Here is a 70,099-nt window from a genome sequence, read left to right as displayed (position 1 = left end):
ATTTTGTGAGTATAGTCTTACGAGTTTTGTGAGTATAGTCTTACGGGTCTTGTGAGTATAGTCTTACGAGTTTTTTTATTATAGTCTTACGAGTCGTCTGCGAATAGTCAAACGAATCTTGTGCGTATAGTCTCACGAGTCTTGTGTTTGTACTGTATGTTAGTGAGGATCCCTGTTCTCTCACTATTCAATGTGTATGGTCAGAAATACGTAAGAGTCTGTCTTAAGAGTCAGCTGTACGAGAAAGTCGTGTCCGGCAGGGCTTGGTGCGAAGACACGCAGTCAATGGGTTGCTGAAACAACCAGTAGGTGTTGTGTTAACGTTTGTTGCTGACAAGACATGCAGTCAATGGGTTGCTGAAACAACCAGTAGGTGTTGTGTTAACGTTTGTTGCTGACAAGACATGCAGTCAATGGGTTGCTGAAACAACCAGTAGGTGTTGTGTTAACGTTTGTTGCTGACAAGACATGCAGTCAATGGGTTGCTGAAACAACCAGTAGGTGTTGTGTTAACGTCTGTTGCTGACAAGACATGCAGTCAATGGGTTGCTGAAACAACCAGTAGGTGTTGTGTTAACGTTTGTTGCTGACAAGACATGCAGCCAATGGGTTGCTGAAACAACCAGTAGGTGTTGTGTTAACGTCTGTTGCTGACAAGACATGCAGCCAATGGGTTGCTGAAACAACCAGTAGGTGTTGTGTTAACGTTTGTTGCTGACAAGACATGCAGTCAATGGGTTGCTGAAACAACCAGTAGGTGTTGTGTTAACGTTTGTTGCTGACAAGACATGCAGCCAATGGGTTGCTGAAACAACCAGTAGGTGTTGTGTTAACGTCTGTTGCTGACAAGACATGCAGCCAATGGGTTGCTGAAACAACCAGTAGGTGTTGTGTTAACGTTTGTTGCTGACAAGACATGCAGTCAATGGGTTGCTGAAAAAAACAGTAAGGTGTTGTGTTAACGTTTGTTGCTGATAAGACATGCAGCCAATGGGTTGCTGAAACAACCAGTACGGTGTTGTGTTAACGTTTGTTGCTGACAAGACATGCAGCCAATGGGTTGCTGAAACAAACAGTAATGGGTTATGTTAACGTTTGTTGCTGACAAGACATGCAGTCAATGGGTTGCTGAAACAACCAGTACGGTGTTGTGTTAACGTTTGTTTCTGACAAGACACGCAGTCAACTGGTTGCTGAAACAACCAGTACGGTGTTGTGTTAACGTTTGTTTCTGACAAGAACGCAGTCAACTGGTTGCTGAAACAACCAGTACGGTGTTGTGTTAACGTTTGTTGCTGACAAGACATGCAGTCAATGGGTTGCTGAAACAACCAGTAAGGGGTTATGTTAAAGTTTGTTGCTGACAAGACATGCAGTAAACTGATTGCTGAGACAACCAGTACGGTGTTGTGTTAACGTTTGTTGCTGACAAGACATGCAGTCAATGAGTTGCTGAAACAACCAGTAAGGGGTTATGTTAAAGTTTGTTGCTGACAAGACATGCAGTAAACTGACTGCTGAAACAACCAGTACGGTGTTGTGTTAACGTTGGTTGCTGACAAGACAAGCAGTTATGCTTGCTGAAACACAAACTACAGATTCTTTTAGCGTCGTTGTATCGACAAACATGCAGTCAATTGTTATTAGCTTTAGCCTCATCAAGTTGTATCCCAAGATAATTTTGCAGTCAGCTGCTTGCTGAAACACCCAGCACAGTGCGGGCTTAGCGTCATGTGTGCACAGACATCAATCTGCCTTTCAAAACAAGCTATGTCTTGGAAGAGAGATTATACAAAATTGAGTTATCTTTGAACGAAACTCTACCTTTGCAGAGGGATTTTCGTATTTCCTAGCTTTGGTCTAACGCCAGAACCACTTTATCAAAACGAACTATGGCAAAAATGCTAAAGGCTTCTTTAACTTCAAATCAAATTATTGAAAAGTGAGTCAGGATTTCAAAAGAAACCTCGAAATTACCACAGCTGCCCTGGTGGCTAAAACGACTCTCCTTAAACACAGTAGCACAATTTCTTCATTTAAAACATAGCTTGTTTATTTACCAGTAAGTAGTATATGTTTTCAATCTTAGATGCACTTTTCCAGTGTTCTACAATCCAATTCCTGAAAATTCTCGCCACTTTGCAATGCTTTCCTTTTCAGAAAATACGCACATTTGGGTATTTCGTCACGCTTTCAATGACAATGACGTATCTCATGTGACGCAAGAGTTCCTTTTTCAATCTTGATAAAACAAAGAAAAATGGTGAATCTTTTCAGATAGTAGTGTGCTTTTAAGAATGATTGCTTTTACTCAGCGAAATACGATAGGATTCGGTTTATTACACTTGAAACTTAGCACAGCATGCTTTCATTCAATGCAAGTGTCTGTGGTAAATACACATTCGAGGCGCACGTGGGTGGGCACGTTGTACAGCCTGATGTGTCACACACACATACACACACACACGTGCTGACAAGCACACACACACACACACACAACCCTGCACACACACACACACACACACACACACACACACACACACACACACACACACACACACAATTATCAATGCAAAATGCACAACGTACCTGGCAGGAATAGAACACACCGAGACATGCTGCGACTATTTTCACCTAGTAAGGTTCACCTACCTGCAAAAACATCTTTGTAAGCAAAGCCCTGCCTAGTGTCAAAAGGGGTTGGGAAAGTCCCCAGAAGTCAAGACGGACATGAGGCATGTTATAATATGATGACATTTCCGAACCTGATAGCAAGGGGAAGGCAGACACGATGGAGGCAACAGAGGTAGACCTGGGGCCAGTTTCATAGGATCGCAGTGAACAGACTGACAGTCGGCCGACTGCTTCGTCAACCGACCGTGATTGCTCGACGGGCCACCAAAAAGAGCGCTTCATGAGCGAATCACCGTCACCCGCAGACAACCGCAGTCGACCGACTGTAGTAATCCGGATGGCAAAGTCGAGGGTTAAATTTAGCAACATTACCACGTCCGTTTGCTCATTCGCACGTGAAAATTGCCGATTTCGAAGAAGAAACTAGTCTCGGCCCGTTCAAAATAACAATGACCGAGACTTCTAGTAATTCCTTCGCGTGACGTCGAACCATCTTACGCTATAATGTGACGTCTTCAAGACATAACCCTGACTTGTTTCCTGGATTACTGCGTCATGATAGATACATTTCGAAGGTATGGCTTACAATCCAAAAAGGTGTGAGCATCCTGTCATTGACTGTGCGGATAATTACATTTTCTTTCGGATTACCGCGGTAATCCAAACACGGTGTTGGGGGAAGAGCAGCCCCGTGGTCGGCCGACTGCCCACGTGACGACCCGCAGTCGGCCGACTGAAATGTTGTTCGTGAAACCCGATTTGGTCGGATTACTGTGGTTCTCTCGGACAACTGTAGTTGGTCGATGGTGTTTCTGGCTTATGAAAACTGGCCCCTGGTCAGCTGAGTTGATGAAAAGGTGTGGTGGCCGAGACGATCTCCACAACGAGGCAAAATGTGCGGCGACGCAATGCCGGTGGTGATCGGGATTTCAGTCTCTAACTGTGATGCTCTTTGATTTGTGTAGACGTTAATTTATCAGGAGTGTAGCCTATTTGTTTGGTGCGTACACCCAATGTTAATCTGTTACCCACTATCCCCCTCTCCACACGCATGCATGCAAGCACGCACGCACTTTCACACGCACGTTAGCACGAACTCACGCCCGCACGCACGCACGTACGCACGCACGCACGCACGCACACACTCACACGCACGCACACACTCACACACACACACACACACACACACACACACACACACACACAAGAACACGCGCACATGACCACAATCGATTGTGTGTGAATTCACAGTTTAATGTTGCCTTCACAAGATTCGATCAGTGAAGGACTAAGCAGGACACCATTGTGCATTTAGATGGACTCTCCCCCTCGTGAAAACACTCTGGCTGACCATCTGAGATGTGGCCATGCCGTTACATGGGACAAGACCATCCCTCCACTTGAACGCGAGCCAAAAATCAACACTCTGGCTGTTCTCTTAGCAACCTGGAATTGTTTTGAATTCTTTTTCGTAAAAGCCACCGGTGGCGTTTTAAGATTTGATTTAATAAATACATTCCAACTGCTCACATAAAGCAGTCAGGGGATTGGTTTCTGGACTAAGAGGAGGGATGGTTTAATCCCTGGCAAGATGTCAGATGGTGGGGAGCACTGTGTTCACGAGTTGGCCTTAAAGGATTTAGTGAGAGGCGTCAGAGATCAAAAACAGAAGCTGGGGATGCAGCCGGTATCTGCACACAAACAAACACACACGCACACAAACTCGCAAGCCCACACGCACGCACGCACACACATACACACACTCGCACGAACGCACACGCAAGCACACACACACACACACACACACGCACACACACACACACACACACACACACACACACACACACACACTATTAAGATATATTCCTATAATTATGTCAGGTATCACACTTCCTTCTAATCAATAACATATTAACATAAATAGTGCAAACTCCTCCTTCACGCTCTGTGTGTTTTTGTTGCTGTTGCTTTTGATGTGTATAAGTATCGTTAACAAATCAACTAAGCATAACCCGTGCGCCTTTCACTGTGTTGGATGTGTAATTTGACAAGGAACGGAGAGTAGTTCCCCTTACTCCTGTCTGGGTTTTTTTTTCTTACCCTAACTTTAATCAATCAATAAACACGTGATAACAAACATGGTAACTGTGTGCTTTCTGTTTGTACACATACTTTCTCATTTACATGCTTTACCTTAAATCAGAGACAATAAACAATTTGTTTCTAATTAATAAAACGTCAGACTAACGAAATCTCAAAACAACATGATTTCCAAAAATAATTTCCAGTGTTAATCGTAAATCGGTTTTAATAAAAATGCTTATGTCCACACATCTTTGTGATTAAAATAATATGATTAATCTTCTTCATATTTTTGCTGTTACTTTTAATACCAAAAAACACATCTGCAACATTCAACCTAATTCTTTCGCCAATGTTTACTAATATGTACATTTCAATATATTTCCAAAACCTGAGCACTGTTGGGCATTCAAAGAAAAAATGCTCCAATACATCAAGTTCATCCTCACAATATGTACAGTTTTGATCAGCCTTCACTTTCATTTTACACAATAAAATATTAGTTGGACAAATGTATTGCAATATTTTCCAATGAAGTACACGTAATCGAACTTCACTAGCGACAGTGGCTGCTAAGTTCCAATTCTTTTTTTTTCGATTTCAAATCCTAACTTTCTTCTCCAAAATCCTTCTGAACAGGGTGGGCTGTATTTTTTTCCTACGAGAATCTTTCGAATTTCTTTTACTGATCTCACTTTTTTCCACAAAAGGTCGGAATGTCACAGACTGAACATTTTACATCGTCTATAGCTATATTTCTTAAAAGGAGATGTACAGCTGTACGAACAACATTGTACTCAAGCAATCTATTTGCAGTGTAGCCAGTTCTTTCACACACTTCTTCATAGGTAGCAAAACGTCCATTCTCACACACATCGCTCACATACATTATACCACTTTTAATCCAGTCCGCAAAAAAGAGTGGGTTACCTTGACAAATTATATCTTTGTTGTTCCACAACAAACATGATACAGAATTACCATTATCGACTTGATTATTATCAAGCCATGCCTTCAACACAGCGGACCAAAATTCCGATTTAATACTGTCTGATCCTTTCTCGTGTCTGTTGTTCGTCTGTTACTTTTCAACAATGTTCCCTTTCTTGTTTTGTCACAGTCTGTCGCGGAGAGTGTCCAAACCGTTTGGTAAATGAACGTTTTCTCTCCTGTTATCTTAAACACTGTTTCATTCAACAATTAATTGGTACAATAGACAATGAGTAATATTAAAGCTATAAGCTTAAAGTGGTGATCTTAAAAGGTGTTTTTTTTAAGTAAGAATAACTACACATGATAATATCTTGTTCCGAATCTGTAACGCGCCGTGCTTTAGACCACGAAATAAGCTAAATGAGCAAAAATAACTAAATTATTGTCTTTCTTTGTTTTAGTGTTCACTGTTTAAAAAGCTATAGACGTAATCTACTATACAGACCTTTGATTGTATGCACTCTACCGGCGGCGTGAAGATCGTAGGGTCCTTTATTCCTTGCGTCACGTTCGTATAACTCCCAACACTATACGTAGGCACTGTGACAAAGGACATCATTATACACCTTTCGAGCATGCATATCATTTGTTTCTATCTTCATCATTTACTTTGAAGACCGACAGCTCGATGTGTTTGTGAAGGTAGCCAATTGCGTGGTACTTTATATCACACGTTCCACTTCCTGACCGGTATTCTGTTTGTGAAGGTAGCCAATTGCGTGGTACTTTATATCACACGTTCCACTTCCTGACCGGTATTCTGTTTGTGAAGGTAGCCAATTGCGTGCTACTTTATATCACACGTTCCACTTCCTGACCGGTATTCTGTTTGTGAAGGTAGCCTATTGCGTGCTACTTTATATCACACGTTCCACTTCCTGACAGGTATTCTGTTTGTGAAGGTAGCCAATTGCGTGCTACTTTATATCACACGTTCCACTTCCTGACCGGTATTCTGTTTGTGAAGGTAGCCTATTGCGTGCTACTTTATATCACACGTCAGCTCTAAATACCTTAGGACGTGAATCCGAAAATGTAAACTGTGACAACAGTGATATTAACGTTCTGTATGGGTTGTTCATTTTGTTGTATGCTGACGATACGGTTATTTTTGCTGAATCGCCAGAATCCTTGCAGATTGCTCTAGATATTATGGACAGATATTGTAAAGATTGGTTTTTGAAATTGAATGTAACTAAAACAAAAGTAATGATTTTCTCAAGAGGGAAAGTAAGAAAAGTTCCGACATTTACATTCAATGGTCGGAAACTTGATATTGTGTATGATTTTCAATACCTGGGTATTAAATTTAGCTACAATGGTAAATTTACTGTTGCACAGAAGAATTTGTATGACCGTGCCTCCAAGGCCATGTTTGCTTTATTACGTAAAACTAGAAAACTGTTTTTGCCTCTTGATGTCCAAATTGACCTCTTTGAAAAAACTGTGGTCCCTATTTTACTTTACGGTTCTGAAGTATGGTGCCCTTACATGTCTGATCTAGCTAACAAATTACAGATACGATTTTTTAAGATGATTTTGAAAGTTGGCAAATCAACACCAACAAACATGGTTTTGGGTGAATTAGGTCAGTTCCCTGTAAGTATTCAAGCGAAATGTCGTATGTTGAATTTTTGGTACAAACTTGCATTTTCAAATGGTTCTGACAAACTTTCTTGTGTGACATATCGTTTTTTGTTTAAAATGTATGAATCTGGTGTATATACAAGTCAAAATATTTGCTTTCTGTCCATGGTGTTCTAAATGAGTTAGGCTTTAGTGATTTTTGGCACAATCAAACTATCGATAATGTAACGGATGGTGGTTATTTTAATACTTTCAAAGCACTGATGAAAAATAGGCTACAAGACCAATTTGTCCAAACCTGGCATTCAGAAATAAATAACAATGAGTTTTATTATAATTATAGAATGTATAAAGAGAATTTTGAGTTTGAAAAGTACTTGTCCATCCTGCCGGTTAATTTAGCAAACGCTGTTTTAAAATTTAGAACACTGAATCATAAATTGCCTATACAAAAAGGTAGGACTCTTAGTATTCCCAGACAAGACAGAATCTGTCACAAATGTTCATCAGGTGACCTTGGGGACGAGTTCCATTATATTTTTGTATGTCCTTTTTTTACCAATTATAGAAAACAGTTGTTACGGTGCTATTATTATGCCCGCCCCAATTCAGTTAAATTCAGAGAGCTTTTTTCCACTACAAAAAAGAGTTTATTGCTAAAACTCGCAAAGTTCATGACACTTGTCATGGACTGTTTGAGAAGCGAGTAAAATTTAATTCTCTTTTAGCTTTATACTCCGTTATCTGTTTTGTGTTGTTTGTAATAGTATCTTTGTCCTTATGTTAACTCACCCATCACCCCCCCCTCCCCCTTCCCCCCATTTCCCATAGTAAAGAAATGTATGTAATTACTTTGTGTGTTTTATTATTATTATTATTATTATTATTATTATTATTATTATTTATTATTATTATTATTGTTGAATTGTTTCTTGTATTGTTTTTGCTCTCCCTCACCCCTCAACTCCCTTTTCTGTACATAGTCTGATTTCTTTTTGTTTTAGTTCCTTTTATTTGGTGTTGAATGAAATGTGTTTTTATTGTGTTTTTTAATTTTCCATGTACCCTCACGGGGTTTTATCGGAATAAAACTTGACTTGACTTGACTTGACACTCCCTGACCGGTATTCTGTTTGTGAAGGTAGCCAATTGCGTGCTACTTTATATCACACGTTCCACTCCCTGACCGGTATTCTGTTTGTGAAGGTAGCCAATTGCGTGCTACTTTATATCACACGTTCCACTCCCTGACCGGTATTCTGTTTGTGAAGGTAGCCTATTGCGTGCTACTTTATATCACACGTTCCACTCCCTGACCGGTATTCTGTTTGTGAAGGTAGCCTATTGCGTGCTACTTTATATCACACGTTTCACTCCCTGACCGGTATTCTGTTTGTGAAGGTAGCCTATTGCGTGCTACTTTATATCACACGTTCCACTCCCTGACCGGTATTCTGTTTGTGAATGTAGCCTATTGCGTGCTACTTTATATCACACGTTTCACTTCCTGACCGGTATTCTGTTTGTGAAGGTAGCCAATTGCGTGCTACTTTATATCACACGTTCCACTCCCTGACCGGTATTCTGTTTGTGAAGGTAGCCAATTGCGTGCTACTTTATATCACACGTTCCACTCCCTGACCGGTATTCTGTTTGTGAAGGTAGCCAATTGCGTGCTACTTTATATCACACGTTCCACTCCCTGACCGGTATTCTGTTTGTGAAGGTAGCCTATTGCGTGCTACTTTATATCACACGTTCCACTCCCTGACCGGTATTCTGTTTGTGAAGGTAGCCAATTGCGTGCTACTTTATATCACACGTTCCACTCCCTGACCGGTATTCTGTTTGTGAAGGTAGCCTATTGCGTGCTACTTTATATCACACGTTCCACTTCCTGACCGGTATTCTGTTTGTGAAGGTAGCCTATTGCGTGCTACTTTATATCACACGTTCCACTTCCTGACCGGTATTCTGTTTGTGAAGGTAGCCTATTGCGTGCTACTTTATATCACACGTTCCACTTCCTGACCGGTATTCTGTTTGGATTACAGATAACAAACAACAAGAAAGAAAGAAAACTTATTTGACAGACAAACCGCATCTGTACGCCAAAGAACACAAACCATGTTCGGAGAGACTACGCACGATACAATGAAGCATGTCTGTATCCATAACTGAGATCAGAAGGATTATGGTCTGCGCCATAGAAAAGCCTAAAGCCTAAAGGCAACGATTACTATGTACGCTCTATGTAATACGACGCCGGATACACTCACACTAAAAACAACACAGGGGGTTCAACGCAATGAATAGGCCTACAGTTCTCATTAATCAGGAAGCAACACAAAAAACAAATGTTGTTCCCCCACCCAGGTTGTTTTCGTCATTTCGCAATCAAAAATTGACTGAAGGATAAAGCCTCTCATTAATTGGGCGAAGTCGACTTCACGAAGTCTATGAATATTATGCAATGAATTTTCGGTAAAAGGACTTCCCAAAGACTTCGCGAAGTCGACTTCGGGCCCCTTTAAGGAGGGCCGATATATACCGCCGTCAAAAGTGCCAGTCGTGCCGTCAAAAAGCGGGATGAAGCCGGCCATGCTGAAGGCATAGAGAGACCCGATGCCGCCATTGTATTTGATCGTCCCCATGATGGGAGCCCTGTTATCGCCCACTCCTATCACCTCCTTCGTGAACATGTCGATCACGTGACGATCTATGGACATACACACACACACACACACACACACACACACACACACACACACACACACACACACACACACACACACACACACACAGAATATAACTTTTTGAGGATCTTTCATAACAAACCTACCTCCATCTATGATTCCGTCCTTTCCCACAAAGAGTGGTGTAGATTGATCCTCTGGCTGGAAACTGTAGAGTTTACCGAGTCCCTCGTAATAAGTGATGCCCCCCATGATTTGAGACAGTTCATGTCCACGGTCAGGGACGCCTATGTACTCTTTGGCGAACGCATCGATCACGTGACCATCTGACGTCATAGCAAGGTTTAAGACAACGCATTATTATGCTCGTATATTGGACTATAAAATTGTATTACCATTTCAGTGCAACATTTGGCTATTTGACCAATCAGGACTGATTCTAGGCGACCCGATAAATGTTATGGCGGTTAAAAGTATTTTTACGTGCTGTCCTTACAGGCTGGCGTTGTTTCGGAGACTGTCTCTCTGTCTAGGAAAAAAACTCGAAGCAAATGAGAAACATGTTCCCATGGTTTGTTCTGCTGTGTGGGGTTGTTCCGTGAGAGCACTCAATTTCCTGGTGTCAATAGTCATCACGTCATGTGAGTGTTTGGCTGATCCAGGTCACGATAATGCTGTGACCGACAGGAATACTCAGATCGGGGCAATCCAGTCCACATTGCGGCTGTTCTATCTCAGTCACTGGATCGGTTATATTTATTTCGGTCAAAATGAATCGGTGATAAAACCGTTATTTCTAATATGCCGACTGTTAGCAAACGATATGAAAAGTCATGATTTCAAAAAGATATCAACATTCGCCTACCGGCTCATGCAGACAAAAACAACAACATCATACGACCAAAGAAACAAACAAAAATATCAATTGGACAATATCTAAAAATTCTAAAATATAATTACATAATGGCAGTCAGTAATAACGTTCATTAACCTCGTATCCTTGACAAGGTAACAGTTCGCTTCTTCAACACAAAAGATGGTTTATATACTATTTGCGTGCTTGCTCGTTTGAGTGGTTAAAAATAAAGCTCTGATCAAATTTTCCTATTTAGCCAAAATGTTAAAATCAGCATGCACAGTTTACATTATTGACAAATGTCCTAGAAATTTGACAAGTTTACAGACATCATTTTTCCTGTTTACATAAAAACACATCAACAACAAAAACAGAATGCAAAATCAGAAAATGGATAACTTTCCTGGAAATATAAATGATTTGACTAAAGCTGTTTTTCCCCTTTGGTAAGTCTATAAAAAATCAGCAAAAATGTCATTTGAATCTGGAGAATTAGACACATTTACTGAAATCGTTTTGCCTGTTTAGTAAATTCATCACAAAACAGCATGCAAAATTCAGGACATTCGCAAAATCCCTGAAAATGTTAGGAACTTTCTAAAATCCTTTACTTGAGTGAATCAGGAAATTTACACATTTCCTCAAATGTTCAGGGATTTTGTAAATTTGCTGGTGTTGAGAATGTACTGTAACATATATATATATATATATGCTGTGTATGTATGATTACAGCTAAACATACGAACACCAAAGTAGTGAGACTCCTGTTACTGCTACACAGAACACGCGACCACTGGGAGAAAGCGACCACAATTTCCCAGCAGTGGGATCATAAAAACAAAATGCAGAGATTAACAAGTCGCGTAAGGCGAAATTACAACATTAATAGTCAATCTGTCGAACCCACAGAATAAAACTGAACGCACTGCATTTTTTTAAACCAAAACAAAACAGCTTCGTCAATCCACGCGGCAAGGAAGTCGCTCATTTTTTTCCGTGCAACACGAAGTGAAACTGACATGCAAGAATAGCGAAATAGCGTACTGCCGTAAGCAGGGAAGCGCGCTTTTCTGTATTCTTTTTAACTTTCTGAGCTTGTTTCGAATACAACATATTATATTTATATGTTTTTGGAATCAGGAAATGACAAGGAATAAGATGGAATCTTTTTTGGATCGATTTCTTAAATAATAATCGAAGTACTAATTAATCTATTTTCGTTAATTGTGATCACATTTTAAGAGTAAACATGACATATTATTATGTATATATTTTTAGATTCAAAATTTAATGAAGAATACGATGCAATCAATTTTAAATCTGTTTGCGAAAAATCGATTTTAATTACAACTTTAATGAGCAAATTCATTGAGTCCGGGCTTCGTCGAAGATTACTTGACCAAAATTTAAACCAAATTGGTTGAAAAATAAGAGCGTGACAGTGCTGCCTCAACTTTCACAAAAAGCCGGATATGACGTCATCAAAGATATTTATCCAAAAACTAAAAAAAAGTCTGGAACTCACATGTTAAGTTTCATGAATATCGGTCCAGTAGTTTCTCAGAATCGCGTTATACACACACACACACACACACACACACACACACACACACACACACACACACACACACACACACATACACACACACACACACACACACACACACACACACACACATACACCACACCCTCGTCTCGATTCACCCTCTACGTTAAAACATTTAGTCAAAACTTGACTAAATGTAAAAAGGAAACAAATAAAAACAAATTGCAGTGTTACCTTGCCAGTTGAAGCACAAGTCAGAGATGTTGCCTTTGATAGGAGAAGCTGTGCACACTCCGTCCAGTACAGTGAACAACGTGCCCTGTTCACAGTGACACACACACACACCAATCATTAAAACCTTCATCGTGCTTTCTGGGTCGTGGACGAGCGAAACTACAAACCAAATGAAACTTATTTTTTTGCTAGGGAAGAAGACGGTAGTTTGTAAAATATCAAAGTACATGGTAGTTGTGATGTACTAAGTCAAGAAAGAGGTATATTTTGGGTCTCTCCTTGAAAAATGAGGTACATTTGCCGGGTTGGAGCTTCCGGAACCGAGGACGCCCCCCCCCCCCCCCTCTAGATCCAGCCGTGTAACATGAAATGTTTAAATGAAAAACTAAATAGTAAATTGGACGGGCCTGGATTGGATAGGATTCTGTTCTTACCGCGGGGTAGTAGTAGAGGTTGAAGAGGGAGTAGTCAAATCCGTTGCGTGTGCCCGTTTCATGGGAAGCCAGTCTCTGCCCTATCATGTCTATGCTCTGAGTGCTTGTTCTCTGCACACACACACACACACACACACACACACACACACACACACACACACACACACACACACACACAAACACACACACACACACACACACACACACACACACACACACAAACACACACACACAAGCGCGCATACACACAGAATAACACACACACACACACACCCACACACACACACACACACACATTGAATAACACACACACACACACACACACACACACACATTGAATAACACACACATACATACACACACACACACACACACACACACACGCACACACATACACACACAAACACACACGCACATACACAGAATAACACACACACACACACACAAACACATACACACGCGCACACACACACACACACACACACACACACACACACACACAGCATCACACAAACACACGCGCGCGCACACACACACACACACAGAATCACACACACACACACACTGAAATGAGCAGTGTAATTATATGAGCATTAGTGAAACAAATTCAAGCAGCACACACGTATGTACGCACATACGTACCACCCCACCACCCCCCACCCCCCCCCCCCACACACACACACACACACGCACACACACACGCACACACACACACACCCAACACACACACACACACACACACACACATACAGAGACAAACACACTCATACACACACACACAACCATCCACCACCTACCCCCCCCCCCCATAAACACACACACACACGTACAATCGCATGCAGCCGTATGCACACCCACATCCAGTCACGCACTTACGCGCGCAGAAACGAACATATACACGGATGGACAAACGCACGAACACGTACGCACATACGATAAATCCGTCGCGATATAACCTTGAACGGTTGAAAACGACGTTAAACACCAAATAAAGAAAGAAAGAAAGAATACGATAAATTAAATCAAACTGTGACAAGAACTGACCTCCCAAATATCTGGACCCTGGTCAGTGTACTGGATGCGTAGTGACCATTTCTTGGTTTCAAACAGTTTTGGGGCACACCACTGACCGCTCACTGACCGATACAAGCTGAGATTCAGCAGCACCAAGCACACGCACACACTGTAAACACCCGACATGATGCGTTCCTCGGTTTGATCTGCGAAAAGGCTTCGTGTGTTCGTTTGTACAGTGTACTAATGTGGGCGAGTTTGACGGCAGAAGTATCAGTATGCATTACTCATAAAGAGGTAGTATCGGGCCAAATTAGAACAGTTAGATCGTGTTCCAAAAGCAGACAAAAAGAAGAAAGAACAAAAGAAAACAAAAAGATTTTGAATTTAAAAAGCGCGTGTCTTATGCAGTTGTTAATATTGCTGTTCACACACAAAAATTACCACTATTGTGTTGAAATTGTAAAGAAATGTAAAATGTCAATAGGGTTTGAACTAGTTTACTTACGGCGAGAACTTATGGGTCAAATTGTGACCCTACCACGATTGTTATCTTTAGAAGTGAGTTGAAATTGAACCAAGTGTCTGATAGCATGCCACTGTTTAAAAATGTTCTCTACATTAATGCTGAAAATATCTTTCTGTAGAAATATTGTTTAAGAACGCAGAACAATGGTGACTGGTAAATCAAGAGATTGATGAAAACCTGGCTCATCCTGTATTAACAGATGCTGAGAGTAAACAATTGGAAGGTAGACTTACTCAATGTGAGCTACTCAAAGCTGTGAAAAAATTAAACAACGACAAAAGCCCAGGATCAGATGGGTACACTGCGGAATTCTTCAAGTTTTTCTATTCTGACTTAGGAAAATTTATGTTACGGTCTATAAATTGTGGATTTGAGAAAGGAGAAATGTCAGTGACTCAGAGACAGGGCATTATAGTATGTATTCCAAAGGAATTAAAAAATAAAACACTTTTGAAAAATTGGAGACCAATTACTCTGTTAAATACGGTCTATAAGATTGCATCAACGTGCATTGCAGAACGGTTAAAACGTGTTTTGCCAAATTTGATTCATGATGATCAAAAAGGCTTCTTGAAAGGAAGATATATTGGTGAAAACGTCAGATTAATATATGATACCCTGTTCTACTCAAATAAACATAATATACCTGGCCTACTTTTGATGGTCGACTTTGAAAAGGCTTTCGACAGTGTTGCCTGGTCATTTATTGAAAAATCTTTGAGCAAATTTAACTTTGGAAATGACATGAAACGATGGATTTCTACTTTTTATTGCAAAATTAAGTCCTGTGTTTCAGTTAATGGTCGGTATTCAGCATGGTTTAATGTAGGTCGAGGCACCCGGCAAGGGGATCCGCTGTCACCTTATTTATTTTTGATTTGTGCTGAAATATTGTCTCTTATGAGAACAAAAAGATTGGTGGTATGAATATTCTTGGCGAAAATATTTTATTGTCACAATTCGCCGATGATACCAGTCTGTTTTTTGATGGTACAGAGCAATCTTTTTGCGAAAGTATAAAAGTGTTACAACATTTTGCATCACTGTCAGGTCTGAGAATGAACTATGATAAAACAATTGTAGTTTGGTTAGGACCTTTAAAGTTTTGCAAAAGAAGATTTTTGCCTGATATGAATTTTACCTGGAACCCGGATAATTTTAAAGCACTTGGCGTTATTTTTTCGGTGAATGTATCCGAGGTTGTTTTTCTTAACTATAGAAATAAGTTAAAGGAAATTCAAAAACTTCTGAATTCATGGACCAGAAGGAACCTGACACCTTTTGGTAAAATAACAGTCCTAAAAACCTTGGCTATTTCCAAATTGACACATTTGTTTACTAATTTACCTGATCCAGACGAACAGTTTATGATGGAGTTAAATAATATGTTTTTTAAATTTCTTTGGGATGGAAAAAGAGATAAAATTAAAAGAACTACGGTCACCCAACCCTATGAAGATGGAGGATTAAAGATGGTTGACGTGAAAAGTTTTCTGTCATCTCTAAAAATTGTTTGGTTAAAAAGAGTTGATGGTCTTACTCGATTAATATCAAGATTATTGTTTAAAGCATGTCCATCTGTTACAACAATTAATATGAGAGGAGAGGAATTTGCAAATGTTTTGATGCAGAGAATGGAAAACCCGTTTTGGACCAATGTTTTTAAACATTATAAGAAACTACATGGAAAATGTGACCCTATAACCTTTAACGATTTTGTATCAGAATGTTTACATTATAATGTTAATATTCGGAGAGATAAAAAGACAGTGTACATTCAAAATTGGATCGACAATGGAATAGCTCAGATTGGTCATATTTTGGGACAAAATGGGTACTTATCCTATAATGCGTTTAAAATCAAATATCCAAATGTGCGAGGCGATTTTGTATTGTATCAAGGTGTAATCCAGGCTGTTAAGAAATATCAGAGAAAAATCGGCTTAGAATTTGATAAACATTTTATTATGACAGAGCCCATTGTGTGGAAATGTATTTGTAAAGGTAAGACACAACTTATTTACAAAAAACTGATTGAACATGCTACGATCCCAAAATGTATCGAAAAATGGTCTGAATCTTTAGACTGTTTGTTAGATAAGAAGGCTATTTTTCAACATGTTTTTAAAACAACAAAAGACACTTGTCTGAGATGGTTCCAGTACCGATTATTGTACAGAATTTTGCCCACAGAAAGGTTTCTATTTTTGCGAAAAATTGTGGATACGTCATTGTGTACATTTTGTGGTAGAAATGAAGAAACCCTTTTACATATGTTTTGGGAGTGTGATAAAGTGCAGACTTTTTGGATAAAATTTGTAAATTGGCTAAAGGCGAACTGCACCCATTGCGACAATTTAAAACTGTCTAAAGAACTGGTTCTTCTTGGAGTGGCGAACAATGTAGTCACCGATAAAGCTTTTGATATGTTATTAATCTGTGCCAAACACCATGTATATATTTCCAAAATGAACAAAAAGACCCCTCATTTTCAGACATTTAGAAGAAACTTTAAGCAAAGATTTATTTGTGAAAAGTATAACGCAGTTGTGAATAATACAGTAGATAAATTCTACAAGGATTGGCGCCTGTATATGCACTTTTTGATGTAACCCTTAGGTTTTTTCGTTCTTAAAACCTTTTGATAATGCGACCACCAAACCACTGAACATCCCCCCCTCCCCATTCCATCCTCCCACCCCATGTATGTTGTAATTGTCCAAGTGTGTTTTTCTGTTATATGATTCTGTCCTTTCGGTTAGGTGATGTCCTGTAATGTACAGCATATACATGTAAAAAAAAAAACACTGCACAAAAAGAGAATAAAAAAATAAAAAATAAAAAATATCTTTCTGTAGAAATATTGTTTAAGAACGCAGAACAATGGTGACTGCGCGTGAGAGCGAGAAATAAACATGTTTTAGAATTTTTTTTGTTTAAATAGGACACTCCCTGTCAAAAGTGATGTCTGAGATTGATGCATCTCAGTATCTCTCATGGCAAAGGAAGCCTGACGCTACATGAACTCACTATTGAAGAAAAAACACCTTTAACATAAAATCGCTTTTGGAAATTAGATCATAGGAGATTGTTATCTGGTATACAAAGAAAATCAGTTTGTTTTCTCCGACGACCAGAAAAGAAATCACCATGTTAGGATGGCTTCTTGTCTTTGTCTGTGTGTTTTCTTGGAGCAAAGGCAAAGAATTGATAACTAATGGCGGGTTCGAATCCTGGATGTCCCAATGGGACTGCTGGGAGATGCACTGCGATCCGACCAATGAGGGTCACTCGGGTCAGCACTCGGTCAAGGCCACGGGAAGGTTGGTCAAGGTCAAGGTCTTATGAAGCTGTGGCAAGATCAAAGAGTGAAAGCAATTTGGTTCTTTATGTGTTTAGACATATCCCGTGGAAGTCACTGCCACACTTTCTCACCGTTCAAGCCTGGTCTTCGTTATATTACGTCATACTTGCTTGTGTTATTAATTATATACGATACCGATACATGCACTGCCTGGCAATTAGCTTACGATTAATTTTCTACTGCTGATATGTTGAAGTCACCGAGACAAACTTCGTTTTCGAAATTATTTGTCTCTTCCTCGGAAGACTTGCAGAAGAAGTGACAAAATTGTCACGTGACTCCATTGCAATTATTCACGTTACGACGTCCTTTCTGACTTAGTTTGGCTTTTTGACGTCAGAGATTTCACTTCGAAACAGAGGATCAAAAAGAGACATCTTGTTGTTGATGTTTTTGTTTGTTTGTTGTTTGTATGGACATTGTATCTGTTTAATTGTGTGTCATTATGTGACTCTCTCCAGGCATCATCCATGGGAATCGCCATCACAGTATGTAGCCGTTCAGCCCGGTCGACGCTATGACGTCAGCGCCTACTTTAAACTGCTGAGTGACGCAGGCAAGAGTCACACAGTGCAGTTTCAGATACAGCTCTACTACCCCGGTACGTCTTTCTTTCGTGTCATTTGAAGAGAGACAATGACAATGACAATGACGATGACAATGACAATAATATTATTTATTTAACGAGGGTAATGTATTAAGCAGTGATCTGCTTTTTACATCCAGCCCTCGACCTAAAGAGGGAGTGTCTGCCTGTATGTAAGTCTGTCTCTGATGGACATCCCTCAGTGATGGCAAGAGACAAAAACAAGATAGTATGGGGGTGGGTTGTTTGGGTCGGGATAACAAATCTGAATTAGAATTTTCAATGCGTTATTTACAAAAGTGTTAAGGTAACGTACAAATACACCGATAATTGATGGCACAAGTGACGCGAATATGAGGAATGTCCGTGTGAATGTGTCCCCAGACGGCAAGACAGGGGACATCACTGCAGCGCAGATGACTGACGTCACAGTGTCAGCGGGATGGATTCACGTGCACGGGTCTTTCTCAAGGCCTTCTGACGTGGGTAAGTGTTCGTGTGTCTTCTTGGCCTTTCCTTCACTGGTGTACACCTGACGTCACTGTAGTGCACACGACATACGTCACCAACATGGGGATTGATTCACGAGCACGGATCCTTTTCAAGGCTTTCTGATGAGAGTCAGTGTTTGTTTGGTTCCTCGGCTTAGTTCGGCATCGGGGTCGTGCATTCTTTGCCTTTTTAGCTGAGGTCACTTTAACGCAAACGGCAGACAACAGGGGCAATAGGATGGATTCACGTGCACGGATCCTTCTCCTCTGATGAGAGTCGGTGTTTTTTGCTTTCTTGGCCGTTTCTTCGTTGGAGGTCACTGTAGCTCAAAAGACATACCTGAGTCGCACCAGCTTAGATTCACGTCGACGTTTCTTCATCAAGACCCTGGGATGAGAGTCATTGTTTGTTTGCTTTCTTGGCTGTTCTTAGCCTGGTTTCTCTGTTGGTGTAATGTGTTCGTGTGTTTTGAATCAGTCATGCAATCAGCGCAGTGGACGGTCGTTAGAGTGTAATCAGGACGGTCGTTAGAGTGTAATCAGGACGGAGCCATGTGCAAGGCTCTTCCGCAGCTTCTTCTGGTGACAGTACTTACTTGGATTGTTGACTGTATCTTGGTTTACTTTCTTCTGGTGACAGTACTTACTTGGATTGTTGACTGTATCGTGGTTTACTTTCTTCTGGTGACAGTACTTACTTGGATTGTTGACTGTATCGTGGTTTACTTTCTTCTGGTGACAGTACTTACTTGGATTGTTGACTGTATCTTGGTTTACTTTCTTCTGGTGACAGTACTTACTTGGATTGTTGACTGTATCTTGGTTTACATTCTTCTGGTGACAGTACTTACTTGGATTGTTGACTGTATCTTGGTTTACTTTCTTCTGGTGACAGTACTTACTTGGATTGTTGACTGTATCTTGGTTTACTTTCTTCTGGTGACAGTACTTACTTGGATTGTTGACTGTATCTTGGTTTACTTTCTTCTGGTGACAGTACTTACTTGGATTGTTGACTGTATCTTGGTTTACATTCTTCTGGTGACAGTACTTACTTGGATTGTTGACTGTATCTTGGTTTACTTTCTTCTGGTGACAGTACTTACTTGGATTGTTGACTGTATCTTGGTTTACTTTCTTCTGGTGACAGTACTTACTTGGATTGTTGACTGTATCTTGGTTTACATTCTTCTGGTGACAGTACTTACTTGGATTGTTGACTGTTTCTTGGTTTACATTCTTCTGGTGACAGTACTTACTTGGATTGTTGACTGTATCGTGGTTTACTTTCTTCTGGTGACAGTACTTACTTGGATTGTTGACTGTATCTTGGTTTACATTCTTCTGGTGACAGTACTTACTTGGATTATTGACTGTATCTTGGTTTACATTCTTCTGGTGACAGTACTTACTTGGATTATTGACTGTATCTTGGTTTACATTCTTCTGGTGACAGTACTTACTTGGATTGTTGACTGTATCTTAGTTTACTTTCTTCTGGTGACAGTACTTACTTGGATTGTTGACTGTATCTTGGTTTACATTCTTCTGGTGACAGTACTTACTTGGATTATTGACTGTATCTTGGTTTACATTCTTCTGGTGACAGTACTTACTTGGATTATTGACTGTATCTTGGTTTACATTCTTCTGGTGACAGTACTTACTTGGATTGTTGACTGTATCTTGGTTTACATTCTTCTGGTGACAGTACTTACTTGGATTGTTGACTGTATCTTGGTTTACATTCTTCTGGTGACAGTACTTACTTGGATTATTGACTGTATCTTGGTTTACTTTCTTCTGGTGACAGTACTTACTTGGATTGTTGACTGTATCTTGGTTTACTTTCTTCTGGTGACAGTACTTACTTGGATTGTTGACTGTATCTTGGTTTACTTTCTTCTGGTGACAGTACTTACTTGGATTATTGACTGTATCTTGGTTTACTTTCTTCTGGTGACAGTACTTACTTGGATTATTGACTGTATCTTGGTTTACTTTCTTCTGGTGACAGTATTTACTTGGATTCTTGCCTGTTTCTTGGTTTACTTTCTTCGTCGGTGTAGTGACTTCTTTGGTTGTTCACTTGAGCTCGCTGTTGTGCAAAGGACAGACGTCAGCGCCACTGGGACGGATCCCCGTGCATGTTTCTAGACACTGTGGTGAGATGCAGGATTGTATCTTAGCATAGTTTCTTTACTGGTGTAATGCCTTCTTTGGTATTAATACGGACATCACAGCAGCCCAGACGACCCACGGTAAAGTCCTCTGGACTTGTCAATGTTTATAGTTCTTTTGCAACGTCTTGATATGAACTTGAATGTCCACATGAGTGGTTGCGTCTTTGGCTTTGCTGCTGCTAGCTCATGTTGGAATCTCTTCAGTGTTTGGAGAATGAAGTTTGTCTCGGTGACTTAGTCATATTAACTGTGGACCAGTGGCCTAGTGGATAAGTCATCGGCTTCCTAATCGGAAGGTCGTGTGTTCAAATCCCGGCCGCGGCTGCCTGGTGGGTTAAGGGTGGAGATTTTTCCAGGTAAGCTTATATGCAGACCTGTAAGATCCTGTAATCCATGTCAGAGTTCGGTGGGTTATAGAAACACGAAAATACCCAGCATGCTTCTCCCGAAAGCGGCGTATGGCTGCCTGAATAGCGGGGTAAAAACGTTAAAACCCACTCGTGCAAAAACATGAGTAAACGTGGGAGTATCAGCCCATGAACGAAGAAGAAGAAGAAATAATGTCACCGCCTGGCTTTGCACGAATTTGTATCGTATGTTTTGAGAACAACTTAACTTCAATTTCTGTATTTCACCCTCGGAATAGCACTGACGAAGGCGCGAGTGTACTTCCAAATCGTTGACCCCTCCGTGACGTACCTAATGGATGACGTATCCATCAATGACGTGGGCGATGCTGACGCATACATGAGGAATACCTCTGATCAGGAGATACGTCGGCTACGAACGAGTCCAATTCATGTCAGGTTAGTCACACACCCCGTACACACTAATGCCTTGCAGCAAGCACTCCTTTTTTCACTAACAATTTAAAATCAAGAGCATAATGGTACACTGGTAGATTCGTTAAATCGAAAAAGGAGAATGTGGAAATAGAGGAAATAGGGAGACAGAAGGTGAATTGATCTGTCTGTCTGTCTGTCTGTCTGTGTATCTGTCTGTCTGTCTGTCTGTCTGTCTGTGTATCTGTCTGTCTGTCTGTCTGTCTGTCTGTCTGCCTGTCTGTCTGTCTGTCTGTGTATCTGTCTGTCTCACTCTCTGTCTGTCTGTGTATCTGTGTGTCTGTCTTTCTGTCTGTCTGTCTGTCTGTCTGTGTATCTGTCTGTCTGTCTGTCTGTGTATCTGTCTGTCTGTCTGTCTGTCTGTGTATCTGTCTGTGTATCTGTCTGTCTGTCTGTCTGTGTATCTGTCTGTCTGTCTGTCTGTGTATCTGTCTGTCTGTCTGTCTGTCTGTCTGTCTGTCTGTCTGTCTGTCTGTCTGTCTGTCTGTCTGTCTGTCTGTCTGTGTATCTGTATGTCTGTCTATCTGTCTGTCTGTCTGTCTGTCTGTCTGTCTGTGTATCTGTCTGTCCTATCATGTCTATGTTCTGTGTTCTTGTTCTCTGCACACGCACACACACACACACACACACACACACACACACACACACACACACACACACACACACACACACACGCACGCACGCATGCACACACGCACACACGCACACACGCACGCGCACGCACGCACACACACACAATCACACACATACTGTCAGTCTGTCTGTGCAAGGTCCTCCACACCTTTGCATAGGGTGTTCTTTTTACATTTAGTCAAGTTTTGTTTTTTATTGAACACATGCTTCTATTATAACGTTTACAACGGGCACCAGTAGGAGTTTGCACTGTCTACCGGTTAAGTACTAGTGTTCTGGCTGTAGAAAGTCCCATAATAGTATTCTCATCCCTTGTGAGTGTGTTTTTCAGAGTGAGTACGCCTGGGCACATCTCCAAAAGCGACGTTGTCATCCTTGTAAGTCTCTACACAGTTGTGTTAAGTCTCTTCACAGTTGTGTTAAGTCTCTTCACAGTTGTGTTAAGTCTCTACACAGTTAACTACTGCATGGAGGGAAAAGACATTTAAAGGGGCAGAATTTACCAAATTGACTAAGGCCACAGGAAAAAACGAGACAATCAAAGTATATTGTACCATAAAAAGACAATGACACTTCCTGCAAAAAAGAAACTAGCAGAAAAGGCAACTCAAAAGAAACAAAAGATAAAAGCGTCTTTGATTGAATTTCTCTTTCCGGAAACGTTCCTGTCACTAATTGTTAGCCTGTGAACACACAGATATCCACGTGATATAAGCTTAGGCCTCTCCAAAGCAAGCGACCGTACTCAACACAGCAAATATGAACAGAAATTGATTTTCTAGGTAAACAGAAGAGTGTATGATATGGCCCTCAAACATGTATCAAACTAAAAAACTTAGCACATGAAATGTAAAGACTATACATGTAAAAAATATAAAAAATTAAAAAATAAAAACTCTAATAACAAGAGACAACAAGAAATTCCTCCGAGGTGGGAAAAACACCCCCGTCCTTACCATTCTCACTGCCAGCAACTGAGAAGGTTATTTCCCTTTGACCATTAATATGTCCCTCTATAAGTCCTTGTAGAATCTTAATCCAGCAATAACTCCCTAACCGTGTGTTTGACTGGTCCCAATTTTTGTAAGGACAGTCTCAGGAATGTATAGAACCTGTTCACCAAGTTTGGTGACGATCGGTCCGTTCATTCTTGAGATCTATATGCGAACACAAACACACAAACAAACAAACAAACACATCGACCGAATCCTATACACACCCCTATACCGGGGGTGTAAAAACTATTGCGGAGAATTTAGAATTCGAATGGCGTAGACAGTTTGAATGAAATCACACGACAATTGATGCTTTAGTTTGGGAGCAAAATTTGTCGCAATAGTGTGTGTGTGTGTGTGTGTGTGTGTGTGTGTGTGTGTGTGTGTGTGTATGTGTGTGTGTGTGTGTGTGTGGGGGGGGTGTGTATGTGCTAAGGCCAAAAAGAAAAATATGTCTGTTTCCGGTAACCCGACCGAGCCTATTTTTAAGCGCCGACCCTAAAGGTTTTTTCGCTTTTCGCACCAACAACAAAAAAACGGGAGGTAATCGATCGATGAGACTTCACAATCGAAGAGATTTACCTCCCGTTTTCGTCGTCACGCGAAAAATAACATGGCGGCCAATGACGCCGGGTAAAAAAAAAAAACACGTAAAAAGACGTTAACAAAATGTAAACAAGTCGCGTAAGGCGAAAATACAACATTTAGTCAAGCTGTCGAACTCACAGAATGAAACTGAACGCAATGCAATTTTTCAGCAAGACCGTATACTCGTAGCATCGTAAGTCCACCGCTCGTGGCAAAGGCAGTGAAATTGACAAGAAGAGCGGGGTAGTAGTTGCGCTGAGAAGGATAGCACGCTTTTCTGTACCTCTCTTCGTTTTAACTTTCTGAGCGTGTTTTTAATCCAAACATATCATATCTATATGTTTTTGGAATCAGGAACCGACAAGGAATAAGATGAAAGTGTTTTTAAATTGATTTCGAAAATTTAATTTTGATCATAATTTTTATATTTTTAATTTTCAGAGCTTGTTTGTAATCCAAATATAACATATTTATATGTTTTTGGAATCAGAAAATGATGAAAAATAAGATGAACGTAAATTTGGATCGTTTTATAAAAACATTTTTTTTTTTACAATTTTCAGATTTTTAATGACCAAAGTCATTCATTAATTTTTAAGCCACCAAGCTGAAATGCAATACCGAAGTCCGGCCTTTGTCGAAGATTGCTTGGCCAAAATTTCAATCCATTTGATTGAAAAATGAGGGTGCGACAGTGCCGCCTCAACTTTTACAAAAAGCCGGATATGACGTCATCAAAAGTATTTATCGAAAAAAAGAAAAAAAAATGTCCGGGGATATCAATCCCAGGAACTCTCATGTCAATTTTCATAAAGATCGGTCCAGTAGTTTGGTCTGAATCGTTCTACACACACACACGCACAGACAGACAGACACACACACATACACCACGACCCTCGTCTCGATTCCCCCTCTATGTTAAAACATTTAGTCAAAACTTGACTAAATGTTAAAAAAAGGTAAAAAAATAAAAAATAAAAAAAAGACCGACCGACCCTATTTTTTTCGGCGATGTTACCGGAAACAGACATATTTTTCTTTTTGGCGTAACGTATGAAGCATTGTCCACAGGTGACGCAGAAGAAGAAGTCGTTCCCCTTTGGCACGTCGGTACGGTCGCCAGTGTACACGAAGGGACGGGTCAACAAGTACCGTGACTTCATTCACAACAACTTCAACTGGGCTGTGCCAGAGTGGTACCTCAAGTGGCGCATGATGGAACCCACCAGGGTAGGTCTGTTCCTCTGGCTGGTGAATTGCTTTTCGTAATGGTCGTTCCTTTCTTTCGTTACACTTTCCTTCCTTGAAAGGATAATTGTCCTTGACCTTGCACTTACAAGACGAAGAAGAAAGTGACTGCGGGACCTAAGGCCACACAAAATATAGGGCCTATATGTTGGTTTCGGGTAACGTGACCACCAAAAAAAGGGTCGGTAGGTCGGCTTTTTTATTTTATTTTTATTTTTTAATTTAGGAGGTTACTTCCCTTAGTCTCAGTATGGTTCGCAAAATGTGCCAAAAGTTAGTTGTTGTTTTTTTAAATGAAGAAAAAGGTTTTAGGGTCGGCGGGAAAAAATAGGGTCGGTCGGGTTACCCTAAACCAACGTATATTATAAGATGTTTGATGGGTTGTTGACAGACCAGCTTTTTTGTCTGTCCGAGGGGGAGCATATCGTCTTTTGTTTCATATTTATTGACCAAGGCCGAAGGCCGCGGTCAATACATATGAAACAAAAGTCGATATGCCCCCCGAGGACCGACAAAAAAGCTGGTCTGTCAACAAACCATCAAACATCGTTTTTGTCATCATTTTGGTAGTGAGAAAACAAGTGCACAATCAACCCAGGGAGCCATGCTTTGAAATACGGGTCCCGTGCTGATAACCACACGGGTCCCGGTTTGATAACCACTGGCAATCAAAGATGGCGTGTGAAAGCAACTTTCTGTGTTTTTGAGTTCATTAAATGAGTTGGGATGAATATGTCAGGTTTGAGGATGCACAGTTCTGTAGGTTCATCTCGGTATTCCACCCCCTCGGCTTTCTGTTGTAAATATTAAGCTGAGTGATCGAATGTGGAAGCTACGTTTGGTCAAAGGTCACAGAAGATTTGCGTAGTGCAGCGAAGGAAAGAATCGCGATCTTGTTTCCGACTCCGTACCTCTTTGTTTTTCATTGCTTTTATTATTGTTTCTTATTTGTGCTTCGTTTATCGATACAACGTCTTGTGCACGGGTCAAAATGTGTGTGTCAGGTGTCGTTTTACTTGAACTTGACTGTGACGTTCGTGTTTCTCCGAACGTCTGTGTATCGAAACACAGATCGATACACGCACTCCATGACTTTGTAAGAAGACATAACATATCGGTAGGTTTCATTTGTTTGTGACGAATTTATTGAAGTAGTTTTGTTTTTTTGTTTACTTTTGCCAGTTTGCCAGTTGGTTTTTGGAACTTTGCAAAGCAGTGTCTTGTCGTCTGTTTAGGTCTGGGGAAACGCCAATGAAAAGAGCCGAAGAATCCTCGAGCGTTTCTATTGGGTTTGCTTTTGATTATCCATGTAATATGGCTTCCTGCAACTATGGTAACCGGGGATTTATTCCCCGGGGAACATGAGATTTATTTCCCAGGTGCTTGTGAATGAAAACTCGTGAAAATGATGACAATTTTGTTTGGCCTAAGTGAAACATTATACTTAGTTGAAAGGAAGACGGTCCTCGTAGAAGACAGGGAGGGCGGGAGCGTGGGCGGGGTTTGGAAGTTTGGTTTCAAGACGTTCCAGTTGTTATTACTACTTCAATGGCTTGGAGAATAATAACACGCAAAATGCATGAAAGCACAGCTACGTTTTATATCTTCATCTGCACTCAAAACTGAACTGTTCCATTTTTTAACACACTTGTTGTGACCAGTGTGACATAGTACATCATTCTCCTAGCAACATGTGTAACCATGGCAAACACCAGTGTGACATAGTACATCATTCTCCTAGCAACATGTGTAACCATGGCAAACACCAGTGTGACATAGTACATCATTCTCCTAGCAACATGTGTAACCATGGCAAACACCAGTGTGACATAGTACATCATTCTCCTAGCAACATGTGTAACCATGGCAAACACCAGTGTGACATAGTACAACACTCTACTAGCAACATGTGTAACCATGGCAAACACCAGTGTGACATAGTACATCATTCTCCTAGCAACATGTGTAACCATGGCAAACACCAGTGTGACATAGTACATCATTCTCCTAGCAACATGTGTAACCATGGCAAACACCAGTGTGACATAGTACATCATTCTACTAGCAACATGTGTAACCATGGCAAACACCAGTGTGACATAGTACATCATTCTACTAGCAAAATGTGTAACCATGGCAAACACCAGTGTGACATAGTACATCATTCTCCTAACAACATGTGTAACCATGGCAAACACCAGTGTGACATAGTACATCATTCTACAAGCAACATGTGTAACCATGGCAAACACCAGTGTGACATAGTACATCATTCTACTAGCAACATGTGTAACCATGGCAAACACCAGTGTGACATAGTACATCATTCTACTAGCAACATGTGTAACCATGGCAAACACCAGTGTGACATAGTACATCATTCTACTAGCAACATGTGTAACCATGGCAAACACCAGTGTGACATAGTACATCATTCTACTAGCAACATGTGTAACCAAGGCAAACACCAGTGTGACATAGTACATCTTTCTACTAGCAAAATGTGTAACCATGGGAAACACCAGTGTGACATAGTACATCATTCTACTTGCAACATGTGTAACCATGGCAAACACCAGTGTGACATAGTACATCATTCTCCTAGCAACATGTGTAACATGGCAAACACCATTGCAGGGGTGTACCTTAACTTTTTTTGCTACCGGCCAGGGGGGCCGGTAAGTCAAAAATTGAACCGGCCCCCCCAAATCCCAACCGGCCCCCAACTTGCCGGGATTTCTTACAACCGCCCCAGCGGCTCGTCGCTTGCTAACTACATACACAAAAGACGTACATTCATACTTATAATGCATACATGTGGATTTGCACTACTAATAACTACCACAAACACACAGAAAACTTGATGACTAAAATGCTATGTTTTAATATAATGATAATTAACCTTGTTTTAATAAAGAATTTAAAATAAAAGCCGCCACAAAGAAACAAGAAATCAAAACCACATTCACACCCTGTCACACAATCACACACTAAACCTCACTAAAAGTTACCCCCTTTATGTACCCCAACCACACAATTTACAAAGTAATTTACTATGGAACTTTACTTACCACATAAACACACACTACAAAAGAGTAAATCAGCATTTTTTTTTAATTTAAATTATGTTTTTTGTTGTATAAAACCAAGTATAAAAAACTGACTACAAACAAAACATTTTTCCAAGTTGCTTTCTTGTTTTGTTTCTTTTTCTTTATGTCTGTGTTATTAATAGTACTGTAAAAGTTGCATACCAGCCAAATTTACCACAGCTTGAGTCATAAATAATCAAAAGCATTACATTTCATTTCTATTTCCTAATGAAAACAAACAGATGTTCAGATTTCCTGATCCTAGAATTGTTCACAGGTGATCTTTATGCTTTTGATTCAGCAGAGTTGCATCCCTTGTCCTATTGTTGAAGGTCTGTCTTTTCTTATTTATATAGTGGATCTGGGTGGGTTTTTTTTACTTCCTTAGTTGAAGGGAAATAATTGACAGCAGTAGTACTGTCACTACTTGTACTAAGTTGGTCAGCAAAGCTGGTGTTAACATATTTGGGAAAACGGTCTCAATGAGTATCCCTGCAGTCAATGACATAATTATATATATACATTTCCCAGAAACTGGATCAGTGGTACATAGCAGGCACATCAAAGGAAAAATACAGAGGGCTAGGGGGAATATGTTTGCTCTGGATGGGCGGTCAGATCAAAGGCAGATGCATTGTAAAAGCTGGTTGGCCTTGAGACCTGGGTCAATGACCATTACTTGCAATCTGAACACAGCTGCCTGTCGAGACACTGACCTTCTTACTCGGGGTCAATGACCGAGTTTTTATCTGAGAGGAAACTGTTTTACAACATGTGAAAGTCTCTGAAGGATTGGTGAGCGCAGGATAAGATCAGAGAGGGGGTGAAGTGAATAGCGCAAAGAGGGGGGACGGAGGGGGGGGTTTAACTATTTTGACTGCTGATGCAATCGCCAGCGGCTCGTGGCACTGGAGGGGTGATGACACGGTCAAGTGAGGCGGAGGGGGGTAGCTGTCCAGCCAATGTGTCTGACATTGATTGATGGTAGTCCTGAGTCCTCAAAGTGGGGGGAAGGGGGGGGGGATGAGTGGGCAGTAGAGAAGTGACAGATTTTGAGATCGCCCGCAGAGATATTTGTTCGCCGGCCGTTCCGATTGACTACGTTGCCTAACGACTTTGTACTTCAGCAAAATTTGAACTCGCCCGGCGGGCGATTTCAGAGGAATTTCGAACTCGCCCGACGCGATTTGAAGTCGCCGCTGGCGAGCGGGCGAGCGCCAAAACTCACCCCTGCCATTGTGACATAGTACATCATTCTACTAGCAACATGTGTAACCTTGGCAAACACCAGTGTGACATAGTACATCATTCTACTAGCAACATGTGTAACCATGGCAAACACCAGTGTGACATAGTACATCATTCTACTAGCAACATGTGTAACCATGGCAAACACCAGTGTGACATAGTACATCATTCTACTAGCAACATGTGTAACCATGGCAAACACCAGTGTGACATAGTACATCATTCTACTAGCAACATGTGTAACCATGGCAAACACCAGTGTGACATAGTACATCATTCTACTAGCAACATGTGTAACCATGGCAAACACCAGTGTGACATAGTACATCATTCTCCTAGCAACATGTGTAACCATGGCAAACACCAGTGTGACATAGTACATCATTCTCCTAGCAACATGTGTAACCATGGCAAACACCAGTGTGACATAGTACATCATTCTCCTAGCAACATGTGTAACCATGGCAAACACCAGTGTGACATAATACATCATTCTACTAGCAACATGTGTAACCATGGCAAACACCAGTGTGACATAGTACATCATTCTCCTAGCAACATGTGTAACCATGGCAAACACCAGTGTGACATAGTACATCATTCTACTAGCAACATGTGTAACCATGGCAAACACCAGTGTGACATAGTACATCATTCTCCTAGCAACATGTGTAACCATGGCAAACACCAGTGTGACATAGTACATCATTCTACTAGCAAAATGTGTAACCATGGCAAACACCAGTGTGACATAGTACATCATTCTACTAGCAACATGTGTAACCATGGCAAACACCAGTGTGACATAGTACATCATTCTACTAGCAACATGTGTAACCATGGCAAACACCAGTGTTCAGTTAAGAGTTTGGGACAATATAAGATGTTTGATGGGTTGTTGACAGACCAGCTTTTTTGTCGGTCCGAGGGGGAGCATATCGTCTTTTGTTTCATATTTATTGACCAAGGCCGAAGGCCGCGGTCAATAAATATGAAACAAAAGTCGATATGCCCCCCTCGGACCGACAAAAAAGCTGGTCTGGCAACAAACCATCAAACATCGTTTTTGTCATCATTTTGGTGGTTCAACATTAAGTGAAAAATCAACACAGGGAGCCATGGTTTGAAACGCGAGTTCTGTTATTATAATGCATGTTCGGGGCCCCAGCACGTTGTTCAAAGCTGGCGTGCGAAAGCAACTTACTGTGTGTGATTTGAGTTTATAATGTTGAGACAAGTATGTCAGGTTTGAGGATGCGAAGTTCTGTAGGTTCCGACTACAGAGTGGTGTGTGAAACCAACAGTAAGCGCCTTTGAGACGATAGTGCCCACATGTTGCATTCGAGCGATGGGATTGTCGTATTTCAAACGAGGTGATTTGCTTGCACAGTCAGCGTTGACCATCTCACAACAGATCTGTTATGTGGATTATCGTGCGACGTTCGAGTCGGGGGGCAAGGAATCGCAGGAAGCAAAGATGAGTCTTTTTCCATTGTCACCTTTCTTTCCGGTTGTTGGTGCATATAATATTGTGCGGACAAAATGATGCGACGGCGAGTGTTTTTTGCCTCCAAGATTTTGTGGTGTGGGTATTGTTTTGCTCGTTTCATACCCACACCAAAACCTGAAACACACCCCACCCCACCCTCCCCCTCCCTCACAATCAGTCCATGAACACAAACACTGACACACACAAATTAATGATCAAGTTACCCCCCCCCCCCCCAACCCTTCACTTGCACACCTGCAACGCAGACGATCATATTATTGATTAAATATTCATATAGGTCAGTGTTGGGTTTTTTGTTCTTGTTTGTGTTATTGCAGAATAGGTTTTCTCTTATTGCTACACGTGTCTCTTCATTACATTTCACCATCGCCCTACCACCCTGCCCCTCTCGGTATTCCACCCCTCGGTTTTTAGTGGTAAATATTAGTAATCGAATATTGAAGCTACGTTGAGTCAAAGGTCACAGAAGATTTGCATCGTGCAGCACTGCACGAATTGGGTCAAAGGACACAAACGATTTGCGTCGTGCCGCGAAGGAAAGATAATCGCGATCTTGTTTCTCATTGCCTCTCTGTTTTTCATTAGACTTGTCATTCTGCTTGCTCGGCTTTGTCAGATGTCTTCATTTCTTGTTGCTATATTCTTTGCTTTTTTATTATTATTTTTTTATTTGCGCTTAGTTTATCGATACAACGTCTTGTGCATGGGTCAAAATGTGTGTGTCAGGGGTCAATTGGTTTGACTTAAACTTGACGTTCGTGTTTCTCCAAACAGAGATACACGCACTCCATGACTTTGTGAGAAGATAAAACATATCGATAGGTTTCATTTGTTTGCGATAAAGCATAAATGTATGACCTTTGATGAGGTAGTTTTGTTTTTTGTTTACATTTGCCAGTTTGCCAGTTCGTATTTGGAACTTGGCGAAGCAGTGTCGTCTGTTTAGGTCTGGGGAAACGCCAATGAAAAGAGCCGAAGAATCCTCGAGCGTTTCTATTGGGTTTGCTTTTGATTATCCATGTAATATGGCTTCCTGCAACTATGGTAACCGGGGATTTATTCCCCGGGGAACATGACATTTATTTCCCAGGTGCTTATGAATGAAAACTCGTGAAAATGATGACAAAACTGGTTATTTAATGGCATTGTCATCATTTTCACGAGTTTTCATTCACAAGCACCTGGGAAATAAATCTCATGTTCCCCAGCCAATAAATCCCCGGTTACCATAGTTGCAGGAAGCAGGTTATACATATATAATCAAAAGCAACCCCAATAGAAACGCTCGGGGATTCTTCGGCTATTTTCATTGGCGTTTCCCCAGACACGACACTGCTTTGCAAAGTTCCACAAACGAACTGGCAACTGGCAAAAGTAAACAAAAAACAAAACTACTTCATGAAAGGTCATAAACTCATCACAAACAAATGAAACCTAGCGATATGTTTTGTCTTCTTACAAAGCCATGGAGTGCGTGTATCTGTGTTTCGATACACAGACGTTCGGAGAAACACGAACGTCAAGTTCAAGTCAAACCAATTGACCCCTGACACACATTTTGACCCGTGCACAAGACGTTGTATCGATACACGAAGCGCAAATAAGAAATAATAATAAAAGCAAAGAAAATAACAACAAGACATGCAAACATCTAACAAAGCCGAGCAAGCAGAATGACAGGTCTAATGAAAAACAAAGAGGCACTGAGTCGGAAACAAGATCGCGATTCTTTACTTCGCTGCACGACGCAAATCTTCTGTGACCTTTGACCCAACGTAGCTTCCACATTCGATCACTAAGCTTAATATTTACAACTGAAAGCCGAGGGGGTGGAATACCGAGATGAACCTACAGAACTGTGCATCCTCAAACCTGACATATTCCTCCCAACATTTTATGAACTCAAAAACACAGAAAGTTGCTTTCACACGCCAGCTTTGATTGCCAGTGATTATCAAAACGGAACTCGTGTGGTTATCAAAACGATACTCGTGTTTCAAAGCATGGCTTCCTGTGTTGATTGTGCACTTATTTTCTCACTACCAAAATGATGACAAAAACGATGTTTGGAGGTTTCTTGTCAGACCAGCTTTTTTGTCGGTCCGAGGGGGAGCATATCGTCTTTTGTTTCATATTTATTGACCAAGGCCGAAGGCCGCGGTCAATAAATATGAAACAAAAGTCGATATGCCCCCCTCGGACCGACAAAAAAGCTGGTCTGTCAACAACCCATCAAACAACTTATAATGTTATACACACGTATATGTAGAACGCTCCCTGTATGTTTCAGGGCCAGATTGACTTCCAACCGGCGCTTGATCTCATCAATGGCCTCAGGGCACATGGGTCTGTTTACCGTCATGTTATATTTTATGTCACACTTTGGTGTTTTTATGTTTTTACTTAGACACACCTCATTATGATACAACAACTCTATAGACAGGGACGATTTCAAAGACTGTACGATGAATAATGTCGAAAAATTATAACCATGGAAAGAAAAAGCAACAAGTCGCGGAAGGCGAAATTACTACATTTAGTCAAGCTGTGGAACTCACAGAATGAAAGTGAACGCACTGCATTTTTTCACAATGACCGTAGTCTGCCGCTCGTGCAAAACGCAGTAAAACTGACGAGACTGTTTAGCGCGGTAGTGGTTTCGCTGTGTTGCATAGCACGCTTTTCTGTACCTCTCTTCGTTTTAACTTTCTGAGCGTGTTTTTAATCCAAACATATCATATCTATATGTTTATGGAATCAGGAACCGACAAGGAATAAGATGAAATTGTTTTTAAATCGATTTCGGAAATTTAATTTTGATCATAATTTTTATATTTTTAACTTTCAGAGCTTGTTTTTAATCCGAATATAACATATTTATATGTTTTTGGAATCAGAACATGATGAAGAATAAGATAAACGTAAATTTGGATCGTTTTATAAAAAAAACAATTTAATTACAATTTTCTGATTTTTAATGACCAAAGTCATTAATTCATTTTTAAACCACCAAGCTGAAATGCAATGCCGAAGTCCGGCCTTCGTCGAAGATTGCTTGGCCAAAATTTCAATCAATTTGATTGAAAAATGAGGGTGTGACAGTACCGCCTCAACTTTTACAAAAAGCCGGATATGACGTCATCAAAGACATTTATCGAAAAAAAGAAAAAAACATCCGGGGATATCATACCCAGGAACTCTCATGTCAAATGTCATAAAGATCGGTCCAGTAGAGTACTCTGAATCGCTCTACACACACACACGCACACACACACACACACACATAATGTTAAAACATTAGGTCAAAACTTGACTAAATGTAATGAAGGGTAAAACGCCTACTAAGTTCGTGTATGAAAGTAATCAGAGTACTTGACATGTATATGACTTGACGTTTTTACATTTAGTCAAGTTTTGACTAAATGTTTTAACGTAGAGAGGGGAATCGAGACGAGGGTCGAGGTGTATGTGTGTGTGTGTGTGTGTGTGTGTGTGTGTGTGTGTGTGTGTGTGTGTGTGTGTGTGTGTGTGTGTGTGTGTGTGTGTGTGTGTGTGTGTGTGTGTGTGTGGAGCGATTCAGAGAAAACTATTTGACCGATCTTCATGAAACTTGACATGAGAGATCCTGAGTATGGTATCTCCAGACGTTTTTTTCATTTTTTCGATAAATAGCTTTGATGACGTCATATCCGGCTTTTCGTGAAAATTGAGGCGGCACTGTCACGCTCTCATTTTTCAACCAAACTAATCTTCGACGAAGCCCAGACTTTGGTATTGCATTTCAGCTTGTAGGCTTAAACATTAATTAATGAGTTTGCTCATTAAAGTTGTCATTAAAATCGATTTTTCGCAAACAGATTTAAAATTGATTGCATCGTATTCTTCATCATATTCTGAATCAACAAGATATTACATATGTCATGTTTACTCTTAAAATGTGATCACAATTAACGAAAATAGATTAATTAGTCTTACGATAAAAATTTAAGAAATCGATCGAAAAATGATTTCATCTTATTCTTTATCATTTCCTGATTCCAAAAACATATAGATATGATAGGTTGTATTCAAAACAAGCTCCGAAAGTTAACAAGAATACAGAAAATCGCGCTTTCTTGCGTAGCACAATACGCTACCGCGCTATTCTGGCGTGTTAATTTCACTGCGTTTTGCACGTGGAAGGTGAGCGATTTCCTTCTCGCGGGGATTGACGAAGCTGTACTGTCTTGGTGAAAAACTTCAGTGCGTTCAGTTTCATTCCGTGAGTTCGACAGCTTGACTAAATGTAGTAATTTCGCCTTACGCGACTTGTTTGTTTTTTGTTTTGTGTGTGTGTGGTTTTTTGCGATAAAATGTCTCTGATGACGTTATATGCGACTTTTAGTGAAAGTTGAGGCGCCACTGTGGCGACCTCAATTTTTCAAGCAATTTGATTGAAGGCTAAAGGTGCGAGGCCACAACCTGGTGTGGTCCAAGGCGGAGTTCATCCCGGGGTGGGTCAAGCAGCTGTCGGGACAGGAGCTGCGTCAGGTCGTCTTGCAGCACATCCAGGACACCATGAACGCCACCAGAGGCCTGTGAGATCCTTGCTTTTATCATTCGTACAGCGGTACTTCCCTTAACGACCCCTCTATATGACGGCTCCCTCAATACAGTGGTACTTCCCTTAACGACCCCTCTATATTACGGCTCCCTCAATACAGTGGTACCTCCCTTAACGACCCCTCTATATGACGGCTCCCTCAATACAGTGGTACCTCCCTTAACGACCCCTCTATATGACGGCTCCCTCAATACAGTAGTACTTCCCTTAACGATCCCTCTATATGACGGCTCCCTCAATACAGTGGTACTTCCCTCAACGACCCCTCTATATGACGGCTCCCTCAATACAGTGGTAACCGGCACGGTTGGCCTAGTGGTAAGGCGTCCGCCCCATGATCGGGAGGTCGTGGGTTCGAACCCCGGCCGGGTCATACCTAAGACTTTAAAATTGGCAATCTAGTGGCTGCTCCGCCTGGCGTCTGGCATTATGGGGTTAGTGCTAGGACTGGTTGGTCCGGTGTCAGAATAATGTGACTGGGTGAGACATGAAGCCTGTGCTGCGACTTCTGTCTTGTGTGTGGCGCACGTTATATGTCAAAGCAGCACCGTCCTGATATGGCCCTTCGTGGTCGGCTGGGCGTTAAGCAAACAAACAAACAAACAAACAAAATACAGTGGTACTTCCCTTAACGACCCCTCCATATGACGGCTCCCTCAATACAGTGGTACCTCCCTTAACGACCCCTCTATATGACGGCTCCCCCAATACAGTGGTACCTCCCTTAACGACCCTTCTATATGACGGCTCCCTCAATACAGTGGTACCTCCCTTAACGACCCCTCTATATGACGGCTCCCTCAATACAGAGCTACTTCCCTTAACGACCCCTCTATATGACGGCTCCCTCAATACAGTGGTACCTCCCTTAACGACCCCTCTATATGACGGCTCCCTCAAAGCAGTGGTACCTCCCTTAACGACCCCTCTATATGACGGCTCCCTCAATACAGTGGTACGTACTTCCCTTGAAGACCCCTCTATATGACGGCTCCCTCAATACAGTGGTACCTCCCTTAACGACCCCTCTATATGACGGCCCCCTCAATACAGTGGTACTTCCCTTAACGACCCCTCTATATGACGGCTCCCTCAATACAGTGGTACTTCCCTTAACGACCCTTCTATATGACGACTCCCTTAATACAGTGGTACCTCCCTTAACAACCCCTCAATATGACGGCTGCCTCAATACAGTGGTACTTCCCTTAACGACCCTCTATATTACGGCTCCCTCAATACAGTGGTACTTCCCTTAACGACCCCTTTATATTACGGCTCCCTCAATACAGTGGTACTTCCCTTAACGAACCCTCAATATTACGGCCCCCTCAATACAGTGGTACTTCCCTTAACGACCCCTCTATATGACGGCTCCTTCAATACAGTGGTATCTCCCTTAACGACCCCTCTATATGACGGCTCCCTCAATACTGTGGTACTTCCCTTAACGACCCCTCTATATGACGGCTCCTTCAATACAGTGGTACTTCCCTTAACGACCCTCTATATCACGGCTCCCTCAATACAGAGGTACTTCCCTTAACGTCCCCTCCATATGACGGCTCCCTCAATACAGTGGTACCTCCCTTAACGACCCCTCTATATGACGCCCCCCTCAATACAGTGGTACTTCCCTTAACGACCCCTCTATATGACGGCTCCCTCAAAGCAGTGGTACCTCCCTTAACGACCCCTCTATATGACGGCTCCCTCAATACAGTGGTACCTCCCTTAACGACCCCTCTATATGACGGCTCCCTTAATACAGTGGTACTTCCCTTAACAACCCCTCTATATGACGGCTCCCTCAATACAGTGGTACTTCCCTTAACGACCCCTCTATATGACGGCTCCCTCAAAGCAGTGGTACCTCCCTTAACGACCCCTCTATATGACGGCTCCCTCAATACAGTGGTACTTCCCTTAACGACCCCTCTATATGACGGCTCCCTCAATACAATGGTACTTCCCTTAACGACCCCTCCATTTGACGACTCCCTCAATACAATGGTACTTCCCTTAACGACCCCTCTATATGACGGCTCCCTCAATACAGTGATACTTCCCCTAACGACCCCTCCATTTGACGGCTCCCTCAATACAGTGGTACTTCCCTTAACGACCCCTCTATATGACGGCTCCCTCAATACAGTGGTACTTCCCTTAACGACCCCTCTATATGACGGCTCCCTCAAAGCAGTGGTACCTCCCTTAACGACCCCTCTATATGACGGCTCCCTCAATACAGTGGTACTTCCCTTAACGACCCCTCTATATGACGGCTCCCTCAAAGCAGTGGTACCTCCCTTAACGACCCCTCTATATGACGGCTCCCTCAATACAGTGGTACTTCCCTTAACGACCCCTCTATATGACGGCTCCCTCAAAGCAGTGGTACCTCCCTTAACGACCCCTCTATATGACGGCTCCCTCAATACAGTGGTACCTCCCTTATCAACCCCTCTATATGACGGCTCCCTCAATACAATGGTACTTCCCTTAACGACCCCTCCATTTGACGGCCCCCTCAATACAGTGGTACCTCCCTTAACGACCCCTCTATATGACGGCTCCCTCAATACAGTGGAACCCCCCGTTTAAGACCTTCAAAAATCCGAGAAAATCAGGTCTTAAACAGGATGGAGTCTTAAAATAGGGGTATATGTACAGAGGTTATTAAAAAAAAGTCTGAGAAAACAGGGTTTTAATTGGGACGGAGTCTTAATTTGGGGGTCTCAAAAAGGGGGGGGGGGGTTCCACTGTATTAATTACAACTCATTTTTCACGGACGGACTATTGCTCCTTCTTTGTCTAAGTAATTCGTACCTCTATGATTCACCCCCTCTTTGTTACCACATACGACCGACGATCAGATGACTTATAAGGACTTTTTTCAAACTGATCACAGCATTTTCTTGAAACATAACTTCCCAAGACATTGATTTTATACCAAGTGACAGGTACAGATCACATCAGTATCGGGTCATCTCGTAGAAACTAATATTCGGCTATGTAAAGAAACGGCGACAGAGCAACGGAAGAACAAATATTAAAGTAATATGTATGTTGGCGCATGCATAATTGAGTTTGAGAGTGAGTTAGTTGGCGGACGACTTACAGAGCTAGGGCGAGTAAGTCAGTGATGGTGACAGTGAAACAGCGGGCCAGGAGGTGAGCGAGTCGGTGAATGAGCAATGGAGTTAATGTTCAACTGATAACTGTAAGAATTTCAGTGATGGGGACAGGGAATAAGCAGGCCAGGAAGTGAGCGAGTAGGTGAATGAGCAATGAGTTAATGTTCAGCTGTTAACTGTAAGAACATCTCAGGCTCGTGAGACTTCAAACTGAAGTAAGCTACAGAGTTCCATCCACTTATGTTATGTCTCAGCAGGAGCTTACACTTAGATGTCACTTTTGCGTGTTTTGCTTTAGGCTGGAGCATTGGGACGTGAACAACGAAAACCTGCCAGACCACGGGAAGTGGTACCAGGACAGACTACACGACCCTGACTACAACCTGGAGCTGTTCCGCATCGCTCACCGGGCTGATCCCAGCGTCAAGCTCTTCCTCAACGACTACAGCGTCGTCAACGCTGATGAGTCCACTGATGTGAGTCACGAAAGGACACTTGCAGGCGATTGTCACTACAAGTACACCGATGGGGCTGTATATGTTGTTTAATCTAAACCTGAAGAACACAACTGCATCAGTAAAGTTCATACCAAATACGTATTGGCTTTCGATTTGACAGAATCTCAAACTACCAGAAAGCGTGCAGATTCAAGCAAATAAGCTAAATTTCAAGAACAGAGTTTTGCAACAAACTTAAACATCTAGGTGCTGATAATGAGAAATCGCAAGTAGTGCATTGGTTTAATAAGTTTGAGAAACTCACTTGTTCGCCAGAATTGTTCCTGCACCAACAGCACATTAATACCGTCGATATTCCCTAATTGCGTTAAGCTTTGCAATCTGTGGGGCAGCACCCAGGACCTCATAGACCGACAGCTCACTTTGTCAACATCACGGGCCAACAAATTTAGACACAACCATCATCGAACGCTGAAGCTTTGCGATATTACACGCAGCTCAATTCATATGAAGCCAAGAGACTGAAAACGTATAACCGTGTTTATCGGAGTTCTAAATAATTGCGCGTTTCCTCTTCTCGTTGTGTGCAGGAGTACCTCCGCCAGGCCCAGCGCTTCAAGGCGGCCAATGTGGGTCTGTACGGGATGGGCGTCCAGTGTCACTTCGGGGATGAACGCATGCCTGACCCTCATGCTATCAAGGTGATCTACATTCTTGCGTTTCTTGGTTTAAACAAGACTTTATTCAATTTGTATCATGACATAAACAATATATAGCATTTAGGATTTCTAACTCAAGCATAGTGCTTATTTTATGCATGCAATCCTAGTGAAAACATAACAGTGGTAAGCATGACTCTTGCGTTTCTTGGCCGAAGCAAGCAGGCATATGTCTATCGCAAGCTGTCACACGACGGTGAAGGCTTTCCACTGGGAGGAAGCGACCCGGATTTCTCAGCAATGGGATAATGAAGTAATCAAATCAGGCTTGACAAGACTAACGTAGGTAACAGCCAATACAGTAACAGTTCGATGCTAACGTAGGTAACAGCCAATACAGTAACTGTTCAATGCTAACGTAGGTAACAGCCAATACAGTAACTGTTCAATGCTAACGTAGGTAACAGCCAATACAGTAACTGTTCAATGCTAACGTAGGTAACAGCCAATACAGTCACTGTTCACGCGTAAAAGTATACTTTCAAAATGCGAAGACGACAATATGGACCATCTTTCTAAGTTGAATTCAACAAGGCGAAAAAACAGTCCGCTCTAAACTCAGGCCTAGATAGAGGGCTTGACTTTGCAATAGTTCATCTGTTCATAGCCAGGTCTTGCTTAGAAGTGTGACGTGTATGCAGTTCAGGAATACCAAAACCGATTCGTCATGGTGGCGAGAACGGCTATGTTTACTTTTGAAATCGTGTCCAACCTCCATCTTTGTTTTATTCTTTCCTCGCCTGCCAGCGGCGTCTGGACACACTGGCCAAGGCCGGACTGCCCATCTGGGCCACAGAGCTAGATGTGGGGGCAGCAGACGAGAACAGGAGAGCGGACTACTACGAGCACGCACTGAGAGCTGTGTACGCGCACCCCGCTGTGGAGGGCATCTTGATGTGGGGATTCTGGGACCAGCAGCACTGGAGGGGTGAGAAAGGGGCACTGGTCAGAGGAGATGACCTGCAGGTGGGTTGGTTCAAGGCCACGTGCGCACAGAAGCCCCGGTAGTGTCTGGAAGGTGTGTTTTCAGAAGCCCTGGTGGTGTCTGGAAGGTGTGTTTTCAGAAGCCCTGGTGGTGTCTGGAAGGTGTGTTTTCAGAAGCCCTGGTGGTGTCTGGAAGGTGTGTTTTCAGAAGCCCTGGTGGTGTCTGGAAGGTGTGTTTTCGGGAAGGTTGGCTCAAGGCCACATGAGCACAGAAGCCGTGCTGGTGTCTGGAAGGTGTGTTTGTGGGAAGGTTGGCTCAAGGTGACAGGCGCACAGAAGCCCATGTAGTGTCTGGAAGGTGTGTTTTCGGGAAAGTTGGCTCAAGGTGACAGTCTGGAAGGTGTGTTTTTCGGAAGGTTGGCTCAAGGTAACAGGCGCACAGAAGCCGTGCTATAGTGTCTGGAAGGTGTGTTTGCGGGCTGGATCCTGGAGTGTGTCTTTTCTGTCTGGACGCATGCGTGTGTATTTGCGTACGTACGTGCATGTGTGATCTTCGACTAATCACATTTTCTCTTTTAATTTCTTATTCCTGGGTCGGGCCGCTATTTTCTCCCCCCTTTCCTAACCTAGATGGTGGGTTCAAGTGCTAGTCTTTCGGATGAGACGAAAAACCGAGGTCCCTTCGTGTACACTATATTGGGGTGTGCACGTTAAAGATCCCACGATTGACAAAAGGGTCTTTCCTGGCAAAATTGTATAGGCATAGATAAAAATGTCCATCAAATACCCGTGTGACTTGGAATAAAGGCCGCGAAAGGTGAACATTCGCCTAACAGGCTTGAGGTTTGCTGGTCGATGTGAATGCGTGATATATTGTGTAAAAAATTCAATCTCACACGGCATAAAAGCGCTTTGAACTTCGGATAAGGCGCTATATAAATAAAGAGAATTATTATTATTATTATTCTTCATTATTTCACTTCTTGTACATGCCCACATCGTTCTTCTCATTTTTAGCTTATTTTCCCCCTTATTCTTCGCTCGCGGGGTATCGGCAAAGCAATGTCTTCCTGTAATGCAGTGCATTCAGTATCACTCTGTGAGTCTGACAGATTGACTAAATGTGACCCTCCACCACGAAATGAGTCGCATGTCACCTTTGCATGATTTTCATATTTTTACATTTTCATGAAGAGTTTTTTATGCTCTATCCAGTGGTGAAACCCGTTTTAGAAAAGAGCGAAAACTGTTTGAGTTATAAGCCTGTGACTAAGGTGACCCACACACTGTTACCAGACACTCCCCGGACTTATATTACGCCTAGCGCAGAACCGCGCGAGGTGACATGCGACTCATTTCGTGGTGGAGGGTCACAAATGAATAAAATCGCTTCCCGTGACTTGTTTTCTTTTGGAATAAATTGTTTATTGATGTTTTTGCTCCTTTGTAATTTTTTTTTTCTTTTAACTGAAAATAAAGCTAGTTTGCAATCTTCATTTTTTGCCTATCATTCTCTTGTTTCTTGTGTTAGCTGACCGCAGCAGGACGTCGTGTCCTTGACCTTTACAACAACCAGTGGATGACGGACGAGTCGCACGTGCTATCCCAGTCAGGTGACAATTTCACAGTGCAAGGTTTCCATGGCGAATACGAGGTGCGCGTCTTGTACCAAGGGAAGGAACTCAGCAATCTGAAGAAAACGTTCACTCTTGGAAAGGGAGACTACACCGTCAGCATTAATGTTCACACATGATGAAGCGTTTAGAGTTTGTTGAAAAAGAAGTTTCGAGGACTCAAGCGAAGACCTTCATGAAGAGGTGTGTGTGTGTGTGTGTGTGTGTGTGTGTGTGTGTGTGTGTGTGTGTGTGTGTGTGCAGGGGCGGATCTGGGGGGGTGCAATGGGTGCAATTGCACCCCCCCCCCCCCCAGCGGGACAAAAAAAAAAGGAAAAAAAAACAAGTCGCGTAAGGCGAAAATACAATATTTAGTCAAGTAGCTGTCGAACTCACAGAATGAAACTGAACGCAACGCAACGCAGCAAGACCGTATACTCGTAGCATCGTCACTCCACCGCCCGTGGCAAAGGCAGTGCACGTGGAATTGACAAGAAGAGCGGGGTATTCGTTGCGCTGAGAAGGATAGCACGCTTTTCTGTACCTCTCTTTGTTTTAACTTTCTGAGCGTGTTTTTAATCCAAACATATCATATCTATATATTTTTGGAATCAGGAACCGACAAGGAATAAGATGAAAGTGTTTTTAAATTGATTTCGAAAAAAAAAATTTGATAATAATTTTTATATATTTAATTTTCAGAGCTTGTTTTTAATCCGAATATAACATATTTATATGTTTTTGGAATCAGCAAATGATGGAGAATAAGATAAACGTAAATTTGGATCGTTTTATAAATTTTTATTTTTTTTTACAATTTTCAGATGTTTAATGACCAAAGTCATTAATTAATTTTTAAGCCACCAAGCTGAAATGCAATACCGAAGTCCGGGCTTCGTCGAAGAGTACTTGACCAAAATTTCAACCAATTTGGTTGAAAAATGAGGGCGTGACAGTGCCGCCTCAACTTTCACGAAAATCCGGATGTGACGTCATCAAAGACATTTATCAAAAAAATGAAAAAAACGTTCGGGGATTTCATACCCAGGAACTCTCATGTCAAATTTCATAAAGATCGGTCCAGTAGTTTAGTCTGAATCGCTCTACACACACACACACACACACACAGACACACACACGCACACACACACGCACATACACCACGACCCTCGTTTCGATTCCCCCTCGATGTTAAAATATTTAGTCAAAACTTGACTAAATATAAAAAGAAGAAAAAAAAAGAAGAAAAATGTATCACCTGAAAATAGCACTTTACACGCTCAGATTGCACCAGATTGCACAATTTTGCTTCCTTTTTAAAAAAAATTCCGGGGGGGCATGCCCCCGGACCCCCCTAGCATGCTCGGCGCTTCGCGCCATCGGTTCGGCGCTTCGCGCCTTCGCTGATAAGATACAAAAACAAAAATAAATAACTTTGCACCCCCCCTTTCAAAACCCAGATCCGCCCCTGTGTGTGTGTGTGTGTGTGTGTGTGTGTGTGTGTGTGTGTGTGTGTGTGTGTGTGTGCGTGTGTGTGTTGGCATATGTGTGTGTGTGTTGGCATGTGTGTGTGTGTGTGTGTGTTTTAAGTTGACCAGTTTGTATCACGTGGCCTGAGAATCCCTTGAAGTGAAGGATGTACGCATTTGTAGCAGTGTGGGGTCACGCGTTGTAAGGGCTGTTTGTCTGCTGACTACAATGTGGCTTTTCCTCTGTGTGTGTGTGTGTGTGTGTGTGTGTGTGTGTGTGTGTGTGTGTGTGTGTGTGTGTGTGTGTGTGTGTGTGTGTGGTGTTTTTATTTAATCTTCCCCTGCGTTACCAATTCACAATAATGAGGTGCAATTGCTGTCAACTTGGGTTATTTTGGAAACACCAACAACTTAAAATCATTTTTAACTGTCGTCATGTCCACTTATATGTGGCGATTTTTAACAGTCAATAGCTCAGACCTCCGAATGATACAAGCGCTGCAACCTGGCTGAGAATGCATCAAAACGATACATACGTTACTGTTGCCGGGCTTGGTAGTCAGGGTAGGTAGGGATATTTTGGTTCAGATTCTTCCAAAAGCACCATATTTGGCCCAGAGGTCGCCCATGCCATACTGTTTCCATTTTTGCCGACTGCCAAGACGGGCGCCCCATGGGGACGCCATATTGGCAAAATCCAATATGGCCGCCGTCCGGGTTACATATTGATCACAGGTAAAAAAAACTAAAAATGCTAGAATCATAAATGATATCACATTTTAGGGTTTTTTTGGGTCAGGGAATCCGATTCAGATGTTATTTCAATGATCTGAGGTCAAAATCCAATATGGCCGCCATCCGGGTTACATATCGATCACAGGTAAAAAAAATAAAAGTGCTAGAATCATGATTGATACCACATTTTAGAGGTTTCCGGGGTCGGGGAATCCGATTCAGACGTTATTTCAATGATCTGAAGTCAAGTTTACCCTTCAAGGTCACAAAAAGGTGCTATTGGAAGAATCTGAACCAAAATATCCCAAACACCTCTAATTATACCAAAAAATCAATGATTATTCAGGAACAATTTTAATTCAAATAATTCAGAGACATCTGTAGTGGCAAGACACTTTTTGCCGCTGTGTGCATTCAATACAGGATTATTATTATTACTATGCATATGTTCTGGCTGGCACTCTATGATTCCAGCAAGTCCTACTGGTCATCACCACCGTTATTAACACACCCGCCTTTGCATTTGCAGTGCTAGAGGACCGTCACATTTTCAGAGGACCGTGCATCGGACACTAACGCTGTTGCATTTGCACTCTATGATTCCAGTAACAAGTCCTACTGGTCATCACCACCGTTATTAACACACCCGCCTTCGCATTTGCAGAGGACCGTGCATCGGACACCGGCGCGGTTGCATTTGCACCTTCCCGTGCATGCCTTGAGGCAGCCACATTGCAAGAGAATGGCACATGCCAATGAAGCGTCGCTTAGAGTGGTCCATAGTGGTTGCCAGGTATTGGTGCCATCTTTGTGCCAGCCCCACTCACTGAAGTCAGGAATTTCCTGCTGGATTGAGGTGGCCTGACCCCAGTAGAAACTCGCCTGTAGTAGCGCTCGCTTTACATGCTGGAACAGTGCGGCTTGGGTAGGTGGAAGCTTTTCCAGCAGTTTGCATCCAGTGGAGAAGAGTTGATATCTGGCCGTGTTGACATCAGCTGCACTGCACCCCTTGCTGTACATGACTATGACAAAGCGTTCGAGGCGCTGCATATGCACAGACTCAAGACTGAAGAGGTCAGGGTCATGCGTGAGAGCCACTAGTGTGTCGGTGAGATCCGGTATGCTTGTCCATGCTGCCCATGCTGTCTTCTTGCCACATCCAAGAAATTGTGAAGTCGTGTCGCACCCCGTTAAGCTGTGAAAGAGGGGTAGTGCCAAGGATTTTGACGGGCCAAGGTCAGAGTAGATTGTATGGACTGGTATGTCACGGTAGTTTTTACCAGTACCGAAGCCCACCCAGAGCTCTGATAGGCCCAGGGACTCGAAGAACCGGATTGTCAAAACTACGACATCGCTGTCCACAGTGCGAACAAAGGCTGTTGTATGACCCTGCTTTGCTGCATGTGCCAGATGCAGGAGGATCCTGGTGTCCGCCTCGGAATGGTTGCACGGCTGAAGTGTTGTGAGGTCACAATACTTGTTGGAGAGCACGGTTTTGAAGCGGGTACTCAGGAGCAGCTTTCCGTCCATGTCAGCCTTGGAGATCTGTGTGGTGATGAAAGAGAACAGCTCCTTTTTGTTTTCCTCATTTTTCAGGAATCCGCTGTTCCAGTCACGCTTCGGGATTGGAGTACTGCCATCACCGACTCTTGTCCGTGGGCCATTTCCACGCCGTTGCTGTGTGAGCGCTTTGAGGTTATTTTCCTCTGGGTAATTATCCCATATGGCGTCAATGCGTTGGGTACTGCTTGTGATTTGGGCCTCCAGATATGGTACAATGTGGAGTGACACATACTCGCTGAATGTATTTGCTGTTGTGGGTCGCACCATGTGGATAACAGCTGCCATGTCCAACACCACGATTGTGGCTTGTTTGGCAGCATCTGCGCGGCCAGTGGGTGCATTGAGGCACTTAAGAATGTCTGATTTTGTCCCTGATCGCAGCAACCCTCGATCCGCCAGGCTCGGTGGCTCTCTCTGATTTTCGAACCGAAAGAAGTCTGTCATGTCGGCATCGGGACGTGACTGGAGTGAGAGAAAAAGTTGTGTGATTAACATCATGTTCTGCCTCTGGACGCCGCTGTCCTTTGTACCTTTTTTCTTATTGGGGTCAGGTCGGTTGGCGAAGGTTAGCATGTTATTCCGCTTGATTGAATCAGTTACTGATACTGAAGCCTTTTCCAATCTGTCCATGACATATGCTGCATGCAGGGTTTGGCCAGTTTCACCGATTTGAGATAGAGAATCAGTAACGGCTTGTTCCATGACATTGTGTGTATCGAGTGCTATGAGCTCATGACTTGTAACAAGGAAAGGATTGCCCAGCTGCTCTACCACCTTGATGAACGCTTGTACATCCTTTTGAAACTTTAACTGCAAGCTGTGTCCTTCCTCGTGGTGAGCGGTGGATGGCAATGGTGGGTCATTGACGGCCTCAAACTCCTCAACTACCCGCGTGCAGTCAGGTCCGGCCAGCATAAACAGTGTAAGAGCTTCGGGGTTCTCATAAAGTCCAACAGCTCCACCGTGTGTCTGGAGGTTTTTGTTGGACTGTTCATGGGCTTGGTCCTTGGCCATGAGGCTGAACTTTCTGGCTGATTTCTGCACAACAAAATTGCCCTTCATGAATTCAGCATGTACTTGAGGGTGTTTCTCGGCTAGCTCAACCATGTCGCGTACATGTATCGGCAGCCAACGCGCATAGTTGGTGTGGTCCATGGCATAAAACCAGCCGCAGATTTCGTCACATGTTTGCACATATAGTGCAAAGTCTCCGTCTCGTAATGACCGCACAAAACGAGACGTCAGCAGCTCCAGCTCGATTATGGTTGACCAGAACTTGAACTGGGGTAGAGTTTGGGAACGTTGATTCCACATATCGAATGACTCGGGTGGTCCCATTACATTCTGACAATACTCGGAGTAGGCGGTCTGTTTGAGCAGGTGAAGGGACATGAGGGAGACTTGATGGGCGTACCTTGTGCGCTTGATGTGATGCTCATTGAGTGCAGACTGTGCGCGACCAGATGTGAGGACCTCAGCCTGAGAAAACACATAAACTTACGATTGTTTCTGTGGTATAGAGAGATATAAAACTTGTGCGTCATACAGCTAATGATGGGACAGGATTTTTGGGATCACGATGAGACACCAATATGACTTTTACAGTGTCGATGAGGGGTAAACTTGACTTCAGATCATTGAAATAACATCTGAATCGGATTCCCCGACCCCGAAAACTTCTAAAACGTGGTATAATTAATGATTCTAGCACTTTTAGTTTTTTTACCTGTGATCGATAAGTAACCCGGATGGCGGCCATATTGAATTTTGACCACAGATCATTGAAATAACATCTGAATCGAATTCCCCGACCCCAAAAAAACCTAAAATGTGATATCATTCATGATTCTAGCCCTTTTAGTTTTTTTACCAGTGAACAATATGTAACCCGGACGGCGGCCATATTGGATTTTGCCAATATGGCGGCCCCATGGGGCGCCCGTCTTGGCAGTCGGCAAAAATGGAAACAGTATGGCATGGGCGACCTCTGGGCCAAATATGGTGCTTTTGGAAGAATCTGAACCAAACAACCCCTATAAATCCCTACCAAACCTGACTATGGGGGATGTAAGTCTTGCAACTCACTCAGGTATCATCGACACTTACGGCTGATGTTGTGATGAACAAAACAACAGAACCTGGGATGAAAAGAAGACTATAAAAACAAATGTAAGTGGATGAATGTTGGAATGTTACTACCTGTGTCGCCAACTTCGAGGATAAATACGTGCATACGTGAGCAAACTTTAAAGGGATAATGTGAACACAGTCTGTATGGTAAAGACTTGCATCTGGGTTTAAAGGTTTCATGAATGATTTTATCCTATATACACGAGAGAGACCACTCATGAGATAATAATATCGTTCAAACCACACGTGTGTTTATCATGTAAACTAGTCTGTCAGGGACCTACTTTTTCACTGCTTGTGATTTCAACCTCACAAAGACAAACGTCATCATGGAAACACTTTTGCGCCTGCTGTTTCCCATAGAAAAATGTTCACACATCACGCTTTACTTTCTAGAGTGACGTTTCTTTGCTCAAACGTCCAAGATGTCACGAGGCTTTGGAAGAGATCGAGGTTCTAAAAGAAGCGTCTTCAAACAGGACGCCTCGACTGCGGGACGTTTTGAGTAAAAGACACGTAAGTACAGTATTTAGAATAAACAGAACACTACATGGCTTGCTTTGTCGTACCAGATTTACACTAGTATTCTCTATGTATTTGAACTCCTTCTAAACAATGACCACGCAAGTCTGCTGAATTCACAGATCCGACTTTGTTGTTAACAAATCTAGGTGTGTTCTTTTAAATGCTATATACGTTACCTATGATTCACAAAAAGTGTCCACAAAGTGAACTATTTATACATGTAGCAGGGTGCGCAAGTACCTGCAGAATGGAGGAAAAACATATCACGTATTTTCATAGTGACCAGGTTACACTGCACCGTCGATCCAAATAGAGGACGATACACAGGCTACGTTAACTATACAAGAACCGCCCGATTAGTAAACAAGTACACAATGAAAGTTGAAGTCCGAAAAAAACTGGAAGAAATGTGGAAATAAAGAGGAAACTTAAAAAAGAACAATAATTATAAAGAAAAAAACTGCTGTCGTGGAAAACTCCATCAGCACGATCGGAACGAGTTCAGTTGTCGTCAGTTTTGACGTCGCAAGCGAACCTCATTTCTGGGAATGGTCGACCTACAAATATCAACGATATTTAGCTTGTTTTCCTTATGTATGTCTGTTTCAGTTTCTATGTCCAAGTGTCTGTCTCTGTTGGCCTCACTGACTGTCTGAGTATGTGCCTCTATACCTTTATTCGGTATTTATGTCCAAGTGTCTGTCTCTGTTTGTCTCACTGACTGTCTGAGTATGTACCTCTATACCTTTATTCGGTATTTATGTCCAAGTGTCTGTCTCTGTTTGTCTCACTGACTGTCTGAGTACGTGCCTCTATACCTTTATTCGGTATTTATGTCCAAGTGTCTGTCTCTGTTTGTCTCACTGACTGTCTCAGTATGTACCTCTATACCTTTATTCGGTATTTATGTCCAAGTGTCTGTCTCTGTTTGTCTCACTGACTGTCTGAGTACGTGCCTCTATACCTTTATTCAGTATTTATGTCCAAGTGTCTGTCTCTGTTTGTCTCACTGACTGTCTCAGTATGTACCTCTATACCTTTATTCGGTATTTATGTCCAAGTGTCTGTCTCTGTTTGTCTCACTGACTGTCTGAGTACGTGCCTCTATACCTTTATTCAGTATTTATGTCCAAGTGTCTGTCTCTGTTTGTCTCACTGACTGTCTCAGTATGTACCTCTATACCTTTATTCGGTATTTATGTCCAAGTGTCTGTCTCTGTTTGTCTCACTGACTGTCTGAGTACGTGCCTCTATACCTTTATTCAGTATTTATGTCCAAGTGTCTGTCTCTGTTTGTCTCACTGACTGTCTCAGTATGTACCTCTATACCTTTATTCAGTATTTATGTCCAAGTGTCTGTCTCTGTTTGTCTCACTGACTGTCTGAGTACGTGCCTCTATACCTTTATTCGGTATTTATGTCCAAGTGTCTGTCTCTGTTTGTCTCACTGACTGTCTGAGTATGTGCCTCTATACCTTTATTCAGTATTTATGTCCAAGTGTCTGTCTCTGTTTGTCGTACTGACTGTCTGAGTATGTACCTCTATACCTTTATTCGGTATTTATGTCCAAATGTCTGTCTCTGTTTGTCGTACTGACTGTCTGAGTACGTGCCTCTATACCTTTATTCGGTATTTATGTCCAAGTGTCTGTCTCTGTTTGTCTCACTGACTGTCTGAGTATGTGCCTCTATACCTTTATTCAGTATTTATGTCCAAGTGTCTGTCTCTGTTTGTCGTACTGACTGTCTGAGTACGTGCCTCTATACCTTTATTCGGTATTTATGTCCAAGTGTCTGTCTCTGTTTGTCGTGCTGGCTGTCTGAGTACGTGCCTCTATACCTTTATTCGGTATTTATGTCCAAGTGTCTGTCTCTGTTTGTCGTACTGACTGTCTGAGTATGTGCCTCTATACCTTTATTCAGTATTTATGTCCAAGTGTCTGTCTCTGTTTGTCGTACTGACTGTCTGAGTACGTGCCTCTATACCTTTATTCGGTATTTATGTCCAAGTGTCTGTCTCTGTTTGTCGTGCTGGCTGTCTGAGTATGTGTCTCTATACCTTTATTCGGTTTTTATGTCCAAGTGTCTGTCTCTGTTTGTCTCACTGACTGTCTGAGTATGTGTCTCTATACCTTTATTCGGTATTTATGTCCAAGTGTCTGTCTCTGTTTGTCGTACTGACTGTCTGAGTATGTGTCTCTATACCTTTATTCGGTATTTATGTCCAAGTGTCTGTCTCTGTTTGCCTCACAGACTGTCTGAGTACGTGCCTCTATACCTTTATTCAGTATTTATGTCCAAGTGTCTGTCTCTGTTTGCCTCACAGACTGTCTGAGTACGTGCCTCTATACCTTTATTCAGTATTTATGTCCAAGTGTCTGTCTCTGTTTGTCGTACTGACTGTCTGAGTATGTGTCTCTATACCTTTATTCGGTATTTATGTCCAAGTGTCTGTCTCTGTTTGTCTCACTGACTGTCTGAGTACGTGCCTCTATACCTTTATTCAGTATTTATTTCAAGTGTCTGTCTCTGTTTGTCGTACTGACTGTCTGAGTATGTGTCTCTATACCTTTATTCGGTATTTATGTCCAAGTGTCTGTCACTGTTTGTCGTACTGGCTGTCTGAGTATGTGCCTCTATACCTTTATTCGGTATTTATGTCCAAGTGTCTGTCTCTGTTTGTCTCACTGACTGTCTGAGTATGTACCTCTATACCTTTATTCAGTATTTATGTCCAAGTGTCTGTCTCTGTTTGTCTCACTGACTGTCTCAGTATGTGCCTCTATACCTTTATTCGGTATTTATGTCCAAGTGTCTGTCTCTGTTTGTCGTACTGACTGTCTGAGTATGTGTCTCTATACCTTTATTCGGTATTTATGTCCAAGTGTCTGTCTCTGTTTGTCGTGCTGGCTGTCTGAGTATGTGCCTCTATACCTTTATTCGGTATTTATGTCCAAGTGTCTGTCTCTGTTTGTCGTACTGACTGTCTGAGTACGTGCCTCTATACCTTTATTCGGTATTTATGTCCAAGTGTCTGTCTCTGTTGGCCTCACTGACTGTCTGAGAATGTGCCTCTATACCTTTATTCGGTATTTATGTCCAAGTGTCTGTCTCTGTTTGTCGTACTGACTGTCTGAGTATGTGCCTCTATACCTTTATTCGGTATTTATGTCCAAGTGTCTGTCTCTGTTTGTCTCACTGACTGTCTGAGTATGTACCTCTATACCTTTATTCGGTATTTATGTCCAAGTGTCTGTCTCTGTTTGTCTCACTGACTGTCTCAGTATGTGCCTCTATACCTTTATTCAGTATTTATGTCCAAGTGTCTGTCTCTGTTTGTCGTACTGACTGTCTCAGTATGTGCCTCTATACCTTTATTCGGTATTTATGTCCAAGTGTCTGTCTCTGTTTGTCGTACTGACTCTGTCTGTTCGGCTCTCTGAGTACGTACCTGCATGCCGGTGTCATTATTTATGTCTACGTTTCTGTGTCTGTCTCTGTCTCTGTCTCGTTTTCGCTCGCAGTTCAATATTGAATGAAGAAACACGTGTAAATCTGGTACGACACAGCAAGCCATGTAGTATTCTCTATCCGTCTTTGTAAAACTACACCAACAACAAAACATGCTGTCTTCAAGTCCCGACAGATCTAACTAAGTCATTGAGACGCCAAACACGTGTAATAAACGAATTATGTTCATCGAACTTCCATTGAACAAGGGCAGTGGTCGGCGAATCGATATGTGTGCGTAAACCAAGCAGCAATCGATATGTGTGCGTAACCTGACCAGCAATCGATATGTGTGCGTAACCTGACCAGCAATCGATATGTGTGCGTAACCTGACCAGCAATCGATATGTGTGCGTAACCTGACCAGCAATCGATATGTGTGCGTAACCTGACCAGCAATCGATATGTGTGCGTAACCTGACCAGCAATCGATATGTGTGCGTAACCTGACCAGCAAGAAAGTTGCAAGCAAGCAATTCACACCCTGTGGTCAGGAGCACAACTGCGTTCCTTAACAGATTCAATGACAATAACATTGATAGGCTTCCATTTGAAACTTCAAGGTCGTCATCGTGGATTGACGCCCGACCAAAGCCTAATGGAAGCCTGACAGAGCGAAGCGACGCAGGGCTTCAGAAAGGCTTTGGCCGGGCGTCAATCCACGATGACAAATGGAAGTCTATCAATGTGTAAGTGGTTGCGATTGGTTAATTCATTTGTGAATAAGAAAGTCCTGATTGATGAGATTCCTCCGATTCAGTTTGAAGGCAAGATTTACCAGTCCAATCAAGAAAAAGCCAACGGTTTGAATGATTTGTTTTATTTGTGGTGATTTGCCTCAAGCTGACGTTTTGATTGTGAATTAAATGAGATTTTTCTTGAAGTTGATAAGGTCAACGAAGTCATTAAAAGAATAATATAAAGCCACTCGCTGGTCCTGATCTTAACCACCAAAGACTTGTAATAGCTGCAGTTGAACGTTATAGTAGAACCTCGGACGCAGCTGTTTCACGTGAGCATCAGGGCAGGTATTTATCCCAGCTTGTCGAATACGGCATATGTAATACCTGTTTAAAAAGCCTGCCCAGCAGAATGTTGAAAAAATGATCCAACAATATTCTTGTTAAGCTGTGTTGGCAAGGTTACGGAGCGTTGTGTCCACAGCCATGTTGAAAGGTTCTTGTTTTTTGGGTTTTTTTTATACCACGGAATAACGTATTAACTGCTGCACAGGGATCTATTTTTGGCGACATCATTTGTGAACTGGTTTCAACTACTAAGAGTTGTGTTCAAGTCATGATTTTGGAGTTACCACACAAGTTGTAGGTTTTTTATGTGTCAGAGGCATTTGAACAAAAATCGGGGACACGGGGAACAGCTTGCCCTCATGTCAAGGGTGCTTTGTCTGCCACACCGCTTTGAACAGCTTGCCCTCATGTCAAGGGTGCTTTGTCTGCCACACCGCTTTGAACAGCTTGCCCTCATGTCAAGGGTGCTTTGTCTGCCACACCGCTTTGAACAGCTTGCCCTCATGTCAAGGGTGCTTTGTCTGCCACACCGCTTTGAACAGCTTGCCCTCATGTCAAGTGTGCTTTGTCTGCCACACCGCTTTGAACAGCTTGCCCTCATGTCAAGGGTGCTTTGTCTGCCACACCGCTTTGAACAGTTTGCCCTCATGTCAAGGGTGCTTTGTCTGCCTCACCGCTTTGAACAGCTTGCCCTCATGTCAAGGGTGCTTTGTCTGCCACACCGCTTTGAACAGCTTGCCTCCATGTCAAGGGTGCTTTGTCTGCCACACCACTTTGAACAGCTTGCCCTCATGTCAAGGGTGCTTTGTCTGCCACACCGCTTTGAACAGCTTACCCCCATGTCAAGGGTGCTGTGTCTGCCACACTGCTTTCAACAGCTTGCCCTTATGTCAAGGGTGCTTTGTCTGCCACACCGCTTTGAACAGCTTGCTCCCATGTCAAGGATGCTTTGTCTGCCACACCGCTTTGAACAGCTTGCCCTCATGTCAAGGGTGCTTTGTCTGCCACACTGCTTTGAACAGCTTGCCCTCATGTCAAGGGTGCTTTGTCTGCCACACCGCTTTGAACAGCTTGCCCTCATGTCAAGGGTGCTTTGTCTGCCACACCGCTTTGAACAGCTTGCCCTCATGTCAAGGGTGCTTTGTCTGCCACACCGCTTTGAACAGCTTGCCCTCATGTCAAGGGTGCTTTGTCTGCCACACCACTTTGAACAGCTTGCCCCCATGTCAAGGGTGCTTTGTCTGCCACACCACTTTGAACAGCTTGCCCCCATGTCAAGGGTGCTTTGTCTGCCACACCGCTTTGAACAGCTTGCCCCTATGTTAAGGATGCTTTGTCTGCCACACCGCTTTGAACAGCTTGCCCCCATGTCAAGGATGCTTTGTCTGCCACACCGCTTTGAACAGCTTGCCCCCATGTCAAGGGTGCTTTGTCTGCCACACCGCTTAGAACAGCTTGCCCCCATGTCAAGGGTGCTTTGTCTGCCACACCGCTTTGAACAGCTTGCCCCCATGTCAAGGATGGTTTGTCTGCCACACCGCTTTTAACAGCTTGCCCCCATGTCAAGGGTGCTTTGTCTGCCACACCGCTTTGAACAGCTTGCCCCCATGTCAAGGATGCTTTGTCTGCCACACCGCTTTGAACAGCTTGCCCTCATGTCAAGGGTGCTTGGTCTGCCACACCGCTTTGAACAGCTTGCCCCCATGTCAAGGGTGCTTTGTCTGCCACACCGCTTTGAACAGCTTGCCCCCATGTCAAGGGTGCTTTGTCTGCCACACCGCTTTGAACAGCTTGCCCCCATGTCAAGGATGCTTTGTCTGCCACACCGCTTTGAACAGCTTGCCCTCATGTCAAGGGTGCTTGGTCTGCCACACCGCTTTGAACAGCTTGCCCTCATGTCAAGGGTGCTTGGTCTGCCACACCGCTTTGAACAGCTTGCCCCCATGTCAAGGGTGCTTTGTCTGCCACACCGCTTTGAACAGCTTGCCCCCATGTCAAGGATGCTTGGTCTGCCACACCGCTTTGAACAGCTTGCCCCCATGTCAAGGGTGCTTGGTCTGCCACACCGCTTTGAACAGCTTGCCCTCATGTCAAGGGTGCTTTGTCTGCCACACAGCTTTGAACAGCTTGCCCTCATGTCAAAGGTGCTTTGTCTGCCACACCGCTTTGAACAGCTTGCCCTCATGTCAAGGGTGCTTTGTCTGCCACACCGCTTTGAACAGCTTGCCCTCATGTCAAGGGTGCTTTGTCTGCCACACCACTTTGAACAGCTTGCCCTCACATCAAGGGTGCTTTGTCTGCCACACCACTTTGAACAGCTTGCCTCCATGTCAAGGGTGCTTTGTCTGCCACACCACTTTGAACAGCTTGCCTCCATGTCAAGGGTGCTTTGTCTGCCACACCACTTTGAACAGCTTGCCTCCATGTCAAGGGTGCTTTGTCTGCCACACCGCTTTGAACAGCTTGCCCGCATGTCAAGGGTGCTTTGTCTGCCACACCACTTTGAACAGCTTGCCCTCATGTCAAGGGTACTTTGTCTGCCACACCACTTTGAACAGCTTGCCCTCATGTCAAGGGTGCTTGGTCTGCCACACCACTTTGAACAGCTTGCCCTCATGTCAAGGGTGCTTGGTCTGCCACACCGCTTTGAAAAGCTTGCCCCCATGTCAAGGGTGCTTGGTCTGCCACACCGCTTTGAACAGCTTGCCCCCATGTCAAGGGTACTTGGTCTGCCACACCGCTTTGAACAGCTTGCCCCCATGTTAAGGGTGCTTGGTCTGCCACACCGCTTTGAACAGCTTGCCCCCATGTCAAGGGTGCTTTGTCTGCCACACCGCTTTGAGCAGCTTGCCCCCATGTCAAGGGTGCTTGGTCTGCCACACCGCTTTGAACAGCTTGCCCCCATGTCAAGGATGCTTTGTCTGCCACACCGCTTTGAACAGCTTGCCTTCATGTCAAGGATGCTTGGTCTGCCACACCGCTTTGAACAGCTTGCCCCCATGTCAAGGGTGCTTGGTCTGCCACACCGCTTTGAACAGCTTGCCTTCATGTCAAGGGTGCTTGGTCTGCCACACCACTTTGAACAGCTTGCCCTCATGTCAAGGGTGCTTTGTCTGCCACACCGCTTTGAACAGCTTGCCCCCATGTCAAGGGTGCTTTGTCTGCCACACCGCTTTGAACAGCTTGCCCTCATGTCAAGGGTGCTTGGTCTGCCACACCGCTTTAACATCCCGACAGAGTTTTCCCAGAAAACGTCTATTCTTAGTCAATGTGATGCATTAAATGTTTCAACAGCTTACCCTGCAAATCAATTTTCCTTTTATGTGTAAGGACAATCAAACCTTGTGCCTCGAGTACGGATCCTTAATTACGCACACACGCACACAAATGCACGATTTTACAAAACAAAAGCAAAATCTCATGTTTTTTGATCGAACATTTGCCGGACCTTCTCTACGTGTCTTCCCACGCGTCTGGTGTGGGAACGCGAAACACCAACACGTATAATAATGTATATAACCAGGCCTATCGTTTGCCACGTTCAGTTCAAGCGATAGTTTCTTTGCTGAAAAGACAAAACCATTCACAGAAACAGAAGGAAAGAAGAGCAAAGGGAAAGAAAAAGAATTAAGACAAAAAGTACAATCTATTGGTGATACTTTACGATGACGACGAAAGCAAGAGAAATGGTGGTGATGGCAGTGACGATGGTGATGATGATGTTTTTGATGACGACGAATGCGAGTGAAGGGCCTTCTGTTCACCATCATCTTAAAAAACGGGCGCTGTGCAATGGACCCCGTAATAACGGTACGAAAGAAAGAATGAAAAAAGATGGAATCAAAAAAACAAAACGAAAATCAAAAAAGACAAAATTTGGATTAAAGAGAGAAAAAAGGAAAGAAAGAAAAGTAAGTGTGTGTCAAAGGAAAGGATGTTCATGTGAACGAGCGGAGAGATGGGTGCTCTTATATCATGAGAAACCCGGAGAGATGGGTGCTCTTTTATCATGGAAAAGCCTGGAGAGATGGGTGTTCTCATTCATGTGAAATTCTAGAGAGATGTTTCCTCTCATATCATGTTAAATGCTAGAGAGATGTTTCCTCTCATATCATGTTAAATGCTAGAGAGATGTTTCTTCTCATATCACGATAAATACGAGAGAGATGTTTCTTCTCATACTACGTGAAATGCTAGAGAGATGTTTCCTCTCATATCATGTTAAATGCTAGAGAGATGTTTCTTCTCATATCATGTTAAATGCTAGAGAGATGTTTCTTCTCATATCATGTTAAATGCTAGAGAGATGTTTCTTCTCATATTACGTGAAATGCCAGAGAGATGTTTCCTCTCATATCATGTTAAATGCTAGAGAGATGTTTCTTCTCATATGTTAAATGCTAGAGAGATGTTTCTTCTCATATCATGTTAAATGCTAGAGAGATGTTTCTTCTCCTATCACGTGAAATGCTAGAGAGATGTTTCTTCTCATATTACGTGAAATGCTAGAGAGATTTGTCCTGCCATATCATGTGAAATGCTAGAGAGATGTTTCTTCTCATATCATGTTAGATGCTAGAGAGATGTTTCTTTTCATATCATGTGAAATGCTAGAGAGATGTTTCTTCTCATATCACGTGAAATGCTAGAGAGATGTTTCTTCTCATATCATGTGAAATGCTCGAGAGATTTGTCCTGCCATATCATGTAAAATGCTAGAGAGATGTGTGCTTCCATATCATGTGAAATGCTATCTGAGAGATGTGTGCTCCCATATCATGTGAAATGCTAGAGAGATGTGTGCTCTCACATCATGTGAAATGCTAGAGAGATGTGTGCTCCCATATCATGTGGAATGCTAAAGAGATGTGTGCTTTCATATCATGTGAAATGCTGGAGAGATGTGCGCTCTCATTTCATGTGAAATGCTAGAGAGATGTGTGCTCTCATATCATGTAAAAGCCATGATGGACATGATCGCACACCATGGAATTTTAGTGTAAATGTGTATTTCACAGATCCTGTCAAGGTATGCGTGAAAACAAATGGCTATGGTGTGATAACGGCATACGGTACCGTCTCACAAGTGTACGTACGAATTCAGGGAACCAAGTGCATCACCACCTGGCTGTCCCTAGACAACAAACATTCTTATCATTTCGAGCAATCGACCTATGTCTGTATCAACTACTACATTCCAGCCATTGGAACGCCGGTAAGAGATATGACAGGATTCGGTATGGATATGTAAGGTCGGTTCGAACAAGACGCAGCACGTGTTCACAGAGCATTGACACATTTTAGGAGGACAAGAAAAAGTTATGATTTAGATGTGTATTTAATGGTTAAACAAGTCGCGCAAGGCCAAATAACAACATTCAAGCTGTCGAACTCACAGAATGAAACTGAACGCTTTGCTTTTTTCACCAAGACCGCATACTCGTAGTTTCGTCAGTCCACCGCTCGTGGCAAAGGCAGTGAAATCGACAAGCCATGCAGAATAGTGCGGCAGTGGTCGCGCTGAGCAGGATAACACGCTTTTCTGTATGTCTATTCTTTTTAGGTTACTGAGTTTGTTTTTAATCCAAACATATCATATCTGTATGTTTTTAGAATCAGGAACCGACAAGGAATAAGATGAAAGTGTTTTCAAATCGATTTCGGAAAATCAATTTTAATCATAATTTTCATATTTTTTAATTTTCAGAGCTTGTTTGTAATCCAAATATGACATATGTATATATTTTTTTTATCAGAAAATGACGAAGAATAAGATTAAATTGGTTTTGGATTGTTTAATAAAAACATAGTTTTAATTACAAGATTCCGATTTTTAATGACCAAATTCATTCATTAGTTTTTAAGCCACCAAGCTGAAATGCAATACCGAAGTCCGGCCTTCGTCGAAGATTGCTTTGCCAACTTTTCAATCAATTTGATTGAAAAATGAGGGTGTGACAGTGCCGCCTCAACTTGTACATAAATCCGGATATGACGTCATCAAAGGTATTTATCGAAAAAATGAAAAAACAGTCCGGGGATATCATTCCCAGGAACTCTCATGTCAAATTTCATAAAGATCGGTTCAATAGTTTAGTCTGAATCGCTCTACACACACAGACACACAGACACAGACACACACACACACACACACACACACACACACACACACACACACACACACACACACACACACAAACACACACCACGACCCTCGTCTCTATTCCCCCTCTATGTTAAAACATTTAGTCAAAACTTGACTAAATGTAAAAAGAGTATAACAATATTAAGAAATCTTCCGTTAACCGGATGAAGGTTGATCGCTTGTTGACTTCATTCGACAGTCCCAAGGATTTTTGGAATGAAGTTCGAATAGGTAAACGTTAGACATATAATGTGTTGTCGATTGATAATGAAGCATGGTTTACACAAGTTTGAACAAGTTTTTAATAGTGATTTTGATGATGGAAGTGAGGGTTTTAAATGGTGATTTTGATGATGGAAGTGAGGGTTTTAAATGGTGATTTTGATGATGGAAGTGAGGGTTTTAAATGGTGATTTTGATGATGGAAGTGAGGGTTTTAAATGGTGATTTTGATGATGGAAGTGAGGGTTTTAAATAGTGATTTTGATGATGGAAGTGAGGGTTTTAAATGGTGATTTTGATGATGGAAGTGAGGGTTTTAAATGGTGATTTTGATGATGGAAGTGAGGGTTTTAAATGGTGTTTTTGATGATGGAAGTGAGGGTTTTAAATAGGGATTTTGATGATGGAAGTGAGGGTTTTAAATGGTGATTTTGATGATGGAAGTGAGGGTTTTAAATGGTGTTTTTTATTGGTAGTGAGGGTTTTAAATGGTGATTTTGATGATGGAAGTGAGGGTTTTAAATGGTGTTTTTGATGATGGAAGTGAGGGTTTTAAATAGTGATTTTGATGATGGAAGTGAGGGTTTTAAATGGTGATTTTGATGATGAAAGTGAGGGTTTTAAATGGTGATTTTGATTATGGAAGTGAGGGTTTTAAATGATGTTTTTGATGATGGAAGTGGGGTTTTTACGGTAAATGGAGAAAGTGCGTCAGCATTAACAGATACATTTCTTGATTGGGAAATGACTGTTAATGAGATCAGACATGCGATGTAAGGTGCTGGACCCGACGGGATTGTAAAGGACGTGTTGGTGTAGTTATTCTTCCGTTTTTGTTTGTGTTGTTTAATCACTTGTTTCAAAATACCATCCACCCTGAAGAGTGGACCAAAGCAATAATTATTCCACTTTGCAAGAAAGGCAATAAGAAATTACCTGACAATTATTGAGGTACATCCCTGTTTTGAGTAAACTTTTAACATCTGTATTGAATCGCAGACTTACTCTGGAACACTTTGTGTCTAATGATGCACAGAATGGTTTTTGAAAGGGCAGGACCACTGTCGACCACATTGACACGTTTAATGCTCGGGGTAAAAAGAATGTATGTGGTCAATCTAAACTGTATGCTGCATTCATCGGTTTTCACAAAGTTCGACAAAGTTAACCATTCTGTGCTGCGACTGGTACTTTTAAGACAGGTGTTCATGGGATAATGTTAAATATGTTGAAGGCCATGCACAAGAAAATCCACGCATGTGTCAGGGACAACTCCTCATATACTCAGTATTTTGAATGTTTTCAAGGCCCGAAGCAAGGTTGTATGGCAAGCCCGATTTTGTTTTCAATTTTAATTTATGAATTGGCAAATTATATAATATTGCGTTGAAGACATGGGGCCACCCTCTCGAGTGAAAAGATCGCGATTTTTCTGTTACTTTTTGCAGATGATTTATCCTTGTTATCCTCAACCGTGATTGGACTCCAACCACAGTTATACGCCCTCTATGAGTCTGCGCAACGTTTGAAATTCGTTCTTAATCTCAAGAAATTGAAAGTGATTGTCTTTAGAAACGGTGGGTTTCTTGCCAAACACGAAATATGGTGCTATGGTCTACACCAACAGGAAGTAGTAAACACACACAAATACCTTGGTCTGACGTGTTCAACTCATTTGAGTTTCTGCAGTGCACTAGAGGGCATAACAGTGAAAACCAAAAGATGTGTGTTTGAAATACTCATACTCTTGTAAAGCCGAAAGTGAGACGAGCATCCCACTTCTGACACCATTTGTAAAGCCGAGCGGTCTTCGCTTCACATAAACTCAAACTATCTGTGTCTGTGTCTTAGATGTTATAAGTGTTTGAAAGTCATTTGTCAAGATGGCAATCACACGACAGGACGAACAGACACTCAAGAAGAGGCAGGTGAAGTTCAAAATTGTATTGAATCAAAACAAATCATGAAAACAACTCAATATAATGCATAGGTTCTTTTCAGAAAGTATATCTGTACATTGGTTCACTCTATTCCTGTAATTTTCCTACTAATTAAAAAAATATTCTAAGTCCTAAAATGGCTGAAAATTTGGGCATGACCCGTAGGTACCCTTAGCAAAATACGCTACTGAAAAAACCATTCTAAGTCCTAAAATGGCTGAAAATGTGGGCAGGGGTTCGGGGCCTGAACAAAAATAAAAGTAAAAGAGCAAAGCGACGCCACTTTACTCGCCGTGTGGTAACCTGGGACAGCGGAACGTTTTTTGTTATCCCTGTTAGTTCAGTCCACAGGGCGGAATCTGGTATACCATTTAGACACTTAGTCAGGTTGGTTGCTCAGACTCCAGAGGACAACTTAGAGCTGACAACAAATACTTCAATACTAGGTTGGGACCCGCCCACAACCGTTTCTCAGAAGTACTGCTGTAACTCTAAGTGGGAAGCCTGGTATACCATTTAGACACTTAGTCAGGTTGGTTGCTCAGACTCCCCCGAACCTCAAAAACTAACAGCTTATATACCTTCCATGACTGTCCCTGACGTCACAGCTAAGGAACCAATGAAAACATCGCTCTGGGACCACAGAACAAAATGAGGAGGGAGGGGGAGAGTTTCGATGCTGCTGTCAACCTCCTTAAAAGCTACAGTTAAAATCCCTCAAAAATACACAAAAACTCCTGCATTAAGAAATCTACATCAAAAACGCTATGAAAAAATACATCAATAAAATGGAAATTCTACGACGCATCATTTGATACCAAACACTCACAGGTGATCAAAACTGCGAGCGAGGGCATTGCCTTTTCTACATCCACCGCACACAAACAAAGGCGTAGGGGGTTAGCGACACGAGAGGTGACCGAAGGGTTAAAAATACAATACAGAAAGGTTACAAAGGGAGAGGGAGGAAAGGGGTTCACAGACTGGCCCCTCCGTCCTCCATAACTTGAATCCAGTCAGTTCGGCGCCATCGTGTCAGAGCCAATTAAATTCTACCGCGGGAGAACAATGAGAAAGGACTGGATCATACCTATTTCCAAACCCTTTACAAAGGGAAAGAACAAATCCGATTTAAAAGTGTGAATCTTAACTCCACACAGTTTCAATACTAACTTAGATAATTATATTCTGCTTTCTACGCCTTCTCTTCTTCTTCACTCTATAAACTTTAAGAAGAAAATTGCACATGGAGAAAAGACAAATTATTCCTGTAGTCGCCTCCCTCCTCCCCAACCCCCTTTTCCTTTTTGATCTGATTCTTTACTTCTATGTTGCTGTGCTTTTGTTAATAATACTTGTTACACACAGACGAACACACACACACACACACACACACACACACACACACACACACACACACACACACACACACACACACACGTATTCTCTCTCTCTCTCTCTTTTCTGTAGCTTTTCTATCAATCTTATTTTTACCCATGTATTCGATATGTATTCTGTATTCATTTGCTTAGCAGAATATAGATTTGATTTTATCATCTACATACGAGAAGCCTATTGAATATACTCATCATCATCGTCATCATCATCATCATCATCATCTTTATTATCACGTGCTGAAGTTGTCCGACCTCCTTTTGTTGGTTAACTTTTTAAATTTTTAATTTTTAAATTTTTAATTATATAATTGTGTGTCTATGCGTCCCAAGGACAGATTGTAAGAAAAGGCGTGCCTTAAATCTTAATTCTTGTTAAATAAAGTTCAATTCAATTAAATTCTCTCTCTCTCTCTCTCTCTCTCTCTCTCTCTCTCTCTCTCTCTCTCTCTCTCTCTCTCTCTCTCTCTCTCTCTCTCTCTCTCTCTCTCTCTCTCTCTTTCTCTTCCTTTGTATTATATTGACATACGTACATTTCAATGTTCTATCATGCATTATGTATTCGTATAGGTAATGTTGTAATTAGTAATACTGTATGATTGCGATTGACAATTGTCCTTTTATTGTCTTTATTTTTATGTCTTAGTTTAGCAGGGACAGATTGAAAGACTAGGCGTGAGCCTAAAATCTCCATCCTTGAGTAATAAAGTTCGTTCGTTCGTTCGTTCTCTCTCTGTCTCTGTCTCTCTCTCTCTCTCTCTCTCTCTCTCTCTCTCTCTCTCTCTCTCTGTCTCTCTCTAATGCTAATCATTATTAGCATTAGTGTAAACGTTGGTATCGTGTGAATTTTACCGTCGATCACTTTCCATGTGTTAACATGTTGCATGTTTCGCTTTCGATTTGTATGTTGCTTACTTTGCCATTTTATTGTTTATGTTTATTTGCTTGTTTGCTTACTTGTCGATTGTTTGCTGGTTCGTTCGTTTACTTTGTTTATTTGTCATGTTGCTTTACTTGTTTATCATTTATTAGATATTTGTATTAGAAGTAAGGACCGGTTGTAAGAAAAGGCGTCGCCTTAAACCTCTATCCTTGAAAAATAAAGTTCCATCATCATCATCATCATCTCTCTCTCTCTCTCTCTCTCTCTCTCTCTCTCTCTCTCTCTCTCTCTCTCTCTCTCTCTCTCTCTCTCTCTCTCTCTCTCTCTCTCTCTCTCTCTCTCTCTCTCTCTCTCTCTCTCTCTCTCTCTCTCTCTCGCTTCCTTGTCCTTTATTTTCTTTGGTACAAAGAAGTATTTCTCCCATGTCTGTTTTGTCAAACAGGTCGTTTTTCAAGTAAAAGTTGATCCCAATACTGATCACTGGTACCCGAAATACTTCACGGTGCAGTTCAATCAACATTGCTGGACGTTCTATTTTGATCGGTGGATCTATAGCTCCCTGCCTAGAACGATGACCAATCCCCGGTGAGTACTTTCGTTCGATCCAGTTAGCACTTCAGTGGAACTCCTCATTTAAAGATGCTGCTCTGACCAGAGCACTGTTGAGGCAGAGTTGTGTCTTGTTGTTGAACAAAAGGATCAGAACAGTCAAAACCTCTACACAACTATCACACAGATGACAACACATACAGGGTGACCCTCCCCCCAAAAACAAAACACAAAAACAATGCTAAAATAGTAAGGCCAACAAAAATAAATAGTCTGTTTACGGTATCCCGACCGACCCTATTTTTTCGAGCGACCCTAGACTTTTTGGGGGGCCTTTGGGAGAAGAAAACAAGTCGCGTAATGCGAAAATACAACATTTAGTCAAGCTGTCGAACTCACAGAATGAAACTGAACGCAATGCAATTTTTCAGCAAGACCGTATACTCGTAGCATCGTCAGTCCACCGCTCGTGGCAAAGGCAGTGAAATTGACAAGAAGAGCGGGGTAGTAGTTGCGCTGAGAAGGATAGCACGCTTTTCTGTACCTCTCTTCGTTTTAACTTTCTGAGCGTGTTTTTGGAATCAGGAACCGACAAGGAATAAGATGAAAGTGTTTTTAAATTGATTTCGAAAAATTAATTTTGATCATAATTTTTATATTTTTAATGTTTAGAGCTTGTTTTTAATCCAAATATAACATATTTATATGTTTTTGGAATCAGAAAATGATGAAGAATAAGCGTAAATTTGGATCGTTTTATGATTTATTTATTTTTTTACAATTTTCAGATTTTTAATGACCAAAGTCATTAATTAATTTTTAAGCCACCAAACTAATATTTGATTGAAAAATGAGGGTGTGACATTGCCGCCTCAACTTTTACAAAAAGCCGGATATGACGTCATCAAAGACATTTATAAAAAATAAAAATAAAAAAAAAAGTCCGGGGATATCATTCCCAGGAACTCTCATGTCAAATTTCATAAAGATCGGTCCAGTAGTTTAGTCTGAATCGCTCTACACACACACACACAGACAGACACACACACGCACATACACCACGACCCTCGTCTCGATTTCCCCTCTATGTAAAAAGGAAAAAAAAAGGAAAAATAAAAAAATAAAAAAATAAAAAGTCTTTGTTTTTTGGCAAAATAACTTCAAAATATGTTTTTTTGGAGAAAAAAAAAATTCCCGACCTACCGACCCTATTTTTTTGCCTATGTTACCGTAAACAGACTTTTTTTGTGGCCTAATAACTCCTGTATTGGTTTTGCACGCTACTTTATAGTTGGTGTATGTTTGATTGGGAGATGGGATGATCAGTTCGCAAGGTTTCAGGTGTGCATGTTAAAAGGTCTGACTTTTATGCTCTTTCAAAACTGTATTCCAAATCCGGGGATTGACTCAAAAGCACCGTGTGGTGGCCGTGCTAACCAAAATTTCGCCCCCCACATTTCTACCTGTTTTTCTCTTTTTTATTGCCTTGCATAACATCAGACAATGTACGAGTTGAAACGGCAATTATAGGGAGTGTAGACGGTTCAAGTCAGATGAGTGTGGCTACTGCTCTGTGTCAAACCAACTTCTGTTGAGGCTATCTCAGAATTGGACTTTTTTTTAAATTGTAAAAATCAAACCACTTGACCTACGAGTGTCAACTGAAAAGTATCGGGCCTGACCAGGAAGGAGTTGACTTACGAGTCTAGAAAAAGTTGACATTTTAACATCGTCCTTCTAGACCTGTCCCATATGTGCCTGCGATCCTTATTGCCGTTGCTGCAGAAGCCTTTGTATTGCAACCTTTGGAAGTCCTCAAAAGCAGTCATGACGTCATTGTCCGTTTCGTAATGCTCAACCCTGAGGTACTACTTCATGTTTGTAAACACATGATGGTTTGAGGATGGGATATCTGGCAAATACAGCGATTAACGATCGATCTCTAAGCCGCATTAATATACGTTAATTGGATCTGTGATCCAAACATGGCTTTTGGTCAATCGAGATGGAAGTTTATTCCACGAGCCCGTACCCTAACTGTCTTTATGAACAGTTTTCTGCACAGAATACTCCAAACTCTTCCATGTGAGATGCCTAGTGTATCAGCAATGTAATAGGTGCCCATTGGTTAATTTTGCATCACCAGCGCGCAGGCAGCATCAACGGTTTCTTGAGTTGTGACCGTTGTTGGCTTTCCACACCGTTTTTCATCTTAAACGGTTTTCCTTCCAAGCCTGAATTCCGCTGACCCCCTCATTACTGTGGTCTATGAAAGGGGATCCCTGCCAAACGTTTACGTCAGGTCATTATGAATTTCCAATTGGCTAAATATTTTGATTTGCAAATATTGGTACACTGAGTTTTGTTAGTTTTCTAGAATGTGGGGTTAATAGTGGGGTATGGTACTTTGAGAAACCAAGGCACACCGGTGAAAATACGCATTATGAAGTCTTCAAAAGAACCTTTCTGAATTCATGCCAAGTTTTGAATGTCTAAGTCAATGCCTTCCTTGTCGGGCCCGGTACTTCTCAGTTGCCCCTCGTACATGCTTGAAATTTAATACTAACATGTGCATCAAATATGTAGTATGTCGCTGAACACAAGTGAGTTTCTTAGGGTGGCATTTGTTGGGGTCATCCTATACCTTTAGTGTTGCCAGCCAAACTAAACTGTATGCAGTTTGTCAGTTCGCATCTTCCGCAACATATGAATTAACATTTCATGTTATCACGTTCTAGTGTAATCAAACACAATGTCTTGACGTTAAATACTTAAGATAGAAAGAATTCTCCCTCTCGCCGACTCCTTTCCTGATGTGCTTCAAATAATGCTCTCATCAACCCGAAACAGATAAATCTAAAGCATATTTTAATTAGTCTGACTTGTACACTAAGTTGTATCATGTTATTTTGAAGTATAGGGGGCTCTTAACAGTGATTCGTGAAGGCCGCTTCACGGGTCCATATTAGGCACCCAGGCTCCTAATATGGACCATCTGTGATTTTTTCTGTATTTAATTTTTGCTGAATATCTATCAGAGCTAACTCACTCTAACTAGGCCGAACGGTTAACCTAAGAGAGAAGGACTACCAAACACAAAATGAAACTTCTTCGCAAGAAAACAAGCTAGTTTTCAGCATGAAACAAAAAGTGGTCCATATTAGGAGCCCTTTCCCTACACACAAACATACACGCGCACGCGCCCACGCACGCAAGCAAACACACACTCACGCACGCGCGTACACACACACGCACACACACACACACACACGAGCACACACACACATACGTACGCACGCACACACACACACACACACACACACACGACACACACACACACACACACACACACACACACACACACACACACACACACACACACACACATGCATCTACATACACCACCACCCTCGTCTCTATTCCTGATCTATCCGATAACATTTTTAGTCAAAACTTGATGATATGTAAAAAGTGTTCTCTCTTTCAGGCATAGCATGACCGGTAAATGCAGTACGACGTAATTGCGACACGGATGTTCACGACACGGATGTTCACGACACGGATGTTCACGACACGGATGTTCACGACACGGATGTTCACGACACGGATGTTCACGACACGGATGTTCACGACACGGATGTTCACGACACGGATGTTCACGACACGGATGTTCACGACACGGATGTTCACGACACGCCAGAACATTAATGTTTTCAACATTAAAACATGCGCAACAGATAATTTGCCCTTGTGTTTCTTGCTTTTAATCTTGTTTTTCTTGTTTTTTGTCTTTCTTGTTTAAAGGTTGCATTGATTCTTGAGAAAGAAAAAAACGTAGAAATAAAACAAAGATATTTGGCGAATATGAACCACTGACTAATATGGACCACATCATGTTCTGACAAACTAACGGTTCTAGAGTGCTCAGAACATATTTACTCGCTGTATTCACCCTCTCTGGATAACTTGCACATTTCAAAACAGTCGCAGAAACACAAACCTCAAAACTGTGATAAAATCACTTTCTTGTTGACCCTTTATCTGGGGAGTGGTTGAATATTATCGTAAGTCCTGTTATAAAAAAAAAACTAGCCTGTTGTTTTTACACCCCCGGTATAGGGGTGTGTATAGGTTTTTACACCCCCGGTATAGGGGTGTGTAAAGGTTTCGCTCGATGTGTTTGTTTGTTTTTTTGGGTGTGTGTTTGTGTTCGCATATAGATCTCAAGAATGAACGGACCGATCGTCACCAAACTTGGTGAACAGGTTCTATACATTCCTGAGACGGTTCTTAAAAAAATTGGGACCAGTCAAACGCACGGTTAGGGAGTTATTGGTGGATTAAGATTCTACAAGGACTTATAGCGGGACATATTAATGGTCAAAGGGAAATAACCTTCTCAGTTGATGGCAGTGAGAATGGTTATTTCCCTTTGACCAACGGGGGTGTTTTTCCTACCTCGGAGGAATTTCTTGTTATTGTTTGCTGTTGGACTAAGAAACATGCATTTTGGAGCGTAAAGCTGTGTTGCCATATAGCGATGCGACGGCGGCACGAGCGTTTGTTTGTTTGTTTGTTTGCTTAACGCCCAGCCGACCACGAAGGGGCATATCAGGGCGGTGTTGCTTTGACATATAACGTGCGCCACACACAAGACAGAAGTCGCAGCACAGGCTTCATGTCTCACCCAGTCACATTATTCTGACACTGGACCAACCAGTCCTAGCACTAACCCCATAATGCCAGACGCCAGCCGGAGCAGCCACTAGATTGCCAATTTTAAAGTCTTAGGTATGACCCGGCCGGGGTTCGAACCCACGACCTCCCGATCACGGGGCGGACGCCTTACAACTAGGCCAACCGTGCCGGTCGGCACGAGCGTCAAAACAGACAATGACAAATTCTTTATTGACGAGGGTAATGGACAGACCGCAACAGTAGTAACAAAGAACGCGTGTTTCCATATGCGCGACGCGACTAGTGACTGTAGGGTACTTTGAAGCAGTACCCCATTTCTGCTGTGACACAGCGAGTTACCACAGAGCTACGAGAAAACGGGAAAACCCGAGAAACTTGACCCGTTAATTTGCTTAAAGGTCAATAGTCCTGTGCCACGATTGGTTTCTTTACCACCACCACCACCACCACCATCACCGACCTGCTATGT

General features: G+C 42.2%; 2 protein-coding genes and 1 long non-coding RNA gene across 4 annotated transcripts; 2 read left to right on the top strand and 1 right to left on the bottom strand.

Moving 5' to 3' along the window:
- Nucleotides 1–3,865: 3,865 nt before the first annotated feature.
- On the bottom strand, nucleotides 3,866–14,525 carry LOC138953520 (uncharacterized). 2 transcript variants are annotated; one of them, XM_070325354.1, is made up of 6 exons: nucleotides 14,107–14,525; nucleotides 13,063–13,173; nucleotides 12,629–12,713; nucleotides 9,848–10,015; nucleotides 6,155–6,249; nucleotides 3,866–4,325 (listed from the first exon to the last, which is right to left on the bottom strand). In XM_070325354.1, exons 1-6 carry the CDS (start codon nucleotides 14,260–14,262, stop codon nucleotides 4,287–4,289), a joined length of 654 nt encoding a protein of 217 aa, XP_070181455.1. In that variant the 5' UTR covers nucleotides 14,263–14,525; the 3' UTR covers nucleotides 3,866–4,286. The 2 variants fall into 2 exon arrangements, with proteins under 2 accessions (XP_070181455.1, XP_070181454.1); XM_070325353.1 differs by lacking the exon at nucleotides 9,848–10,015 and adding an exon at nucleotides 10,139–10,318 and having other exon boundaries at nucleotides 14,107–14,510.
- A 3,066-nt stretch (nucleotides 14,526–17,591) lies between these two features.
- On the top strand, nucleotides 17,592–43,023 carry LOC138952184 (uncharacterized). The gene is made up of 12 exons (XM_070323782.1): nucleotides 17,592–17,928; nucleotides 18,431–18,570; nucleotides 18,940–19,041; nucleotides 21,876–22,035; nucleotides 23,036–23,081; nucleotides 25,359–25,517; nucleotides 33,676–33,731; nucleotides 35,825–35,962; nucleotides 39,424–39,601; nucleotides 40,174–40,284; nucleotides 41,050–41,268; nucleotides 42,758–43,023. Exons 1-12 carry the CDS (start codon nucleotides 17,756–17,758, stop codon nucleotides 42,977–42,979), a joined length of 1,704 nt encoding a protein of 567 aa, XP_070179883.1. The 5' UTR covers nucleotides 17,592–17,755; the 3' UTR covers nucleotides 42,980–43,023.
- Nucleotides 43,024–57,306: 14,283 nt separating this feature from the next.
- On the top strand, nucleotides 57,307–68,652 carry LOC138953515 (uncharacterized). Its single transcript, XR_011451558.1, has 4 exons — nucleotides 57,307–57,609; nucleotides 58,818–59,014; nucleotides 64,826–64,968; nucleotides 68,420–68,652. It is a non-coding gene; the product is annotated as an uncharacterized lncRNA (long non-coding RNA).
- The last annotated feature ends 1,447 nt before the right edge of the window (nucleotides 68,653–70,099 follow it).

This window comes from Littorina saxatilis, linkage group LG17 (assembly GCF_037325665.1).
Source record: "Littorina saxatilis isolate snail1 linkage group LG17, US_GU_Lsax_2.0, whole genome shotgun sequence".
Taxonomy (NCBI): Eukaryota; Metazoa; Mollusca; class Gastropoda; order Littorinimorpha; family Littorinidae; genus Littorina; species Littorina saxatilis.
Note: the sequence above shows the minus strand (reverse complement) of the source record. Positions and strands in the feature narration are given on the sequence as shown.

What these genes read in the sequence shown, in the direction of transcription:
- LOC138953520 (XM_070325353.1), bottom strand. Translation starts at nt 14,262, where the DNA reads ATGTCGGGTGTTTACAGTGTGTGCGTGTGCTTGGTGCTGCTGAATCTC. An exon ending in AGGGTCCAGATATTTGGGAG is followed by an intron (nt 13,174 to 14,106) that starts GTCAGTTCTTGT and finishes GTGTGTGTGCAG; the next exon opens with AGAACAAGCACTCAGAGCAT. An exon ending in CTTGTGCTTCAACTGGCAAG is followed by an intron (nt 10,319 to 12,628) that starts GTAACACTGCAA and finishes CTATGACGTCAG; the next exon opens with ATGGTCACGTGATCGATGCG.
- LOC138952184 (XM_070323782.1), top strand. Translation starts at nt 17,756, where the DNA reads ATGTTAGGATGGCTTCTTGTCTTTGTCTGTGTGTTTTCTTGGAGCAAA. An exon ending in AAAGCGACGTTGTCATCCTT is followed by an intron (nt 23,082 to 25,358) that starts GTAAGTCTCTAC and finishes CATTGTCCACAG; the next exon opens with GTGACGCAGAAGAAGAAGTC. An exon ending in AATGGCCTCAGGGCACATGG is followed by an intron (nt 33,732 to 35,824) that starts GTCTGTTTACCG and finishes ATTTGATTGAAG; the next exon opens with GCTAAAGGTGCGAGGCCACA.